At 47.6% G+C, this 60,533-nt stretch overlaps 1 protein-coding gene across 2 annotated transcripts; it reads left to right on the top strand.

Annotated features, from left to right (window-relative positions):
- The first annotated feature begins 29,191 nt into the window (after nt 1-29,191).
- On the top strand, nt 29,192-47,364 carry LOC129695194 (gastrula zinc finger protein XlCGF26.1-like). 2 transcript variants are annotated; one of them, XM_055631969.1, is made up of 2 exons: nt 29,192-29,205; nt 43,147-47,364. In XM_055631969.1, the coding sequence occupies exon 2, from the start codon at nt 43,275-43,277 to the stop codon at nt 44,736-44,738; it is 1,464 nt and encodes a 487-aa protein (XP_055487944.1). In that variant the 5' UTR covers nt 29,192-29,205; nt 43,147-43,274; the 3' UTR covers nt 44,739-47,364. The 2 variants fall into 2 exon arrangements, with proteins under 2 accessions (XP_055487944.1, XP_055487943.1); XM_055631968.1 differs by lacking the exon at nt 29,192-29,205 and adding an exon at nt 31,852-32,034.
- The last annotated feature ends 13,169 nt before the right edge of the window (nt 47,365-60,533 follow it).

The raw sequence follows: 60,533 nt of genomic DNA, 5'->3' as shown, positions 1-60,533 counted from the left end.
TGTTAAGGTCTCGTCGTTCATAACGCCATCTATCTCTCTACCTCAGGGCGGTGGAGGCCGGTTCTCTGGATAATTTCAAGAGGGAGCTAGATAGGGCTCTTAAAAATAGTGGAGCCAGGGGATATGGGGAGAAGGCAGGAACGGGGTACTGATTGGGGATGATCAGCCATGATCACATTGAAGGGCGATGTCTCTCCCTGTCCCTCTTCCTCGCTCTGTCTCTCTGTTGCTCCATCTGTCTCTCTCTCTCTCCCTCTCTGACTCTCTCTGAATCTCTCAATTTCTCTCTGTTTCACTCTCTCTCTCTCTCTCTCGCTGTCTCTGACTGTCTCTTTCTCACTGTCCCTCTCTGTCTCCCTCCCTCTATGTGTCTCTCTGTCTCTCCCTTCCTCCCTATCTCTATCTGTCTCTTTTACTATCTTTTTTTTCCCAATACTTTAATTCCAAGACTTTATTCGACACAACAAATATTACAACAGATCAAAGTCATAAACAAAAAAAAAGAAATTACATTATATCAAGTGTCATTATAAAACAACATTACAATCATTGTTCACAATACTCTCAACCCCACGCGGTGACCAGCACCCACGGAAGGCCCCCAAAGTCCCTGTGGACACCGCGTGTTCCCTCTCCAGGGACACACGTGCATGGACGTAGGCCCGAAAGAGGGGCAAGCAGCCGACTCTTGCCTGACCATCGACCGCCTGCTGCCTGGACCTGCGAATGGCCATCTTTGCCAGGCCCAGGAGCAAACCGACAGGTAAGTCCCACTCCCCCACTTGGCTCTCCCCACACCCTGCCTTGTGTCCAAACACAAGAATCGTAGTACTAAAATGCAACCAGAACTTTAGGAACAACCCCTTCAGATATTGGTACAGGGGCAGTAGCCTCTCACACCATACGCGCGTGGAACACGGTCTCTTCCTCTCCACAGAAAATACAAGCAGCGGACGAGCCCGTGAACTGACTCAAAAGATTGTTACATGCCACCGCTCTGTGCAGCACTCTCCACCCCAGGTCCCCAATGTAAAGGGGGACAACTCCCTTGTAGAGGGACCCCCACTGGGGGCCTTCCCCGCCTTCAGGTGGTAACACCGTCCGCCATGGTGTGTCGGGTCGGGAAACGAAGGCAAGGAGGTGCAGAATGTGCAGGAACATTCTATACAGTGAGCGTCTCTTCGCATCACGAAATTGCATGCTAGTCATCTCAGAGAGGCGGCTCATGTTATGTGGAGCCGGTGCACGAGATATATCCCGGAGCCGAGGCCCGATGAGCAGATCTGACGGAGCGGGTAAAAGCTCATTCAGAACCACTCTAGGCGCGAGCCTCTCCTCGACACCTGCCATGATTGGGTGAGAACTGGCCACTCCCGCAGCCGCAACATCCCCCTCCCCTCGTGGAGCAACACGCTGTCTAAAACAATCAGATTCCTTAACATCCCGGTAGAAAACAGGCAAGCCCCTTAGGGCGGGTCGACTGATGCCCGCCACCGGGAGCTGCGAGACCCCCCTTATACAACGACCCCATAGGAAAAAATACGTGGCCAAAGCGTGCCATCTGGAGGGGTTCTCTATATACATATACCTCCGCAGAGTCCTGAGGCGGAGAGCCGCCACCTGGGTACAAATCCAATCGAATCCAATCCAACTTTATTTGTTAAGCACTTTAAAACAGCCAATGTTGACCAAAGTGCTGTACAGAAGAATAAACAAGACATCATAAACAGACACCATAACAGCTCACATGAGGCGCAAAAATTACATATGAAATACAACAATAAATTAAAAGACATAAAACATGAGTAAAAATAATAGCCATGGAATAAAAGCAATCAAAAAATAAGAAATTAAATCAAGTAAATAAATAAGTCGACATCTTACTGGGTATCAAAGGCCACGGAGAAGAGATGGGTTTTAAGAAGTGATTTAAAAACAGACAGAGAAGAGGCCTGTTTAATGTGGAGAGGCAGATCGTTCCATAATTTGGGTGCCGACACAGCAAAGGCACGGTCCCCTCTGAGCTTCAGCTTAGTTTTAGGCCCACTCAGGAGCAGCTGATTATCTGACCTGAGAGAGCGGGCGGGTGTATAAGGGTGTAGAAGCTCAGATAGGTAGGGCAGGGCAAGACCATTCATGGATTTAAAAGCAAATAAAAGAATTTTAAAGTGGTCATGGTGAATCAATTGAGACAGCACGGAGCCCAGGCGATTTGCCATCGCCCGTGCAAAAACGTTATACTCTGTGCATAGGAGAGAGACCGGGCGCCAGTTTTTCAGCAGGCGGAGTTCCCCCTTCTTGGGCAGCAGGACAACAACTGCTCTACGCCACGAGAGGGGCATCTCCCCGTTCGCCAGGCTCTCCCCCAGAACCAACATGTAATCACCCCCCAGGATACCCCAGAAGGCTCTTACAAACTCTACCGTCAGCCCATCCAGCCCGGGGGACTTGCCCCTCCTGAGCTGATGCAATGCACGAGTCAACTCCTCCAAAGATAAAGTGCCATCAAGAAGATCGGCCACCTCCCTATCTACAGTCGGTAGACCCTCCCACAGGTCCTGCTGAGCTTCCCCGCTGACTCCACCTGCGGAGAACAGGGACCCATAAAAGGACCTAACCAGGGCACTAATCATCTCCGGATCAGTGACAGAGGAGCCATCAAATGCGAGCAACTCCACAAGCTGCTTACGGGCTCCCCGCCCCTTCTCCAGAGAGAAAAAGAAAGGCGAAGCTCGATCCAGATCGTGCAGCATCTGGACCCGCGCCCTCACGTAAGCGCCTCGGGACCACTAAAGTTGCAGGTTCCTCAAGGCTTCGGCTTGAGGCTCGAAGGGCCGAATGGCCTACTCCTGCACCTAATTTCTATGTTTCTATGTCTATGTTTCCTTCTTCTCATGATTCGCAAGAGTCACCTCCAACCTGACCCAGGCGAGACTCTGCGTCCAGCAGCTCCCTCTCAAGCCTCTCGACCACTGAGTTCCGCTGCCCGGTCGACCCCCACGTGTATTCCTTACAAAAAAGACGGATGTGAGCTTTCCCCACATCCGAAGGGAAGAGAAGCTCGTCTGCCTCTCTCTCCACCTCACCCAAAACCGACTGAATGACTCCCAGAAACACCGATCCTCCAGCAGCCGGTTATTAAAGTGCCAGTACGCAGACCCAGCCCGAACGCGCGCTGGATTAAAATCCACACGCACTAGACAGTGGTCCGAGCATGGCACCAGCTGCATTGAGGCCGCTGAGACACGGGAAACAAACGCTTGGGAGATATATATTCGATCAATGCGGGAACCACCCCCCTCAGACCTCTGCGAAAACGCAGTGGAGTCTGGGTTGAGGACCTGCCACGCATCAACCAACTCAAAAGAATCAATCAACCCTCTCAGCTTCTTCGCTACAGCAGGAGCACACTGAGTACCAGAACGATCTCGCACCTCAAGTGTGCAGTTAAAGTCCCCCCCAAGGAAGACACACTCTTCCCTATCAATAGTGCTCAACAGAGCAATCACCTCCTGAAGTAGGCCGGCCTGCATCGTGCCGGAGCTGGGGGCATACACGTTAATGAAATGCATCGGCATGCCATCCAGGCTCACGGCCAGATGGAGCAAACGTCCTGGCACAACTTCTTGCACTTTTATAATATTTGTCAGGAAATTCTGAGCCAACAGAAACGCCACCCCACTCGAATTCGAGCTAAGATGACTCATGTAGACCCCTCCTTCCCATTCCAATCTCCAGGTGGGTTCATCACTCACAACAGTATGCGTGTCCTACAGAAAACACACTGCAAATTTCCCCTCCCTAAGGACTGATAAAAGCTGGAATCTACGAAAACTACTCCCGTTTAAGTTTAATGCGGCTATTGTGAATGTGCTGCGTTCGGCACGGACTAGAAGGGTCGAGATGGCCTGTTTCCGTGCTGTAATTGTTATATGGTTATATGGTGCTGGCACGCTAGATTGAGACCCTCACACTTCTCCTCGTGGGCTCCGTAGCTCTCTCTCTTAGGAACTCTAAAAAGTCCCCAAACTGGCACTTCTAGATAGATAGATAGCCTTTTTATTGTCATTCAGACTTAGTCTGAACGAAATTGCAGCAGTCATACATATAATACAATACAATAAAACAACAATAAACACACATTAACATCCACCACAGTGAGTCCACCCAGCATCTCCTCACTGTGATGGAGGCAAAAGTCTTAGGTCGCAGTCTCTTCCCTCCTCTTCTCCCTCTGCGCTGGGGCGATACCCCCCCCCCCCCCGGGCGATGTTAAGAACAGTCCCGCGGCTCAAACACCGCGGCCCGGGGGGTTGTTGAAGCTGCCGCCCACCAGTCCTGCAGAAACAGCTGCTGGCCCGCGGCCGAACCCCGGACTCAGGCCACCGCCGCCAGAACACCGTCCCAGCCACCCACACGTGAGTACTGCGCCGTCTTCAGCCTCGGGCTGGGCCGCCCCGACTTTGGCGCCGAACCTCCCCCGGACCAGGCCGCTCCGACTTGGGCGTTGCTTCTCCCCCGGACCGGGCCGCCCCGACTTGGGCGCCGAACCTCCCCCGGACCGGGCCGCCCCGACTTGGGCGTCACTTCTCCCCCCGGACCGGGCCGCCCCGACTTGGGCGTCGCTTCTCCCCCGGACCGGGCCGCCCCGACTTGGGCGTCGCTTCTCCCCCGGACCGGGCCGCCCCGACTTGGGCGCCGAACCTCCCCCGGACCGGGCCGCCCCGACTTGGGCGTCGCTTCTCCCCCGGACCGGGCCGCCCCGACTTGGGCGCCGAACCTCCCCCGGACCGGGCCACCCCGACTTGGGCGTCGCTTCTCCCCCGGACCGGGCCGCCCCGACTTGGGCGCCGAACCTCCCTCGGGCTGCCAGTGCCGCACCTTCCCGAGCTCGGCCGCTCCGACGGGAGCCTCGTTCCACCCTCGGGCTGGCCGTCCTCACGGGAGCGTCCCAGCCTCTTCCAGCCCTGAGTCGGACCACCCTCACGGGAGCGAGCTCAGGGCGAGTCCTGACGGTGCTCTGCCTCCGGAGCCTCGAGGTCGTCAGCTCCATTAGGCCTCAGCACAGACGGAGGCAGAGAAGGGGAATACGACAAAAAGGTCATATTCCCCCGCAGGGAGAGACTGCAAACCCCGTTTCAACCCCCCCCCCCCCCCAAAACACAAGCTAAAACCAAAAAACTAAACTAACCAAACAAATAAACAACATAAAAAACACAAAGACAACGGGACCGCCGGTAAGCCGCTGCAGCCAGAGCCGCGCCGCCACTCAGAGTCAGGAGGATCACTATCCTTGGTGGCAAGGATAGCCTCGAGAGTTTTAACCAAAGCCGGCAGATCAGCCCACCGTCTCTTAGCAGCTTCAGTCTTTGTTCTGTTGGTACGGCTTGTTTTTAGAAACTCCCGCACCTCACAGATAACAATTACATGAGACTCGCCCTTGGATCCTTGGCTATCGGCCAAGTTACTCGCACCTGACACAACAAGCTCAGCATCACCAAGGTCATTGTCAGAAGTCGAAAGACCAGAACTCTCTGGAATTTCGCTAACCCCTCCACACAACCTGGCCCCATCACTCTCCCCCCTCCTCCGGCATGACACCACCCCCAGGATCAATGCCGGGGAAGGATCCCAAAGCCCCTAACCGCATCACGCAGCCGCTGAATGGTTGGGCTCCTGCGCTCTGTCCTCACCCTCTACATCTGGGCCTGGGGAAGAAAAAACAAGAGGCACCCCCAGGGTCTGTGGTACACTGGCACCCCCAGAATCTGAAAGAGGATCGCCACCTGAAATAGCTCCGACCTCCACAACACCTAAAGCACCCCCTCCACTAGCACCCACACCCAGAGGCTCTCCACTTGCTTTTTTACTCTCCCCTGCCAACTCAGCCGGCGGTGCAGCACACCCCCCACCCCCCCCCCCCCCCCCCCCCCCCCCCCCCCCCCCCGGCACCTCCATTGGCTCTGATATGGAGCACAGATTGGTACATCATTCCTCCCGGTCCCCCCCCCCCCCCTCGGGCTGACTGCTCATCCCCGTCTCAGGGTCCGCACTACCAGGGGAGCTTACCCCACCCTCTAGCGTGCCAACACCCTCAGTAGGCCTCTGAAACGAGTGGACCTCCTCCGACCCAGAGGACATACCCCTAGGGGAGCTAAACTCAACACGCGATGAGATAACTCCCTCGGAGGGCCCCTGAGACGAAGGGACATCCACCCGCCCAGAGGACACAGCTCCAGAGGGGTCTACCCTATCACCTGATCTTGTAGTACCCTCGAGAGATCCCTGAAGTGGAGGCTCAACCTCCAACCCAGAAGACATCAGTTCCTGACCTCCAACCACATCGGTGGTGGAAGGTCTGGAAAAATGCACCCCCCTAACTTTGGACCCACGTCCTTGCTCTTCCTCACCAGGCCCAATCCTCCTTTTTGTCCCACTAGCATGCGGCGGTGCAGTGACCTCCATAAAGAAAGGGTCTTCCGCCTCCACACGAATCCCATGCACTTTACCACCCGCTCGTTTTACCTTCCCTACCCCCGTCAGAGCCACCTCAGCTCCTTGCTGGGCCACGGCAGTTGCACTATGGACCTCACTGGAGCTGACAGGTCCCTCTCCCTCTCCCTCTCCCTCTCCCTCTCCCTCTCCCTCTCCCTCTCCCTCTCCCTCTCCCTCTCCCCCTCCCCCTCCCCCCCTCCCCTCCCCCTCCCCCCTCCCTCCTCCCCCTCCCCCTCCCCCTCTCCCCTCCCCCTCCCCCTCCCCCCTCCCCCTCCCCTCTCCCCTCTCCCTCTCCCTCTATAGCAGCTGATAGATCTTGTGCAGCTTGATGTTTGTTTGTGGCATGTACATACACGACTGCATCATCAGCATAAGGTTACACAAAAATGCTGGAGAAACTCAGCGGGTGCAGCAGCTTCTATGGAGCGAAGGAAATAGGCAACGTTTTGGGCTGAAACCCTTCATCAGCATACATCTGGCAAGTTACATTTGATGGACAGCTACTTGGTAGATCATTAATGTATAGACTGAATAATAGCGGTCCCAAGATTGAACCTTGAGGTACACCAAGAGTGTTTTCAGAAGTTGCAGATTTAATGTTGCATACTCTATCACACTGTTTTCTCTGTACCATATATGACTCAATTTCATTGTTTCTCCCCGTATTGACCTTTTAGGTACCTTCTGTTGTTCTTTAAAAGCTTCCCAGTCCTCTGATTCCCACTAATCTTTGTAATTATGCCGTCTCTTTTAGTTTTATACTGTCGTTGAATTATCTTCTCAGTCACAGAGACAGAGAAACATCTGTTTTTTTCCTGAATTATTCCCAGACATTCCTGCCATCGCTGTTCCACCGTCATCCCTTCTGGGGTTCCCTTTACAGTCAAGTTTGGCCAACTCCTCCCTCGTGTCTCCCTTTGCCCAGCTGCAATACCGACACATCCAATTTCACCTTCTACCTCTCAAATTGCAGATTTAAAACCTATCATATTGTGGTCGCTGCCCACCAGAGAGTGGACCAGCGTGCATCCCTTCGGCTAGAGAGTCATTGAGTCATAGTGTGACACAGCATGGAAACAGGCCCTTTGGCCCAACCTGTCTGCACCGGCCAAAATGTTCCAGCTACACTAGTCCCACCTGCCTGCGTTTGGCCCATATCCCTCCAAACCTGTCCTGTCCATGTACCTGTCCAGTGTCTCTTAAACATTGTGATTATCCCAGCCTCAACAACCTCCTCTGGCAGCTTGTTCCATACACCCACCACCACTTGTGTTGAAAAATTACCCCTCAGATTCCTATTAAATCTTTTCCCCTTCACCTTGAGTCTTTGTCCTCTGGTCCTCGATTCCTCTACTCTGGGCAAGAGACTCAGTTCATCTACCCGATCTATTCCTCTCATGATTTTATACACCTCTATAAGATCTCCCCTCATCCTCCTGTGCTCCAAGGAATAGAGAACCAGCCTACTCAACCTCTCCCTATAGCGCAGACCCTCTAGTCCTGGCAAAATACTCGTAAATCTTCTCTATACCCATTCCAGCATGACAAAATCTTTCCTATAACATGGTGCCCGGAACTGAACACAATACAATAAATGCAGCCTCATCATCATCTTATACAACTGCAACATGAGTTCCCAATGTCTGCACTCATTAGTCTGAACGATGAAGACCAATGTGCCAAAAGCGTGAATGAGATGGGAAAATGGGGCTCGTGGTGGGGTCATTATGGATAGAGCTGAGAGATTGTAAGGGTAAAATAACCTCAATGGGAGTTATTTACAGGCCTGTAAACACAAGCCGGGATACAACAACGCATTATCCTCCAAAATGTCTGCATCCTCCAACGGGATCCACCACCCATCCCATTTTCCCATCTCCACACTTTTCCGCCTTCCGCAGTGCCCGTTCTCTCCGCAACTCCCTTGTTAACATCCCTTCCCACCCAAAGCATCGGCTCCCAGGTACTGCTGATTGTAGTCTCTATAATAAATGTGGCCTTACACCAAGATAACCATATAACAATTACAGCACGAAAACAGGCCATCTCGGCCCTTCTAGTCCGTGCCGAACACTTATTCTCCCCTAGTCCCATCTACCTGCACTCAGACCATAACCCTCCATTCTTTTCCCGTCCAAATAACTATCCAATTTATTTTTAAATGATAAAATCGAACCTGTCTCCACCACCTTCACTGGAAGCTCATTCCACACAGCTACCACTCTCTGAGTAAAGGCAAGGTAAGGCAAGTTTATTTGTATAGCACCATTCGTGCAAACAGCAATTCAAGGTGCTTTACAGGAAAGAAAAAATAAAATAGTCAATAATTAAAAATTGCAAAACAAGCAATACGACAAATGTATGAATAATAAAACAACGTCAATGAAACAATAAAACGATTTTAAAAAGCCCATAAAAGGGTTAAAATTAGACGGTTAAGATTACCTGCATGTCGGGTTATGGACAGGCTGTAGTAAACAACAGTGTTTTTAGGCCTGATTTCAATGCGCTTACAGTCTGTGCACACCTCAGGTGTTCAGGGAGCTTGTTCCACAGGTGTGGAGCATAAAAACCGAATGCTGCTTCAGCCTTTTTAGTTCTGACCCTGGGAACACAGAGTAAACCTGTCCCTGAAGACCTGAGGAGTCTAGGCGCCTCGTATACAACAAGTAGGTCAGAGATGTATTTTGGATCTAGACCATTCAGTGCCTTGTAGGTCAGCAACAGAATTTTAAAATCTATCCTCTTACACACGGGGAGCCAGTGTAAAGATTTAAGGACAGGTGTAATGTGGTCCATTTTCTTGGTGTTGGTCAAGACTCTGGCAGCGGCATTTTGGATAAGCTGCAGTTGTTTAATTGATTTCTTATTGAGACCTGTAAAGATGCCATTACAATAATCTAACCTACTAAAAATATATGCATGAACAAGTTTTTTCAGTGTCTTCTTTGGACAGAAATCCCTTGATTCTTGCAATATTTTTTAGATGGTAATAGGCAGATCTGGTAATGGTCTTTATATGGCTGTTAAAATTAGAATCCGAGTCCATAACTACACCAAGGTTTCTGGCTTTGTCTGTGGTTTTCAGTGCAATTGAGTCGAGTTGAGCACTCACCTCTAGCCTTGATTTTTTGGGACCAAAGACAATAATTTCTGTCTTATTTGCATTGGGCTGGAGGAAGTTCTGGTTCATCCACTCATTGATATGTTTGACACACTGGCTCGGTGAGTGTAGGGGACTATGGTCATGTGGTGACACTGCGATATATAGTTGTGTGTCATCGGCATAAGTGTGGTAGGATATGTTAAAATGCTCTATGATCTGAGCTAGGGGGAGCATATAAATGTTGAACAAAATGGGTCCAAGAATGGAGCCCTGAGGAACCCCGCATGTTAGTTTTGTACGTTCTGATTCAAAATTACCAAGGGAAACAAAATAATCCCGATCTTTCAAGTAAGATTTGAACCAGTCCAGCACAGAACCAGAGAGTCCCACCCACTTCTCCAGTCTGTTAAGCAGTATGTTCCTCTTCTCTGGGGATAGAGTTGGTGATTTCAGCACCGTGGGGGAGTGGACCAACGCCTCTGGGGTCGAAGCAGGAGACTGTGGCACAGGCGAAGATGGGACAGACAGAGGGATGTCACAGGCATGGATTGTTGTGCTGGCAAGAGCATGTGAAGGTCACCAGATGCAGATTGAAATGTACATGTACAATCCGCATAATAAGGAGGAGGGGTTGGCTCTTTCACAGGCAGAAGATGTTGTCTGTTTTGTCGGTAGGTGCCGCCATCGGGTCTAACAATGTACGAGCATTGCTAGACCAAGTACGAAGCTAGACCAAAAACTACTCCAACACGGTCATAGCCTTTGTCAATGTGTAAGCGGACCACCTGTCCTTTGGTCAATGGTGGCAGAGGCCTGCTTGTCTTGATGAACCATTTCTTTAGAACGTCACACTTCTGTTGTAACCTGGATTGAACCTCCTCAGGCGGAAAAACTTGTGGAATTAATGCTTGATCTGCTAGGGGCAGTGTGGCACTGGTCTGCCTTGACAATAAGCGTTGAGCGGGTGAACCCAAGACATCAACCTCCCACTTCTGAGTCTGAGGTCCCCACCTGCTTTAAAAGGGCATCAATTATACCAGTGCCCAAGATGAGCAAGGTGACGTGACTCAATGACTATCGACCAGTGGCACTAACATCTGGATGGCGGCGCTGCCTTAGCAGCTGTGGCTCGCCTGCAGTCCGTCTGTTTTTTTCTTTTTTTTGTTGTTCTTTTGCCCTGTTTTAGTTAATCTTTGGTTTATTAGGTTGTGTTTGTGTGTGTGTGGAGGGGAGAAACATGTTTTTGGTCTCTTCCTTTGGGGGGGATGCGACGTTTCTTGTCGTATCCCCCGTCTCCACCGAGGCCTAATAGCGGAGCTGGTGGCTGCGGAGCTGGGGCAGCGTTCCAGCGGCAGCGGTCCGACTACGGAGCTGCGGTGTTCCGACAGCAGCGGCGACCCGGCCTCGGAGATGGGGCAGCGGCAGCAGCGGCAGCGGCGACCAGGCCTCGGTGATAGGGCAGCAGCAGCGGCAGCGGTGACCCGGCTTCGGTGATGGGGCAGCGGCAGCGGCAGCGGCAGCGGCGACCCGGCCTCAGAGATGGGGCAGCGTTCCGGCGACAGCGGCCACCCGACCCGACCGCGGGCCCAGTGTCGGGAGCTCGCAGGTCACAGGTTGCGCACCTGTTCTCCAGAGCTCCCGCAACAACAGCTGCGTCCGCTGGACTGGAGGGCAGCAGCTTCGGCAGCTTCGACCACCCCAGGCCGCGTAGTTGAACCGGCCCGTTCGCGGAACTCGGATTCAGCCGCGGGACTGACATTACTTACCATCACCCGACGGGGTCTCAACATCTGAAGCCTGGATCACCTCGGCGCAGATGGAGAACAAGAATGGATGAGACAAACACTTTTGCCTCCATCACAGTGAGGAGGTGCCTGGTGAACCCACTGTGGTGGATGTTAATTTGTGTTTGTTGTGTGTTTTTGTCATTTTGGTACTATATGTAGGACTGCAAGGCAACCGAGTTTAGAAACATAGAAACATAGAAATTAGGTGCAGGAGTAGGCCATTCGGCCCTTCGAGCCTGCACCGCCATTCAATATGATCATGGCTGATCATCCAACTCAGTATCCCGTACCTGCCTTCTCTCCATACCCCCTGATCCCCTTAGCCACAAGGGCTACATCTAACTCCCTCTTAAATATAGCCAATGAACTGGCCTCAACTACCCTCTGTGGCAGAGAGTTCCAGAGATTCACCACTCTCTGCGTGAAAAAAGTTCTTCTCATCTCGGTTTTAAAGGATTTCCCCTTTATCCTTAAGCTGTGACCCCTTGTCCTGGACTTCGCTAACATCGGGAACAATCTTCCTGCATCTAGCCTGTCCAACCCCTTAAGAATTTTGTAAGTTTCTATAAGATCCCCTCTCAATCTTCTAAATTCTAGAGAGTATAAACCAAGTCTATCCAGTCTTTCTTCATAAGACAGTCCTGACATCCCAGGAATCAGTCTGGTGAACCGTCTCTGCACTCCCTCTATGGCAATAATGTCCTTCCTCAGATTTGGAGACCAAAACTGTACGCAATACTCCAGGTGTGGTCTCACCAAGACCCTGTACAACTGCAGTAGAACCTCTCTGCTCCTATACTCAAATCCTTTTGCAATGAAAACTAACATACCATTCGCTTTCTTTACTGCCTGCTGCACCTGCATGCCTACCTTCAATGACTGGTGTACCATGACACCCAGGTCTCGCTGCATCTCCCCCTTTCCCAATCGGCCACCATTTAGATAATAGTCTGCTTTCCTGTTTTTGCCACCAAAATGGATAACCTCACATTTATCCACATTATACTGCATCTGCCAAACATTTGCCCACTCACGCAGCCTATCCAAGTCAACCTGCAGTCTCCTAGCATCCTCCTCACAGCTAACACTGCCCCCCAGCTTAGTGTCATCCGCAAACTTGGAGATATTGCCTGCAATTCCCTCATCCAGATCATTAATATATATTGTAAATAGCTGGGGTCCCAGTACTGAGCCGTGGGGTACCCCACTATTCACTGCCTGCCATTGTGAAAAGGACCCGTTTACTCCTACTCTTTGCTTCCTGTTTGCCAGCCAGTTCTCTATCCACATCAATACTGAACCCCCAATGCCTTGTGCTTTAAGTTTGTATACTAATTTCTTATGTGGGACCTTGTCGAAAGCCTTCTGGAAGTCCAGATACACCACATCCACTGGTTCTCCCCTATCCACGCTACTAGTTACATCCTCGAAAAATTCTATCAGATTCGTCAGACATGATTTACCTTTCGTAAATCCATGCTGACTTTGTCCAATGATTTCACCACTTTCCAAATGTGCTGCTATCCCATCTTTAATAACTGACTCTAGCAGTTTCCCCACTACCGATGTTAGACTAACTGGTCTGTAATTCCCCATTTTCTCTCTCCCTCCCTTCTTAAAAAGTAGGGTTACGTTTGCTACCCGCCAATCTTCAGGAACTACTCCAGAATCTAAAGAGTTTTGAAAGATTATTACGCAAGGTCTGAATGACAATAAAGGCTACTTTGACTTTGACTTTGACTTTGACTGTGGTGATGAAGTGCTTTGAGAGGCTGATGATGGCTAAATCAACTCCTACCTCGACAAAAACCTGGACCCACTGCAGTTCGCTTACCGCCACAACAGATCAACGGTGGATGCGATCTCGTTGGCCCTCCACTCCGCTCTGGACCACTTGGACAACAAAAACTCATATGTCAGGCTGTTATTCATCGATTACAGCTCAGCATTTAACACAATCATCCCCTCCAACTATTTCACACAAAGGTCGTGGGTGTATGGAACGAGCTGCCGGAGGAGGTAGTTGTGGCAGGGGCTTTCCCAACATTGTAGAAACAGTTAGACAGGGACATGGAAAGGACAGGTTTGAAGGTATATGGACCAAATGCAGGCAGGTGGCCCAAGAATAGATGGGGCATGTTGATCGGCGTGGGCAAGTTGGGCTGAAGGGCCTGTTTCCACACTGTTCTAACTCTATAACCCTAAAAGGTATTTCCATATTCAACATATGTTTATTCAAAAGGTAAGCAAAAGGGCAATAGCATCTTGTGTTGCTGCTTTCAGGGCGTTATGGACTTGGACTCTGTACATCAATGCTGTTCAGGACCTTGCCATCAACTGTAGACTTTCCCCTTGTGCACAATGACAAGTCCTGTTATTCCGTGGTCAACACTCCCACCCAGTGGTGTCCCTCCGCAAGTACAATTCATTTTATTTTGTGGTCAATACTCCCACCCAGTGGTATCCCACCGCTATTACATGTTCTGTTATTTTGTGGCCAACACTCCCACCCAGTGGTGTTTTGCCCCAATGACAGGTCCCCTGAATTTTATCCGCAACATTTTACTTCATACAAAAACAAACATAGAAACTGAGAGTAGGCCATTCGGCCATCCAACCAGCACCGCCATTCAATAAGATCATGGCTGATCATCCCAAATCAGTAGCCCGTTCCTGCTTTCCCGGAATGGCGGGACTGTCATGTGCTGAGAGAATGGAGCAGCTGGTCTGGTACACTCTGGAGTTTAGAAGAATGAGAGGGGATCTCATTGAAACATAGAAGATTGTTAAGGGCTTGGACACGCAAGAGGCAGGAAACCTGTTCCCGATGTTGAGGGAGACCAGAACCAGGGGCCACAGTTTAAGATTAAGGAGTAAGCTATTTAGAACGGAGACGAGGAAACACTTTTTCTCACAGAGAGTGGTGAGTCTGTGGAATTCTCTGCCTCAGAGGGCAGTGGAGGCAGGTTCTCGGGATGCTTTCAAGAGAGTGCTAGATGGGCTCTTAAAAATAACAGAGTCAGGGGATATGGGGAGAAGGCAGGAAAGGGGTACTGATTTGGGATGATCAGCCATGATCACATTGAAGGGCCAAATGGCCTACTCCTGCACCTATTATCTATTGTTTATTATTGATTTCAGTAAATATTTGTAGCCTGGACATCCATTAACTTTACAAGTTTTAAACTATAATAAACCATTTTATTTACAGATGATAAACCAGTAATGGATGTGTTTCTGCAGCAGAGTTGCAGCTTTACAGTGCCAGAGACCATAGTTCGCTCCTGACTACGGGTGCTGTCTGTACAGTCTTTGTACCTTCTCCCTGCCATCGCCTGGATGTTCTCTTGGTTCTCCGCTTCCTCCCACAATCCAAAGATGCGCAGGTTTAATTGGCTTTTGCAAATTGTCTCCAAATGTGTGGGGTGGCCACTGGTCCGTGTGGGCTTGGTGGGCCGAAGGGCCTGTTTCCACACTGTATCTCTAAGCGGAGAAAGATAGGAGGACAGAGGAACTTGGGGCTGTCAATGGAAGTGTCGTGAGAGCAGTCAGTGTTACTGTCAAAGAGGTGTGAATGAAGGTGGACAAATCTCTAGGGCCTGATACGATATATTCAAGGATATTGTGGGAAACTGGTGAGGAAATTGTGGGAGCCCAGGTTGAATGACCCATGTTCATTCCACAAGAGTGACCCTGAGTTTCCAGCTGCCCACCATTTTAATTCCCCATCCCCATCTGATGTATTCTGTGGCTTCCTGCACTGTAATTTAGAGCCCCCTCTGCTCATCTTCCATCTCAGTATGATGCCAATGTCTGGACTTAGTGTTGAACTCTGCAACATGAGGTCCCTTGTATTCTCTGCCTGCACCACAACTGGCTATTTCTGCTGTAAGTCATCCATGTGCAATATTGGCCCAGATGTCCTTCCTCCATTGGGGCAGGCTGACCTGATGACAAGTCCCATTGTGTCTACATTGCCGTTGCTGGACATAAATGCTACACACGCTACACTGTTCCTCTTATTACATTTCAATGGGTATCATTAACCTGGAAATGCTGCAAACATTCTGCAGGTCAGGCAGCGCCTGCGGAGAGGGAAGTGACTCTCCCGCTCCCCTCCTCTTCACCTCCTTTGCCCACTCCTGCTCCCCTCCTCTTCACTTCCTGGCCCCCTCCTGCTCCCCCTCCTCTTCACTTCCTGGCCCCCTCCTGCTCCCCCTTCTGCCCCCTGCTCTTCACCTACTCCTCCTCAGCCCCTCCTGCTCACCCCCTAAGTCTCACCCTCCCGCTTGTTCCGCCCTCATGCTACCCCTCTCTGTCCTGTCTCCCAGTCCTTCTCCCTCTCATTCTCCCCGTCCTTCTCCCTCTCATTCTCCCCTCTCATTCTCTCCCCTCATTCCCCCCACATTCTCACCCTTCTCATTCTTCCCCCCCTCTCTTTCTCCCCCCCCCCCCCCTCCCCCCACCTTTCTATCCGGGACACCAGCATGGATAGCAGGGTGACCGAATGGCAGAAGACGAAGTGGCAATTATTATTAAAGCTTTATTTCAGACACAGGTCCATATACACATCAAACACTACAAAGAATTACAGATACATTAAGAAATTGCATATTAGCCTAAAATATATATAAGCTATTGCACCAATGCCGTCTTAGCCTAGAAGTGAATCTATAGCAGCTTTTCAGAGGGCTGACTAAGGCTTCAATTATGTGGTTCTCTGACTTGTCCAGGCGACACATAAAACTAAACATCAGCTGTCTTAAGAGTGCCTCACAGGTTGGCACTCTAGTGGACACAAACAATTGACTGGCACTATGCCACCTAGGGACACGAATTAGCAACCTCATTGCATCATTGTATGCTACCTTGAGCCTCTGCATACTCTTTTTCTTATACTTAGACCACAATTGAGCAGTATATAACGGTGTGATGTAGGTTCTGAACAGGGAACACTTCACATGGTCAGAGCACATATAAAACTTCCTTATAAGCATGTTGGCTTGAAGATAAATTTTACAGCGCTGTCGGTAGAGGTCTTTGTCATCCTTCCAGTCATCGGATATGACATGACCTAAGTATTTAATTTCCTCACACACTGCAATAAAGGGGGCTTTTTCTATATGGCTGCCAGTGACCAGTGGAGGTCCGCTGGGCCCGCTACACTTCACGTTGTATATTAATGGTTGAGGGGGATCTTCTAGGAAGGTACAAAATTATGAAGGGACTGGACAATCTGGATGCAGGAAAAATGTTCCCAGTGTTGGGCAAGTCCAGAACCAGGGGCCACAGTCTTAGAATAAAGGGGAGGCCATTTAAAACTGAGATGAGAAAACACTTTGTCACCCAGAGAGTTGTGAATTTGTGGAATTCTCTGACACAGAGGGCAGTGGAGGCCAAATCACTGAATTTAAAAGGGAGTTAGATAGAGCTCTTGGGCCTAGTGGAGTCATGGATATGGGGAGAAGGCAGGCACGGGTAATGATGGTGATGGTGATGGTGATGGTTTGTGGACGATCAGCCATGATCACAATGAATGGCGGTGCTGGCTCGAAGGGCCGAATGGCCTCCTCTTGCACCTATATTCTATGTATCTATGATCACGCCATGTGATTATTGGATATTGTGCGCAACTCGCTGTGATGAATCCTCACTGCAACGGGGACAAAAGGCATTTGAAGTAAAATATAGTATATGCCGGAAAGTCTCCACATGCCAGAGAGAATTAATGGATACAGTCAGTCAGACAGACAGACAGGAAAGTTTCAGGCCAAAGACATTTTGTCAGAACTGGGCCTGTGCACAGATGCTGCAGAACCTCCTAAGCATTTCCTCTTTTTGACAATCTGCAGCATTTTCAACAATTTGTCTTTGTGGACATTGGCTATAAACATTTTGAAAATGCTGCAATGTTAAACAGTCTCATTAAGTTCTCGGCTTCTGTTTTCACCCCACGGGTTAGCTCTTAATTGTGTCAATTGTGTCCAAAACCTACTCCACGGAGCAATCCGCAAATCAATATTTCATTCCGCTCTTGCGAATGTGCTTCGAGCCTGTCCCTCTGCTGACGGGCAGTGGGAAGTGTTCAATAAAAATGTGCAACACTCCTTACAGCACAGGCTGAGGCGTGTGGAGGAGGTGCCTCACCAAAAGTAACCAAAAGCAGAAATAAACTCAACACAACATGCCAAGATATATCAAGAAGATTCAGTGGGGGGCAGATGTAAATCCAGTCGCTATTACCAAGTAGAAAGTGCTTGGGAAGCTGAAGGATCTGCAGGCTGATGTCAGCTGGATCAGATGAAGTACACACCAAGTTTCTGAAACAGGTAGCTGCATAGATTGCGGTGGAATTAGCAGTGGTCTTTCTTGAATCACTGGAGTCACAAATGGTTCCAGAGTACTGGACAATACCAAAGGTAACGCTAGTGTTTGGAATTCTTTTGGAAGTATCAAGCAGGATAGAAACATAGAAAATAGGAGCAGGAGTAGGCCATTCGGCCCTTCAAGCCTGCACCACCATTCAATATGATCATGGCTGATCATCCAACTCAGTATCCTGTACCTGCCTTCGCTCCATACCCCCTGATCCCTTTAGCCACAAGGGCCACATCTAACTCCCTCTTAAATATAGCCAATGAACTGGCCTCAACTACCTTCTGTGGCAGAGAATTCCAGAGATTCACCACTCTCTGTGTGAATTTTTTTTTTCTCATCTCGGTCCTAAAAGACTTCCCCCTTATCCTTAAACTGTGACCCCTTGTCCTGGATTTCCCCAACATCGGGAACAATCTTCCTGCATCTAGCCTGTCCAACACCTTAAGAATTTTGTAAGTTTCTATAAGATCCCCCCTCAATCCTCTAAATTCTAGCAAGTACAAGCCGAGTCTATCCAGTCTTTCTTCATATGAAAGTCCTGACATCCCAGGAATCAGTCTGGTGAACCTTTTCTGTACTCCCTCTATGGCAAGAATGTCTTTCCTCAGATTAGGAGACCAAAACTGTACGCAATACTCCAGGTGTGGTCTCACCAAGACACTGTACAATTGCAGTAGAACCTCCCTGCTCCTATACTCAAATCAAATAGAAAGGGAATAGTAGATGTATGTTAGATTTACATGGATTTTCAGAAGCCCTTTGATAAGGATCCACAACTGAGCATGCTAAACAGGATAGGAGGCCATGGGATTAAGGCAAGGTACCAACATGGATAGAAGATTGGCTGACTGGCTGAAGGCAAAGAATGGGAACAGAGGAGGCTCTTGCTAGATTTCTGCCGGTGACTCGTCGGTGATGGTTCCGAGAGTTTTCACGTCATAAGTTGATTATTTGGATGATGGGGTGGAAGATTGCAACCTTCACGTTGTCCGAATGCCCTGTTTCAACTAATGCAATCAACCCAGTGTGCACAATTAAATAAGATCAAATAGAACAAGTTGTCCTACAACTTTAGGCTGTGCACGCCTGAAGAAGAAGAAGATTTGGATGATGGAATATAAAGGGCCTGTCCCACGAGCATGCGACTGCATGCGGCAAGCGCGACCTAACGTGGTCGCTTGAGCCGTACGGCCTCGCGGGGCCGGTCCCATTTCGAATGCCGGAGCCGTATGGAGTTGTGCGGAGCTGGTCCTGACATCGCGTGGGGCTCCGAAAAACTGGTTGTGTTCAAAAATTCCGCACGGCAACGGCCTGCCGGCCCGCAGCCACCTCGACACCGCATGCACCGCTTCGACGGGCATGCGCAGCGTCTTGACGCCATACGTCACGCGCAAATTTCCCACGGACTTCGCTCGAACTTCACGTCACTCACTCGACCTCCGCGCGGCCCACGCTTCCGGTTTGGTCGCGCTTGCCGCATGCAGGTCGCGTGCTGGTGGGACAGGTCCTTAAGGCTTTGTGGTCATGTGTGCGGATGATACGAACATGTGTGGAAAGGATGGCAGTGTTCAGGAAGCAGGGATTCCTCACAGGCACTGGGACAGTTTGGGAGAGTTGGCAATGGAGAGGCAAATGGAATAGAGTGCAAAAAGCTGTAGGGCCGTGCACTTGGGGAGAAGGAATAAAGGCATAGACTATGTTCTCAATGGGGGAGAGGATTCAGATGTTAGAAGTGCAAAGGGACTTGGCAGTGCCATTGCAGGATACACAAATGGTTGATTTGCATGTTGACATAAAATACTGGAGTAACTCAGCGGGACAGGCAGCATCTCTGCAGAGAAGGAATGGGTGATGTTTCAGATCAATACCCTTCCTCAGTTCGATTTAAACCAGCACCTGCAGTTCGTTCCTATTCATTTGGTTAATTTGCAGGTTGGGTCAACAGTAAGTCAGGTAAATGCAATGCTAGCATTCATTTTGAGAAGACTAGAATGTAAACGCCAGGATATAATGCTTCTTATATCCAGGACAGTAAAAGCTTCTTTAGATATGTTAAGGGAAAAAGAGTAGCAAAGTCAAATGTGGGTCCCTTGAAGGCAGACACGGGTGAAATTATTATGGGCAACAAGGAAATGGCAGAAGAGTTGAATAGGTACTTCGGATCTGTCTTCAATAAGGAAGACACAAACAATCTCCCAGATGTACTGGAGGACAGAGGATCTAAGGGGGTAGAGGAACTGAAAAATGTTCATTAGGCGAGAAATAGTATTGGGTAGGCTAATGGGACTGAAGGATAATAAATCCCCTGGGCCTGATTGTCTGCATCCCAGGGTCTTCAGGGAGGTGGCTCTAGAAATAGTGGATGCATTGGTGATCATTTTCTAATGTTCAATAGATTCAGGATCAGTTCCTGTGGATTGGAGGATAGCTAATGTTAACCCACTTTTCAAAAAAGGAGCGAGTGAGAAAACGGGGAATTACAGACCAGTTAGCCTGACTTCGGTGGTGGGAAAGATGCTGGAGTCAATTATTAAAGAGGTAATAATGAGGCATTTGGAGAGCAGTAAAAGGATTATTCCAAGTCAACATGGATTTATGAAAGGGAAATCATGCTTGACTAATCTTCTGGAATTTTTTGAGGATGTGACAAGTAAAATGGATGAAGGGGTGCCAGTGGATGTAGTGTATCTAGACTTTCGGAAAGCCTTTGATAAAGTCCTGCACGGGAGACTGGTGACTAAAATTAGAGCACATGGTATTGGGGGTAGGGTGTTGACATGGATAGAAAATTGGTTGGCAGATCGGAAGCAAAGAGTAGGAGTGAACGGGTCCTTTTCAGAATGGCAGGCAGTGGCGAGTGGAGTGCCGCTAGGCTCGGTGTTGGGGCCGCAACTGTTTACCATATATATTAATGATTTGGAAGAGGGAATTAGGAGCAACACTATCAACTGGATACATAGATACATACAAAATAGGTGCAGGAGTAGGCCATTCGGTCCTTCGATCATCCAACTCAGTATTCCGTACCTGCCTTCTCTCCATCCCTTTAACCACAAGGGCCACATCTAACTCTCTCTTAAATATAGCCAATGAACTGGCCTCAACTACCAGTTAACTAATACCCTCTGTGGCAGAGAGTTTCAGAGATTCACCACTCTCTGAGTGAAAAATGTTTTTCTCATTTCGGTCTTAAAGGATTTCCCCCTTATCCTTAAGCTGTGACCCTTTGTCCTGGACTTCGGGAACAACATCGGGAACAATCTTCCTGCATCTAGCCTGTCCAACCCCTTAAGAATTTTGTAAGTTTCTATAAGATCCCCCCTCAATCTCCTAAATTCTAGAGAGTATAAGCCGAGGGGTGGTCTCACCAAGACCCTGTACAACTGCAGTAGAACCTCCCTGCTCCTATACTCAAATCCTTTTGCTATGAATGCTAACATACCATTTGCTTTCATCACTGCCTGCTGCACCTGCATGCCTACTTTCAATGACTGGTGTACCATGACACCCAGGTCTCGTTTCATCTCCCCTTTTCCTAATCGGCCACCATTTAGATAATAGTCTGCTTTCCTGTTTCTGCCACCAAAGTGGATAACCTCACATTTATCCACATTATACTGCATCTGCCATACATTTGCCCACTCACCCAGCCTATCCAAGTCACCTTGCAGCCTCCTAGCATCCTCCTCACAGCCAACACTGCCCCCCAGCTTAGTGTCATCCGCAAATTTGGAGATGTTGCCTTCAATTCCCTCATCCAGATCATTAATATATATTGTAAATAGCTGGGGTCCCAGCACTGAGCCTTGCGGTACCCCACTAGTCACTGCCTGCCATTGTGAAAAGGACCCGTTTACTCCTGCTCTTTGCTTCCTGTTTGCCAGCCTGTTCTCTATCCACATCAATACTGAACCCCCAATACCGTGTGCTTTAAGTTTGTATACTAATCTCTTATGTGGGACCTTGTCGAAAGCCTTCTGGAAGTCCAGATACACCACATCCACTGGTTCTCCCCTATCCACGCTACTAGTTACATCCTTGAAAAATTCTATAAGATTCGTCAGACATGATTTACCTTTCGGAAATCCATGCTGACTTTGTCCAATGATTTCACACTTTCCAAATGTGCTGCTATCCCATCTTTAATAACTGAATCTAGCAGTTTCCCCACTACCGATGTTAGACTAACTGGTCTGTAATTCCCCGTTTTCTCTCTCCCTCCCTTCTTAAAAAGTGGGGTTACGTTAGCTACCCTCCAATCCACAGGAACTACTCCAGAATATAAAGAGTTTTGAAAAATTATCACTAATGCATCCACTATTTCTGGAGCTACTTCCTTAAGTACTCTGGGATGCAGCTTATTTGGCCCTGGGGATTTATCAGCCTTTAATCCATTCAATTTACCCAACACCACTTCCCAACTAACCTGGGTTTCACTCAGTTCTTCCATCTCCTTTGATCCGCGGTCCCCTGCTATTTCCGGAAGATTATTTATGTCTTCCTTAGTGAAGACGGAACCAAAGTAGTTATTCAATTGGTCCGACATATCCTTATTCTCCATGATCAATGCACCTGTTTCTGACTGCAAGGGACCTACATTTGTTTTAACTAATCTCTTTCTCTTCACATTGCTATAAAAACCTTTGCCGTCAGTTTTTATGTTCTCTGCCAGTTTTCTTTCATAATCTATTTTCCCTTTCTTAATTAAGCCCTTTGTCCTCCTCTGCTGGTCTCTGAATTTCTCCCAGTCCTCTGGTATGCTGTTTTTTCTGGCTAATTTGTGGATGGATTTAAGAGAGAATTAGATAGAGCTCTAGGGGCTAGTGGAGTCAAGGGATATGGGGAGAAGGCAAGCACGGGTTATTGATGGGGGACATTCAGCCATGATCACAATGAATGCCGGTGCTGGCTCGAAGGGCCTCCTTCTGCACCTATTTTCTATGTTTCAGAATAGCAGGATGTCCCTTTAGAATGGAGAGGAAGAGGAATGTGTTTGGCCAGAGAATGGTGAATCTATGGAATTCACTGCCACAGATGGCGGTGGAGGCCAACCCATTTGGTACGTTTAAGCTGCAATTGACAGATGCTTAATTAGGGTCGAAGGAAAAAATAGATCATCTATGTTCGAATGGTGGAGCAGACTTGATGGGCCGAATGACTTCAGTCTGTGCCTATGTTTCAGGATGATCTTATGATGACAATCTCGCACTATTTACTGAATACCCGGCATTTATTTTCTTCCTATCAATTATGTTCATGCCTTAGATAGACAACAGGTGCAGGAGGAGGCCATTCAGCCCTTTGGGCCAGCACCACCATTCAATGTGATCGTAGCTGATCATCCCTAATCAGTACCCCATTCTTGCCTTCCCCCCATTTCCCCTGACTCTAGCGGGACTATCATACGCTGGGAGAATGGAGCAGCTGGGCTTGTACACTCTGGGGTTTAAAGGATGAGAGGGATCTTATTGGAGCACAGAAGGTTAAGGGGGGACCTGATAGAGGTCTTTAAAATGATGAGAGGGATAGACAGAGTTGATGTGGACCAGCTTTTCCCTTTGAGAATAGGGAAGATTCAAACAAGAGGACATGACTTCAGAATTAAGGGACAGAAGTTTAGGGGTAATATGAGGGGGAACTTCTTTACGCAGAGAGTGGTGGCGGTGTGGAATGAGCTCCCAGTGGAAGTGGTGGAGGCAGGTTCATTGGTATCATTTAAAAATAAATTGGATGGGCATATGGATGAGAAGGGAATGGAGGGTTATGGTATGAGTGCAGGCAGGTGGGACTAAGGGGAAAAAAAATGTGTTCGGCATGGACTTGTAGGGCCGAGATGGCCTGTTTCCGTGCTGTAATTGTTATATGGTTATATGGTTATATGGTTATTGAAACATATAAGATTGTTAAGGGTTTGGACAGGCTAGAGGCAGGAAACATGTTCCCAATGTTGGGGGAGTCCAGATCCAGGGGCCACAGTTTAAGAATAAGGAGTAAGCCATTTAGAACGGAGACGAGGAAACACTTTTTCCTCAGAGAGTTGTGAATCTGTGGAATTCTCTGCCTCAGAGGGCAGTGGAGGCCGGTTCTCTGGATACTTTCAAGAGAGAGCTAGATAGGGCTCTTAAAGAATGCAGAGCCGGGGGATATGGGGAGAAGGCAGGAACGGGGTACTGATTGGGGATGATCAGCCACGATCATATTGAATGGCGGTGCTGGCTGGAAGGGCTGAATGACCTACTCCTGCACCTATTGTCTATTGACTCTGCTATTTTTAAGAGCCCTATCCAGCTCTCTCTTGAAAGCATCCAGAGCAGCCTTCTATGTTGTAAACCTCTGACTCCAGGCCCGTACGAAGCTTTTCAAAAAGGGGAGTGGCATGACAGGTTTACAAAAAACTTAATGTGAAATAATGTGCGCTCTGCGCACATCACGAGCGCGAAGCATGAACTCCCTCGATGCCAAGGTCCAGGGCCCGCTTAAGGCCCCTGGAAGCTCAGATGCATTCTGAGCCTTATTTTGGAGCATTTTTGCACCAAATTTATGACCAATATTTCAGAAATTACCAGGAATCTGAGAGGTAGCTTTTTCACACAAAGGGTGCTGGGTGTATGGAACAAGCTTCCAGAGCAGGTAGTTACGGCTGGGACTATCCTAATGTTTAAGAGACATTTGGACACGTACATAGATAGGAGAGATTTAGATGGAGATGGGCCAAACGTGTGTGGGTGGGACTAATTTAGATGGGACATGTCGGTCGATGTGGGCAATTTGGGCTGAAGGGCCTGTTTCCACACTGCATCATTCCATAACTAAAAAGTGAAGAAGAAAAATGCATGTAGATAAGTAGAGCAGATTTGAAAGAGGAGTGAAATGTAAAGGCAGAGAGATGTTTATGGGTGGAAAGGAGAGGGGAGAGTGGGCTTGGGCAGATGGGTGAAAGGAAAATAGTCACAGAGTGCTGGAGTAACTCGGTCAGGCAGCATCTGCGGAGAATATGAATAGGCGACGTTTCACAGAGTGCTGGAGTAACTCAGCGTGTCAGGCAGCATCTGTGGATAAGCACAGAGTAGGGAAGATTCAAACAAGGGGACATGACTTGAGAATTAAGGGACTGAAGTTTAGGGGTAACATGAGGGGGAACTTCTTTACTCAGAGAGTGGTGGCTGTGTGGAATGAGCTTCCAGTGAAGGTGGTGGAGGCAGGTTCGTTTTTATCATTTAAAAATAAATTGGATAGTTATATGGACGGGAAAGGAATGGAGGTTTTGGTCTGAACGCAGGTGTCTGGGACTAGGGGAGAATACGTGTTCGGCACGGACTAGAAGGGTCGAGATGGCCTGTTTCCGTGCTGTAATTGTTATATGGTTATATGGTTAACATGGATAGGTAACATGTCACAGAGTGCTGGAGTAACTCAGCGGGTCAGGCAGCATCTGTGGAGAACATTGATAGGTGACGTGTCACAGAGTGCTGGAGTAACTCAGTGGGTCAGGTAACATCTCTGGAGAAAAGGAATAGATTATAGTTCGGGTCAAGACCGTTCTTCAGTAATATTCATGATGTGACATGCATAGACATTCCTGAATGTTACCTAAACCATCGTGAGCTACTTTGTTACGGTGCTTGCCCTCTCCTATAACATCTCTGCTGCCTTGGGTGATGCAGGACAGGACACAAGCTTTGGGACATGGTGTGAAGCTGTTGCCGTCTGTCCCAGTCTGGTAAAAACCTGGATGGAGTGGATTTGGAGAGGATGTTTCCACTAGTGGGAGAGTCTAGGACCAGTGGCCACAGCCTCGGAATTAAAAGACATTCCTTTAGGAAGGAGATGAGCAGGAATTTCTTGTCAGAGGGTGGTGAACTGTGGAATTCATTGCCACAGACAGCTGTGGTGGTCAAGTCAATGGACATTTTTCAGGAGGAGATTGATAGATTCTTGATTGATAGGGGTGTCAGAGGTAATGGGGAGAAGGCAGGAGAATGGGTTTGAGAGGGAAAGATAGAGTCATAGGGTGATACAGTGTGGAAACAGGCCCTTCGGCCCAGCATGTCCCATCTGCACTAGTCCCACCTGCCCACGTTTGATCCACATTCCTCCGAACCTGTCCTATCCATGTACCTGTCTAACCGTTTCTTAAATGTTGTGATAGTCCCTGCCTCAACTACCTCCTCTGGCAGCTTGTTCCATACACCTACCACCCTTTGTATGAAAAACATACCCCACAGATTCCTATTAAATCTTTTGCCCTTCACCTTAAACTTATGTCCTCTGCTCCTCGATTCACTTACTCTGGGCAAAAGACAACCATATGTATTCAAATCATGATTTTATACACCTCTATTAGATCATCCCTCAGCCTCCTGTGCTCCATGAAATAGAGTCCCAGCCTACTCAACCTCTCCCTATAGCTCTGGCCCTCTAGTCCTGGCAACATCCTCATAAATCTTCACTGTACCATTTCCAGTTTGATGACATCTTTCCTATAACATGGTGCCCAGAACTGAACACAATACTATGAATGCGGCCTCACCAACTTCTTATGCAACTGCAACATGACCTCCCAACTTCTATACTCACCCGACCCGCTGAGTTACTCCAGCACTCTGAAACGTCCCAGAACAGGACAAGATTAGCAAGTTTGCTGATGATACAGAAGTGAGTGGTTTTGCAGATAGTGAAGATGGTTGTGAAAGATTGCAGCAGGATCTGGATCAATTAGCCAGGAGGGCAGAGGAATGGTTGATGGTTGCATGGTTCCTTGAAGGTCGTGTCGCAGGTATATCAGATGGTCAAAAAGTATTTTGGCACTTTGGCCCTCATCAGTCAGAGTATTGAGTATAGAAGTTGGGAGGTCATGTATAAGACGTTGGTGAGACCGCATTTAGAATATTGTGTTCAGTTCTGGGCACCATGTTATAGGAAAGATGTCAAACTGAAAAGAGTACAGAGATCCCCATCCTGGATCAGTCCAATCAGGGTTGTGTCATCCGCAACCTTGAGAAGCTTGACAGAGGTGTCTGTGGAGGTGCAGTCATTGGGGTGGCAAGAGTAGAGGAGAGGGGAGAGTACGCATCTTGCGGTGCTCCTATGCTGAGCGTTTGCGGGTCCGAGATATGCTTTCCCGCCTCACATGCTGCTTCCTGTCTGTCAGAAAGCTGGTGATCCACCGACAGAGGGGTTCAGGCACAGTCAACTCAGAAAGTTTGGAGTGTAGTAGCTCTGGCACAATGGTGTTGAATGCAGAGCTAAAATCAATAAAACAAAATCCTCGCATAGGTTTCCTGGCGGTCTAGGTGTCTGGAGGATGAAGTGTAGGCCCAGATTGACTGTGTCATCCACAGATCTATTGGCCCAATATGCAAAATGCAGAGAGTCCAGCAGAGGGATTGTGATATTTTTCAGCTTGGCCAGCACAAGCCTTTCAATGGTCTACATGACTACAGAGGTCAGTGCGACAAGCGTGTAGTCGCTAAGACCAGTAATCCTTACCTTTTTGGGTACAGGGACAATAGTGGAGACCAAAGATCCTATAGAGAAACATAGAAACATACATAGAAACCTAGAAATTAGGTGCAGGAGTAGGCCATTCGGCCCTTCGAGCCTGCACCGCCATTCAATATGATCATGGCTGATCATCCAACTCAGTATCCCGTACCTGCCTTCTCTCCATACCCCCTGATCCCCTTAGCCACAAGGGCCACATCTAACTCCCTCTTAAATATAGCCAATGAACTGGCCTCAACTACCCTCTGTGGCAGAGAGTTCCAGAGATTCACCACTCTCTGTGTGAAAAAAGTTCTTCTCATCTCGGTTTTAAAGGATTTCCCCTTTATCCTTAAGCTGTCCTTGTCCTTGTCCTGGACTTCCCTAACATCGGGAACAATCTTCCTGCATCTAGCCTGTCCAACCCCTTAAGAATTTTGTAAGTTTCTATAAAGGAACATAGAAACATAGAAATTAGGTGCAGGAGTAGGCCATTCGGCCCTTCGAGCCTGCACCGCCATTCAATATGATCATGGCTGATCATCCAACTCAGTATCCTGTACCTGCCTTCTCTCCATACACCCTAATCCCCTTAGCCACAAGGGCCACATCTAACTCCCTCTTAAATATAGCCAATGAAGTGGCCTCAACTACCCTCTGTGGCAGAGAGTTCCAGAGATTCACCACTCTCTGCGTGAAAAAAGTTCTTCTCATCTCGGTTTTAAAGGATTTCCCCTTTATCCTTAAGCTGTGACCCCTTGTCCTGGACTTACCTAACATCGGGAACAATCTTCCTGCATCTAGCCTGTCCAACCCCTTAAGAATTTTGTAAGTTTCTATAAGATCCCCTCTCAATCTTCTAAATTCTAGAGAGTATAAACCAAGTCTATCCAGTCTTTCTTCATAAGACAGTCCTGACATCCCAGGAATCAGTCTGGTGAACCGTCTCTGCACTCCCTCTATGGCAATAATGTCCTTCCTCAGATTTGGAGACCAAAACTGTACGCAATACTCCAGGTGTGGTCTCACCAAGACCCTGTACAACTGCAGTAGAACCTCTCTGCTCCTATACTCAAATCCTTTTGCAATGAAAGCTAACATACCATTCACTTTCTTTACTGCCTGCTGCACCTGCATGCCTACCTTCAATGACTGGTGTACCATGACACCCAGGTCTCGCTGCATCTCCCCCTTTCCCAATCGGCCACCATTTAGATAATAGTCTGCTTTCCTGTTTTTGCCACCAAAATGGATAACCTCACATTTATCCACATTATACTGCATCTGCCAAACATTTGCCCACTCACCCAGCCTATCCAAGTCACCCTGCAGTCTCCTAGCATCCTCCTCACAGCTAACACTGCCCCCCAGCTTAGTGTCATCCGCAAACTTGGAGATATTGCCTTCAATTCCCTCATCCAGATCATTAATATATATTGTAAATAGCTGGGGTCCCAGTACTGAGCCTTGGGGTACCCCACTAGTCACTGCCTGCCATTGTGAAAAGGACCCGTTTACTCCTACTCTTTGCTTCCTGTTTGCCAGCCAGTTCTCTATCCACATCAATACTGAACCCCCAATGCCTTGTGCTTTAAGTTTGTATACTAATCTCTTATGTGGGACCTTGTCGAACGCCTTCTGGAAGTCCAGATACACCACATCCACTGGTTCTCCCCTATCCACGCTACTAGTTACATCCTCGAAAAATTCTATAAGATTCGTCAGACATGATTTACCTTTCATAAATCCATGCTGACTTTGTCCAATGATTTCACCACTTTCCAAATGTGCTGCTATCCCATCTTTAATAACTGACTCTAGCAGTTTCCCCACTACCGATGTTAGACTAACTGGTCTGTAATTCCCCATTTTCTCTCTCCCTCCCTTCTTAAAAAGTGGGGTTACGTTCCGCTATAAGATGTTCAAGAAGGAACTGCAGATGCTGGAAGATCGAAGGTACACAAAAATGCTGGAGAGACTCAGCGGGTGCAGCAGCATCTATGGAGTGAAGGAAATAGGCGATGTTTCGGCCCGAAACCCTTCTTCAGACCGCTATAAGATCTTTGGTGGAGACTTTGAAACAGGCAGGGCCTGGTTAAAAATGAGTAATTGGGTGTGAAGTGGTGATTGGAGTTGGGGTGGGTGTAGAAGGGCCCTGTCTTTGCAGACTGAGGTCAGGCTGTGAGTGGGTGTGAAGTGTTGGTTGGGGTGGTAAAGGGTCCACTCTTTTCATACTGGAGTCTTGCCTTAAGTAGGTGTGAAGTGGTGGAGGAGAGGGTGCAGGGTCCATTCTTTGCAGACTGGGATCTGGCTGTGTTTGTTGGAAGATACAGGATACTGAGTTGGATGATCAGCCATGATCACATTGAATGGTGGTGCAGGGTTGAAGGGCCGAATGGCCTACTCCTGCACTAATTTCTATGTTTCTATGTTGGGGAAGGGGTACCAGACTTAAGTTTCTGATTTTCAAACCTGCAGTAAAACTCATTGAGGTTGTTCGTCAGCTGATGATTGTCCAAAGAGCGGGGGGCTTTCCTCTTATAGCTGGTGATTTATTGCATGCCCTTCCAAACGAAAGAAGAGTCATTAGCTGAGAACCTGCTCCTCAACTTCTCAGAGTACCTTTCCTTGGCAGCTCTGATTCCTCTTCTCAGCTCTTTATCAATTAGGCTATCCATATAACCATATAACAATTACAGCATGGAAACAGGCCATCTCGACCCTTCTAGTCCGTGCCGAACACGTATTCTCCCCTAGTCCCATACAACTACGCTCAGACCATAACCCTCCATTCCTTTCCCGTCCATATAACTATCCAATTTATTTTTAAATGATAAAAACGAACCTGCCTCCACGAACTTCACTGGAAGCTCATTCCACACAGCCACCACTCTCTGAGTAAAGAAGTTCCCCCTCATGTTACCCCTAAACTTCTGTCCCTTAATTCTCAAGTCATGTCCCCTTGTTTGAATCTTCCCTACTCTCAGTGGGAAAAGCTTATGCACGTCAACTCTGTCTATCCCTCTCATCATTTTAAAGACATCTATCAAGTCCCCCCTTAACCTTCTGCGCTCCAAAGAATAAAGCCCTAACTTGTTCAACCTTTCTCTGTAACTTAGTTGCTGAAACCCAGGCACCATTCTAGTAAATCTCCTCTGTACTCTCTCTATATTGTTGACTATCCTTTAACTCTTTAACGATTAGGCTATCGGATTGACGCATATTTGCCCCCCCCCAACCCCCCCCCCCTCCCCCCCGATCTCGAAGTTGAAATGTTGCATCTGTATATAATGATCCCATTAAAATATATATTTATGTCACAAACTATGGAATTCAGCGAGGGTGGCGTTCAATATTGTTATCAAGGAAAGGGGTGGCGTGGGCCCAGCGGGGGTGGCGTGGGCCCAGCAGGGGTCAGCGAGGGTGGCATGGACCCAGCGGGGGTGGCATGGACCCAGGGGGGGTCAGCGGGGGTGGCGTGGGCCCGGCAGGGGTGGCATGAGCCCGGCGGGGGTGGCGTGGGCCCAACGGGGGTGGCGTGGGCCCAGCGGGGGTGGCGTGGGCCTAGGGGGGGTGGTATGAGCCCAGTGGGGGTGGCGTGGACCCAGCGGGGTTAGCGGGGGTGGCATGAACCCGGCGCAGGTGGTGTGGGCCCCGCGGGGGGGGTGGCGTGGGCCCAGCGGGGGTGGCGTGGGCCCAGCGGGGGTGGCGTGGGCCCAGCGGGGGTGGTGTGGGGGGAAGATGGCTTGGGCCCCGGCGGCGGGGGGAGGCGAGGGGAGCGGGCTCTGCTGCAGCGGCGTCTGAGTTGGGGTTACAGACGTTGGGTTCAGATTCAGCCACACTTGCCCGGCGATGGGAGAACAGAGAACTGGCCGTTTCCAAAGCGGAAACGTTGATTTAAAAAAATATATATATTTTTTCTTAGGGGGGAAAAAAGGGGGATGCAGTTGCACCCAACGCACCCCCCCTCCCCCCTTCGGACGGCCATGAAGTGCGTACCTGCAGTTGATTGCGTGTACTCCAGTTGGCGTAGCGTGGGGTCGTGACCCGACTGCCGTGAAACCTCCCTATTGTCTATTCTCACACTCAATGAGTGTGCGTTGGCAGCCCTGTGATATTGCATATACATCAAATAAAACTAAACTAAAAACTAAGCTTCTGCACAAGAAACCTAGCTCCAAACACTCCTTTGAATACGTAATAAATCCCACCAACATAATGATTTTAAGAAGGAACTGCAAATGCTGGAAAATCGAAGGTAGACAAAAGTGCTGGAGAAACTCAGCGGGTGCAGCAGCATCTATGGAGTAAAGGAAACAGGCAACGTTTCTGGCAGAAACAGAAGTGTTTCAGCCCAAAACGTTGCCTATTTCCTTCGCTCCATAGATGTTGCTGCACCCGCTGAGTTTCTCCAGCACTTTTGTCTACTTCACCCACCATAATTCATAACACACAAAATAAGCCAAATGGCTACTACAGGCGAAGGGTTGGAAATTGCCTTTCTTGGACAGGTGTGTGGACAAGACAGGTTTAGAGGGGAGAATGGAACACAAGTGAGTGGGGCCATTGGTACCTTCTCAAGATGGCGTTATGAACGACGAGACCCTAACAAGATGGGCCGCCGGCTGCCGACCAATCAGCGGCGCCGACCTCACCTGCCCTCACCAAGATGGCCGCCCGCTGGTCCCGGTCCCGGTTCCGCCCCGGGCCGAGTCTCCCCATCGACCGCATGAAGATGGCGGCGGAGAAGCGGCAGTTGGTGGCGTCGCTGCCGACGGACCTGAGGTAAATAATGTTATAAATCAGCAGCGCAGCGGGATTGGGTCAATATGGGGGAGAACTGAGGTAAATCACCACATAAACTACACGTGTATGTGTGTGTGGGGAAAACTGGGGTCAAACTCCTTCTAAATCAGCCTCCCCCTCTTATTCACTGAGGTCAATAACGTTATAAATAAATAAATCAGCAGCGGAATAAACCCGGTAAATGTGGGGGAGACCTGAGGTCAATCTCCACATAAACTACACGTCTGGGGGAATAAAACTGGGGTCAATAATATAAACTCACCGTCTGGAGCAGCGTCCTGAGATAAAACACGTTATAAACATCACCCTCTCTGTAAATAATCAACAAATCACCAAATAAACTACACGTCTGGGGAATAAACCCGGTAAATCTGGGGGTAAAACTGAGGTAAATAATGTTATAAACACACAGGGGAGCGGAATAAACAGGACTGTGGAGTCGGACCCAAAACATCCGACCCCGACCCCTAGGTAAAATAATTCTACATCTGCTGTGATGACATTACACAAGATGACATTTCATAAGAACCACATGAATCATCAGGGTGCCTTTTAAACCCATGTCCATAAAGTTTTGAGTCTAATGGTTGTAGTTGTGCTAATGTGGCTTTTTTAAATGTTTATTCTTGAAATAAAAACCATAATTCATTATGCTAAAAGAAAAATAAATACAGAAAGGACTATGACAAAATTAAAATTCCATTGAATTAAGTAAAAATGATAAAAGCATTACTCCAAAATTTATTAAACTAAGGCCACAGGGATGAGCTAAATGGCTAAATTATGACAAATAAAATCTTATGTGCAATAGAAATTAAAAGTAAATGCATAGGTAGTTAAGTTTGCTACATAAGTACTTAAAATGTATTAATAACGTCCTTTGGAACAGAATTGCTTCTGCCAGATCCTCTTTCATTGAAGCACTTAAATCTGATTTAATTATTTTCAGTGCAGAGAATAGTCTCCATGCTGACCTGAGTGGGTGGTATGGCTGTTGCTGTCATAGCTGGCTGTTACTATTTCATAGAAACATAGAAAATAGTTGCAGGAGTAGGCCATTCAGCCCTACTTTCTGGATAAGTAGGGATGACAGGGAATTATAGACCAGTTAGTCTGACATCGATGGTGGGGAATATGCAGGAGTCAATTATTAAAGAAGTGATAATGGTGAATTTGGGTAGGAGAAAAGGATTGGTCCAAGTCAGCATGGATCTATGAAGGGGAAATTCTGCTTGACTAATCTTCTGGAATTTTTTGAGGATGTGACAAGTAAAATGGATGAAGGAGAGCCAGTAGATGTGTATCTGGACTTTCAGAAAGCCTTTGATAAGACGCCACACAGGAGATTAGTGGGAAAATTAGAAAAATGAAATGAAATGAAATGATTCAATTTATTGTCATTGTCAGTGTACAGTACAGAGACAACGAAATGCATTTTTAGCATCTCCCTTGAAAGGGAGACACAGGGCGTCGCGGTGTGCCCGCGCCTGCCGCCGTAATTACATTCCATTACAGGCAAAGGTGGGTGAAGTGTCTTGCCCAAGGACACAACGACAGTATGCACTCCAAGCGGGATTTGAACCGGCTACCTTCCGGTTGCCAGCCGAACTCTTAGCCCATTGTGCTATCTGTCTATCTGTATAAGAGCACATCGTATTGGAGGTAGGGTATTGACATGGAGAGAGAATTAGTTGGCAGACAGGAAACAAAGAGTAGGAATAAACGGGTACCTGTCAGAATGGCAGGCAGTGGTGAGTGGAGTGCCGCAAGGCTCGATGCTGGGGTCGCAACCATTTACAATATATATTAATGATTTAGATGATGGAGTTAAAAGCAACACTGGCAAATTTGCAGATGACACGAAGCTGAGTGGTAGTGTGAACTGTGAAGAGGATGCTAGGAAGTTGCAGGATGACTTGGACAGGTTGAGTGAGTGGACAGATGCAGTATAATATAGATAAATGTGAGGTTATCCACTTTGGCGGCAAAAACATGGGGGCAGATTATTATCTCAATGGGGTTAGGTTAGGTAAGGGGGAGGTGCAGTGAGACCTGGGCGTCCTTGTACACCGGTCACTGAAAGTTGTCACACTGCCACCCAGCTTTGTGTCATTGGAAAACTTGCTAGTGTTGCTCCTAATTCCCTCTTCCAAATCATTAATATGTATGGTAAACAGTTGCTGCCCCAACACCGAGCCTTGCGGCACTCCACTCGCCACTGCCTGCCATTCTGAAAAGGACCTGTTCACTCCTACTCTTTGCTTCCGGTCTGCCAACCAATTTTCTATCCATGCCAACAATCTAACCCCAATACCATGTGCTCTAATTTTAGTCACCAGTCTCCCGTTTCAAAGGCTTTCTGAAAGTCTAGATACACTACATCCACTGGCACCCCTTCATCCATTTTACTTGTCACATCCTCAAAAAATGCCAGAAGATTAGTCAAGCATGATTTCCCCTTCATAAATCCACGTTGACTTGGACTAATCATTTTACTGCTATCCAAATGCCTCATTATTACCTCTTTAATAATTGACTCCAGCATCTTTCCCACCATTGAAGTCAGGCGAACTGGTCTGTTATTCCCCATTTTCTTTCTCGCTCCTTTCTTGAAAAGTGGGATAACATTAATTGTCCTCCAATCCACAGGAACTGATCCTGAATCTATTGAACATTGGAAAATGATCACCAATGCGTCCACTATTTCTAGCCTGTATCTGGGATACAGACCATCAGTCCCATTAGCCTACCCAATACTATTTCTCGCCTAATGAAAATTTATTTCAGTTCCTCTATCCCCTTAGATCCTCTGTCCTCCAGTACATCTGGGAGATTGTTTGTGTCTTCCTTGGTGAAGACAGATCCAAAGTACCTATTCAACTCTTCTGCCATTTCCTTGTTGCCCACAAAGTAATTTCACCCGTGTCTGCCTTCAAGGGACCCACATTTGACTTTGCTACTCTTTTTCCCTTAACATATCGAAATAAGCTTTTACTGTCCTTCTTTATATTCCTGGCCAGCTTCCCTTCGTACTTTTCAGCCCGTATTGCCCGCTTTGTTTCCTTCTGTTGTCCTATGAAAGTTTCCCAATCCTCTGGCTTCCGGCTACTCTTTGCTGTGTTATACATCTTTTCTTTTAGTTTTATTCTATCCCTAACTTCTCTTGTCAGCCACGGTTGCCTCCTACTCCCCTTAGAATCTTTCTTCCTTTTTGGAATGAAATGATCCTGCGTCTTCCGGATTATGCCGATAAATTCCTGCCATTGCTGTTCCACCGTCATTCCTGCTAGGATCCCTTTCCAGTCTACCTTGGCCAGCTCCCCTCTCATGCCTTCATAGTCCCCTTTCTTCAACTGCATCACTGCCACTTCCGATTTAACGTTCCCCTACTCTGCCACAGAAGACAGTGGAGGCCAATTCACTGGATTAATTTTAAAAGAGAATTATGCCCCTGTCCCACTTAGGAAACCTGAACGGAAACCTCTGGAGACTTTGCGCCCCACCCAAGGTTTCCGTGCGGTTCCTGAAGGTTGCAGGTGGTTACCGGAGGTTGCAGGTAGTGGAAGCAGGTAGGGAGACTGACAAAAATCTCCGGGAACCTCTGGGAACCGCACGGAAACCTTGGGCGGGGCGCAAAGTTTCCAGAGGTTTCTGTTCAGGTTTCCTCAGTGGGACAGTTGCATAAGATAGAGTTCTTGGGGCTAGCGGAATCATGGGATATGGGGAGAAGGCAGGCACGGGTTACTGATTGTGGATGATCAGCCATGATCACAATGAATGGCGGTGCTGGCTCGAAGGGCCAAATGGCCTCCTCCTGCACCTATTGTCTATGTTTCTATGCCCCATCTACACGATTCACTCTTATTTATTCCCCTCAACATTTTATGCATTTGCGGGGCTTTTATGCAATAATATTGGTGTTATTAATTAATTGAATTGTTGTTTATTGCATGGTATCTATGGATATTGGGTTAATAGGTCTGTAAATCTGCACTGTGAAAATGTAATTGTTCCACTGTCGGTACATATGACATCCAAGGAAAGATAGCTGAATGGATAGAAAATTGGCTCAAGCAAGGAAGCAGAGGGTGATTGTGGAAGGTTGCTTCTTGGACTGGAGGCCGGTTACTAGTGGCGTGCCTCAGGGTTCGGTGCTGGGCCCATTACTGTTTGTCATCTACATCAATGATTTGGATGAGAACATACAGGGTAAGATTAGCAAGTTTGCTGATGATACAAAAGTGGATAGTTTTACAGATGATTGTGAAAAATTGCAGCAGGATCTGGATCGATTGGCCAGGTGGGCTGAGATATGGTTGATGGAATTTAATACAGAGAAATGTGAGGTGTTGCATTTTGGGAAGTCTATCATGGGCAGGACTTACACAGTGAATGGTAGGCTTCTTGGTAGTGTTGTAGAGCAGAGGGATCTATGAGTACAGGAACATAGTTCATTGAAAGAGGCATCATCGGTAGATAAGGTGGTCACAATAGCTTTCGACACATTGGCCTTTATCAGTCAGTGTATTGAATATAGAAATTAGGCGATCATGTTGCAGTTGTATAAGACGTTGGTGAGGCCACATTTAGAGTTTTGTGTTCAATTTTAGTCACTATGTTATAGGAAAGATGTCGTCAAGCTGGAACGGGCATAGAGAAGATTTACGAGGATGTTGCCAGGTCTAGAGGGTCTGAACTATAGGGAGAGGTTGTGGAGGCTAGGACTCTATTCCTTGGAGTGCAGGTGATGAGGGGTGATGAGTAAAATCATGAGAGGAATAGATTGGGTAGATGCACAGTCTCTTGTTCATTCCACCTATTTTGTGGATAATTGACCTAAACGTCGTATGTGGGAGAGATGCCTGCTGTGGTTTTAAAAACAGATTATTTTTGTGATGGAAATTCAATTGTACATAGCTCCTTGAAAGTGGTGTCACAGGTAGACAGGGTGGTCAAGAAGGCTTTCGGTACATTGGCCTTCATCAGTCAAAACATTGAGTGTAGAGTATTGTGTTCAGTTTTGGTCACCAAGTTATGGGAAAGATGTTGTCAAGCTGGAAAGGATGGGCAAGGTGGGCCAAAGGGCCTCTTTCCATGCTTTATGAAAAATCTTTGAATAAAATGAAGAAATTGAAAAATACAGAATAATTGAAATAAGAAAAAACATTGAATAAAATGAAGAAATTGGATGTTATTTGCATCTTGTTCAACACGGACATTGTGGGCCGAAGGGCCCGTTCCTGTGCTGGACTGTTCTATGCTCCATTCTGTTCCATAACAAAGGCTAATTCTACAACAATATGCTATGTTCTGTTCTATAATAACTATGATATTTATATTCTTCTGTATGTCATTAGGTCATAAGTGATCGGAATAGAATTATTCGGACCATCAAGTCTACTCCACTATTCAATCATGGCTGATCTATCTTTCCCTCCTAACCCCATTCTCCTGCCTTTTCCCCATTACCCCTGACCCCCGTCCTAATCAAGAATATTTCACTACCTAAAAAATATCCACTGACTTGCCCCTCCACAGCCTTCCGTGGCAATCTTTTTCTTCTTCGTCTTCTTCTTCTTATAAATGGACTTTCAGAAAGCCTTTGATAAGGTCCCGAACGGGAGACTGGTGACTAAAATTAGAGCACATGGTATTGGGGATAGGTTGTTGACATGGATAGAAAATTGGTTGGCAGACCGGAAGCAAAGAGTAGGAGTGAACAGGTCCTTTTCAGAATGGCAAGCAGTGGCAAGTGGAGTGCAGCAAGGCTCGGCGTTGGGTCTGCAACTGTTTACCATATATATTAATGATTTGGAAGAGGGAATTAGGAGCAACACTAGCAAGTTTGCGGATGACTCAAAGCTGGGTGGTAGTGTGAACTGTGAAGAGGATGTTAGGTTGCAGGGTGACCTGCACAGGTTGAGTGAGTGGGCAGATGCGTGGCAGTTGCAGTATAATATAGATAAATGTGAGGTTATCCGCTTTGGTGGCAAAAACAAGGGGGGAGGTTATTATCTCAATGGGGTTAGGTTAGGTAAGGGGGAGGTACAGCGAGACCTGGGTGTCCTTGTATACCGGTCACTGAAAGTTGGCGTGCAGGTACAGCAGGTAGTGAAGAAAGCTAGCTAATGGAATGTTGGCTTTTATAACAAGAGGATTTCAGTATAGGAGTAGGGAGGTTCTTCTGCAGTTGTATAGGGCTCATGTAAGAGCACATCTAGAGTATTGTGTACAGTTTTGGCCTCCTAATTTGAGGAAGGACATCCTTGTGAGCAGGCGTAAGTTTACGAGATTCATCCCTGGGATGGCCGGGCTGTCATATGAGGAAAGATTGAAAAGTCCAGGCTTGTATTCGCTGGAGTTTAGAAGGATGAGGGGGATCTTATAGAAACATATAAAATGATAAAAGGACTGGACAAGCTAGATGCAGGAAAAATGTTCCCAATGTTGGGCAAGTCCAGAACCAGGAGCCACAGTCTTAGAATAAAGGGGAGGCCATTTAAGACTGAGGTGAGGAAAAACTTTTTCACCCAGAGAGTTGTGAATTTGTGGAATTCCCTGCCACAGTGGGCAGTGGAGGCCAAATCACTGGATGGATTTAAGAGAGAGTTAGATAGAGCTCTAGGGGCTAGTGGAATCAAGGGATATGGGGAGAAGGCAGGCGCAGGTTATTGATTGGGGATGATCAGCCATGATCACAATGAATGGTGGTGCTGGCTCGAAGGGCCGAATGCTATCCTCATACACCTATTTTCTATGTTTCTAAATACCACATTCACCACCCTCCGACTAAAGAAATTCCACCTCATCTCCTTCCTTAAAGGACGTCCTTTAAATCTGAGGCAAAAGACAATAGGTGCAGCAGTAGGCCATTCGGCCCTTCGAGCTCTCTCTAACTCTCTGTTGAAAGTATCCAGAGAATGGGCCTCCACTGCCCTCCGAGGCAGAAAATTCCACGGACTCATAACTCTCTGTGAGAAAAAGTGTTTCCTCATCTCCGTTCTAAATGGCTTACTCCTTATTCTTAAACTGTGGCCCCTGGTTCTGGACTTCCCCCACAGTTTAAGAATAAGGAGTAAGTCATTTAGAATGGAGACGAGGAAACACTTTTTCTCACAGAGAGTGGTGAGTGTGGAATTCTCTGCCTCAGAGGGCGGTGGAGGCAGGTTCAATGGATACTTTCAAGTGAGAGCTAGACCGGGCTCTTAAAAATAGCAGTCACGGGATATGGGGAGAAGGCAGGAACGGGGTACTGATTGGGGATGATCAGCCATGATCACATTGAATGGCGGTGCTGGCTCGAAGGGCCAAATGCCTACTCCTGCACCTATTGTCTATTGTCTATAACATTGGGAACATGTTTCCTGCCTCTAGCTTGTGCAAACCCTTAATAATCTTATATGTTTCAATAATACCCCTCTCATCCTTCTAAATTCCAGAGTATACAAACGTAGCGACTCTAATCTATCAACATATGACAGTCCCGCCATCCAGGGAATTATCCTTGTGAACCTATGCTGCACTCCCTCAGTAGCAAGAATGGCCTTCCTCAAGTTTGAAGACCAAAACTGCACACAATACTCCAGGCGTGGTCTCACCAGTGCCCTGTACAACTGCACGAGGATCTCTTTGTTCCTATACTCTACTACTCTTGTTATGAAGGCCAACATGCCATTCGCTTTCTTCACTACGTGCTGTACCTGCATGCTTACTTTCAGCGACTAATGAACAAGGACATAGTCTTGAGCTGAATTAAAACACACAATAGCTGTAAAGGGGGACGTAGCATCACTTAGAGATTTAGGACTGAAAATGGATAGTTTCTTTTTTTTTAGTAACCAAAGTTATCAATGTATAATTTTTTGTGTGTTGGAAAATAAAATATAGTGGCACAGCTGGTGGATTTGCTGGCCTCACACACCAGGGATCTGTGTTCGATCCTGTCCTCAGGCACTGTGTGTTGAATGTGCACGTTCTCCCTGCAAGCATGTAGGTTTCCTCCCACATCCCAAAGATACATTGGCTTTGTAGATTAACTTGTCTCCGTAAAATTGCCCCTAACGCGTAGGGAGTGGGTGAGGAAAGTGGGATAACAGAACTTGTGTGAATGGGGAGACAAAAATGCTGGAGAAACTCAGCGGGTAAGGCAGCATCTATGGAGCAAAGGAAATAGGCAACGTTTTGCTTCGAGACCCTTCTTCAAACTGATGTATGGGTGCAGGGGGTGGGAAGAGAAAGGAAGAGGTGGAGACAGTGGGCTGAGTTAGAACTGGGAATCGGAGGAGAACGCAGGGACTACCTGAAATTGGAGGTCAATTTTCATACCGCTGGAGTGTAAACTGCCTAAGCAAAATATGAGGTGCTGCTCATCCAATTTACGATGTGCCTCACTTTGGCCATGGAGGAGGCCCAGGACGGAAAGGTCAGATTCGGAACGGTAGGGGGAGTTGAAGTGCTGAGCAACCGGGAGATCAGGTTGGTTATTGCGAACCGATCGGATGTATTGGGCAAAGCGATCACCAAGTCTATGCTTGATCTCACTGTTGTAGAGCAGCTGACACCTAGAGCAGCGGATGCAATAGATGAAGTTGGAAGAGGTGCACGTGAACCTCTGCCGCATCTGGAATGACGGCTTGGGTCCTTGAATGGAGTCAAGGGGGGAGGTAAAGAGAAATAATAATGGACTTCAGGAAAAATCCACCCCCCCTGCAGCCCCTCGTCATCAAGGGGACTGTGGTGGAGAGGGCTGACAGTTACAGATACCTGGGATTACAAGTAACATCAGATCTGAACTGGACTTTGAACACTGCTGCCACAGTGAAAAAAGCCCAGCAGAGACTGTACTTCATCAGGCTGCTCAGAAAAGCTGGTCTGCACTGTCGCCCTCTCACCCAGGTCTACAAAGGACTGATAGAGAGCATCCTCACCACAGGCATCACGATGTGGTATGGAAACACCACACAGACAGAGAGGAAGGCTCTGCAAAGAGTCATAAAGACTGCAGAGAGGATTATCAGAACGGAACTCCCCTCCATGGACACAATCTATACACAGCGCTGTCAAAAAAGAGCAGAGAGAATCATCAGAGACACACTACATCCAGCTCACTCCCTGCTCAAACACAAAAACTGCACATACAACCTCAGGCACAGACGAGCGGATAGCATCGTCACAAACAGAACACGCTTTATTAAGAGCTTCTTCCCTGCCACAGTGAGACTCTTGGCCAAAACAAAATGAACTGATGTCCTGACCTACCTCATAGCATATCATATTATATTATATAATATTGTCTCCTGGGCATGTGCAATTTACAATGCAATCGACACTTTTTATATAGGGTTTGTGTAATTTACAATGCTCTCACTTTCCCCTTTATATAGGGTTTTAGGCATTTTCTTTATTTTTTAGTTCTAGAGAAGTATATGTTTTTATAGATTATGTGTCTTCTGTGTGTCTTTTTAACTTGACTTGACTTGACTCTCTGAACAACCGCACAAGAGTTCCTATGTGTGTAAGCACAAATGGCAAATACAGTTTTTGACCTTTTGACCTTTTAAAGCGACAAGTGTAGCATTTCCTGGGGTTGCAAGGGAAAGTGCCAGGAGAGGGGGTGGTTTGGGTGGGAAGGGACAAAATGACCAGGGAGTTACGGAAGGAGCGGTCTCTGCGGGAAGCCGACAGGGGAGGAGATGGGAAGATGTGGCCAGTGGTGGGATCCCGTTGGTAGACAAAGCTGGAGAAAATCAGCGGGTGAGGTAGCATGTATGGAGCGAAGGAATAGGCGACTGTTCGTGTCGAGACTTCTTCAGACTGATGTTGGGGGGGGGGTGGGTTGGGATAAAGAAAGGAATAGGCGGAGACAGTAGGCTGTGGGAGAGCTGGGAATGGGAGGGGGAGGAGGGAGAAAGCAAGGGCTACCTGAAATTGGAGAAGCCAATGTTCATACCGCTGGGGTGTAAACTACCCAAGCAAAATATGAGGTGCTGTTCCTCCAATTTGCGGTGGGCCTCGCTCTGGCCATGGAGGAGGCCCAGGACAGAAAGGTCGGATTCGGAATGGGAGGGGGAGTTGAAGTGCTGAGCCACCGGGAGATCAGGTTGGTTATTGCGAACTGAGTGTAGGTGTTGTGCGAAGCGATCGCCAAGCCTGCGCTTGGTCTCACTGAGGTTGATCATACGCTGAATAATCCAACCAGAATTTTGTTTGGAAGTGGAAATAAATAATAGAAATTGCATTCATTGCAATGTGTAAAAGGAGATGAGATACTGTATTGTAATTTTGCTGCATGTCATTGGGGTATATATCATGTCTTGATTGGTGAATATGTTTAGTTTGTGACTTTATTTGAAGCAGAAATAATACGTGAATGCTTCATTGACCATAATTCTGACAGGTAACTACGCACTTCGTCCGAGCACATTATCGCACACGTCATGCAAGCCGTCTTAAATGACCACCTAAACTGTCATTTGGCAACCTAAAAATGTGCCTAGGTTGCCCGGCTGGCAACAGGGGATAAAAATTAAGCGAGAGCCCTGCATTAGGAGGTAGTGACCATAATATGATAAGTTTTAATCTACAATTTGAGAGGGAGAAGGGAAAATCGGAAGTGTCAGTATTACTGTTGAGCAAATGGGACTAAGGAGCCAAGAGGGAGGAGATGGTCAAAGTTGACAGGAAAGATAATCCAGCAGGGATGACAGTGGAACAACAATGGCAGGTATTTCTGGGAATAATACAGAAGGTGCAGGATCAATTCATTCCAAAGAGGAAGAAGGATTTCAAAGGGAGTAAGGGGCAACCGTGGCTGACAAGGGAAGTCAAGGAGAGTATAAAAATAAAATAGAATCAGAACATAGCAAAGATAAGTGGGAAGCCAGAGGGTTGGGCAACTTTCAAAGAGCAAAGGAAGATAACTAAAAAGGCAATACGGGAGAAAAGATGAGGTATGAAGGTAAGCTAGCCAAGAATATAAAGGAGGATATTAAAAGCTTCTTTAGGTATGTGAAGAGGAAAAAATAGTTAAGAGCAAAGTTGGATCCTTGAAGACCGAAACAGGTATTGACCTTCTGTGTTCCCCTCCTGCAGGGTTTAGGAGCCGTTGCTGTGGACGGAGAGACGGGAACGTGAGCGGCCATTGAGGGCGGCCGGGGTGCCGGTAGGCCCCCCCCCATCTGCTCGGTGTGCGGGCTGAGCTTCGAAGGGGCTGAGCTTCGATGTTGGACCACATGACGGGGCACAACAAGGAGAAGCGTTATGAGTGCGACGTGTGTGGCAAAGCCTGGCAGACCCCGAGTGAGCTGGAGACCCACCGGCGGGTGCACACGGGAGAACGCCCCTTTGACTGCTCAGAGTGCGGCAAGAGCTGCACCAACCTGCTGCGGCACAACTGCGTGCACTCTGGCGAGAGGCCCTTCACCTGCTCCCACTGCGGCAAGAGCTTCAAGAAGTTGAATAACCTGAAGACGCACCACCGGGTGCACACGGGCGAGAAGCCCTATGGCTGCTCCACCTGCGGCAAGAGCTTTGCTCGGTTGATGGCGCTGCAGGAACACCGGCGGGTGCACACGGGCGAGAAGCCCTATGGCTGCTCCACCTGCGGCAAGAGCTTTGCCCGGTCGACGGGGCTATTGCAGCACCGGCGGGTGCACAGCAGTGAGCGCCCCTTCACCTGCTCCGACTGCGGCAAAGGCTTCAAGTCGTCTACGCAACTGCTGATGCATAGGCGCATGCACACCGGGGAGCGGCCCTACACCTGCAACGACTGCGGCAAGGATTTCACCCAGTCGTCGGGGCTGCTGCATCACCGGCGGGTGCACAGTAGTGAGCGGCCCTTCATCTGCTCCGACTGCGGCAAAGGCTTTAAGTCGTCCACGGGCCTGAAGTCGCACAGGCGCCTGCACACCGGGGAGCGGCCCTACACCTGTTCCGACTGCGGCAAGGGCTTCACCCGCTCCAGCAACCTGCTGGAGCACCAGCGCATCCATACCAGCGAGCGTCCCTACACCTGCAGCGACTGCGGCAAGGGCTTCACGCACTCTACCAGCCTGCTGCAGCACCAGTGCACCCACACTGGCGAGCGCCCCTTCACCTGCGCCCAGTGCGGCAAGGGCTTCACCCAGTCCAGCAACTTGCTGTCCCACCAGCGCACCCACACTGGCGAGCGGCCCTTCACCTGTGCCCAGTGCGGCAAGGTCTTCACCCAGTCCAGCAACCTGCTGCAGCACCAGCGCACCCACACTGGCAAGCGCCCCTTCACCTGCACTCAGTGCGGCAAGGGCTTCACCATCTCCACCAGGCTGCTGGAGCACCAGTCCACCCACACCGGCGAGTGTCCCTTCACCTGCGCCCAGTGCGGCAAGGGCTTCACCCGCTCCACCAGACTGCTGTCCCACCAGCGGGTGCACGCCGGCGACCGTCCCTTCCCCAGCCCGGTGTGTGGAGAGCGCTTTGTCAGGGACTCCCATGCCTTGTCTCACACGCGCGTGCACACCAGTGGCCAGCCCTACGACTGCCCGTACTGCGGTGAGGCATTTGACAGCTCACGGGGGTTGCGGCAGCACCGGCGGACCCACGCCGGCGAGCGGCTGCTCCCACTGCATCAAGCGTTTCAAGAGAGCATGGGGGCTGCCGGAACACCATCAGATACACACCAGAGAGAAACCCTTTGTGTGCACTGAGTGTGGCAAGTGTTTCACCCGCATGCCCAGCCTGTGGCAGCCCCGGCGTACCCACAGCATTGAGTGTCCCTTCCCCCTGCCAGTCCTGTGCTAAGGGCTTTGCCTGCTTTGACTACCTACTGGAGCACCAGCGAGTCTACACTGGCCAGCGCCCCTTCACCTGCCCGCTCTGTGGCAAGGCCTCCAGCCTACTGCCATATCGCCACGTGGATAGGCGCTGTTTCAGTAAACACAAAATGCTGGAAGGAATGGGTAACGTTTCGGGTAGAGACCCTTCTTAGTCTCAACCCAAAACGTCACGCATTCCTCTCCAGAGATGCTGTCTATTCCACTGAGTTACTCCAGCACTTTTTTGTAAATCAGCATCTGCAGTTCCTTGTTTTTAAACTATTCTGGTTAACCATCTCTGCACCTTCCCCAAAGCCTCCACATCAGTCCTGCAGAGTCTACCCCCGCCCCACATTCTCCCTCCACCATACCTGACAACTAGTTCGATTTTATCATTTTTGCTGATTTTTAAGTTAAAAATGTGTGAAAAATCAGAACAGTATGATTTTGAAATAATAAGGGGGAAAGATGGAAATAAAAATGTATTGCGATATCAGCAAACCCTTTTGGAGAATAAGCAACATTCAAACTATAGATGGCATTATCAACCTAGAACGTACATGGGCGTGCGGGATCGACGCCTCAGTTGTGATGAAGATAGCGGTGCCTCTCCTGTACTTGGACTCTCCTGCTGCAGCTTCACCTCCTCCTCCTCATCGTCGGCTGGGTAGCACCCGCCGACTTGCCGACCCGCCGCTTCAAGTACAAATACAGCTTCAAGGTCAAAGATGATTTCCTTTCATTTAGGCTCTGAGGTACCTGATCATGTTTATTTGTCAAGAAACATTGGCTGTTCCACTGATGAGTCAGGTGATGTTTGAATGGGCTGCTGGGTTGTTTGGTAGATGTCTTTGTCCTTTAGCTGTTTACTCTCTGTTTCTGTGTACTGTTGGGGCATCCTGAAAATTCCTCAACTTTCAATAGTCATAGCCAATTGGTACAATTTTTCACAGATGCTTTGAGCTTTTCCTCTTTGCATGTGATCTCTTTTTCTTGGCATTACTGGGAATGTTATTTATGTTTATGATTCTGGTGTTGGGCAGATAACTGTTTGGCATTTTGAATGGAGCTGACTGAGTGTAATCATGGCTTTGTTGCTGAGGATGCTGGCCTGGGAAAGGGTACTGATGTTGGAATTGGAAGATTTTGCAGAGGAAGTTGGAAAAAGTTCCTTTTATAACAACTAAACAGGTTCGCTTCTTAATACACAGACAACTCACAAACGTTTGGTAGACCAGTTCAAAACTTTACTTATTATCGGCCGATGGAAGGGAGGGAGAACTCTAGTCAAATTAGCAATATAGACACTTCACTAACCTCATCCGCTTCCTCTAACAACAGAATTACATTGTATTATATTGTGTTTTTTCGTCACCTTAGAACATTTCACAAACATTAGTCATGGTCAGAGGTACAGGAAATAAAAGTTTCTACAGAATGCATCACATCAAAGGCATTGTGTCATATGGTACAAGATATCTTACATATTAAAGACATTGGCCATTTGTTAATACCCCTTAGATCAATCTAGTTTCCTCTCTCGTCACTTCCTCCCTCACAGACATCGGACATTTGGTGCAAGGCATTTTACATATCAAAGACATCAGGCATTTGTCATTACCCCTTAGTGAGATCAATCTAGCTTCTTCTCTGCTTCCTCTCTCGTCAATGATATTGGTATGTTAGCTTTCATTGCAAAAGGATTTGAGTATAGGAGCAGGGAGGTTCTACTGCAGTTGTACAGGGTCTTGGTGAGACCACACCTGGAGTATTGCATACAGTTTTGGTCTCCAAATCTGAGGAAGGACATTATTGCCATAGAGGGAGTGCAGAGACGGTTCACCAGGCTGATTCCTGGGATGTCAGGACTGTCTTATGAAGAAAGACTGGATAGACTTGGTTTATACTCTCTAGAATTTAGGAGATTGAGAGGGGATCTTATAGAAACTTACAAAATTTTTAAGGGGTTGGACAGGCTAGATGCAGGAAGATTGTTCCCGATGTTGGGGAAGTCCAGGACAAGGGGTCACAGCTTAAGGATAAGGGGGAAATCCTTTAAAACCGAGATGAGAAGAACTTTTTTCACACAGAGAGTGGTGAATCTCTGGAACTCTATGCCACAGAGGGTAGTTGAGGCCAGTTCATTGGCTATATTTAAGAGGGAGTTAGATGTGGCCCTTGTGGCTAAGGGGATCAGGGGGTATGGAGAGAAGGCAGGTACGGGATACTGAGTTGATCAGCCATGATTATATTGAATGGCGGTGCAGGCTCGAAGGGCCGAATGGCCCACTCCTACACCTAATTTCTATGTTTCTATGTCACTTGGTAGACAAATGTTAGTCATTCATTATCTCAATACACAGCAACCTGAGGCAAACCTAAACTTGCCTTTGTGTATTAATCTACTGGAGAAAAGCCCGATTTGGGACAAAATATAAGCTGTAAGCTTTTCTTATATTTTGTATATCTCAAAAGAACGCAGGTATGCTCCCCTCTATCCCCCCCCCCCCCCCCCCCCCCCCCCCCACTTGTACACAAATTTTCTTCACCCCACCCTCCCGTGCCCTCCTCCTCTCTCACACACTCCCTCTCTCGCTCCCTGTCTCTCTCACACACACCCTCGACACCCCTTCCTTCCAGTGCTTCCCCTCCGCAGAAATAAATATTCCCCCCAGGACTGGATTAATGTATAAACTTCACAAGCTTAAGTTTAGGGCCTCGAGATCTAGGGGGGCCTCGGCAGAGCTGGATTTTAGATGGATTTACTGATAGGCTGAAGCCGAGGGCCTCAAAATCCAATGGGCCTCCGGACAAGGTGTTTTTTCCCCCAGAGTAAAAAAATCCAGAGAGAAAAAAAATTGGAGCGCTATCAGCGTTTCCACTTTGACGGAAATTACCCCAAATTCTGGTTCCAGCACGCTGGAAGTTTTGGGGGGGGGGGGGGGGGAGGGAAATTGCGACCATCCGCGCCTGCGCAGTTGGGAGAAGCCGGTGACGCAGTAGCGACGCAAAATGACGATGCCTCTCCGCACGTTTGCAGTGGGCCCGGGCCGGTTCAGATCCCCATTTGCACTCCACACAATCACCTCGATGCCTCGTGTACACCAAAGGTCCTAGGTGTCTACTCCAGGTAAGTAGTGGAATATTGTGTTGCGGGAGTGCCCGTTTCCCCGGGCGGGGTATGGTGTCTTCGGCGCGAAGTCGGAGCTCTCGGGACGGGAGAGAGCGGGGGGAGGAGAGGGGGGAGAGGGGGAAAGGGGGGGTTGAGACAGTGGGGGGGAGGGGAGAGGGGAGGGGGAGAGAGGGGGGAGGGGGGGGTTGAGGCAGTGGGGAGGGAGGGAGAGAGGGGGGAGGGGGGGAGAGAGGAGGGGATGAGGGAGAGGGGAGGGAGGGGGGGAGGGAGAGAGGGGGAAAGGGGGGGTGAGAGTGGGGAGGGAGGGGAGTGGGGGGGGGGGGGGAGAGAGGGGGAAGGGGGGTTGAGAGTGGGGGAGGGAGGGGAGGGGGGGGGAGGAGAGAGAGGGGTGGAGGAAGGGGGGAGACGGAAAGGGGGATTATCTTTAGTGAGATTGCAAATTTAAGGAAGGTTTTAGGGCAATTATACTTTCTCCATATGAATAATATCAAACAATTTACAGTACAACTTGATTATTAAAACAGCTTCAATTCTTGATATAAAAAAAAAATACAACAATGACCCCTATTATTAAATTTTAAAGTGTAATATTCTCCCAGTGCAATGTTCTACCTAGACGTGATAAATATAATGTATCTACTATTTTAAGCAGTTAAATAACGTATTGGGTGTGTTTTTTATCTTAACTTGTTTTGGTTGCACTGATCAGGAGTAGCTCTCCTAATTTCGTTGTATTTCAAGGACAATAAAGGCTTAAAAAAATTTAAAATATTATCCTTATCTGTTATATTACAATCAAGCATTCTAGCAAGGTGGGCACCTCCTCCAACCTCATCTAATGCATCCGCTGTTTCAGGTGTCAACTTCTCTACATCAGCAAGACCAAGCGCAGGCTCGTTGATCGATTCGCTGAACACCTCCTCCGCTCAGTTCACAATAACCAAGCTGATAGAAACATAGAAATTAGGCGCAGGAGTAGGCCATTCGGCCCTTCGAGCCTGCACCGCCATTCAATATGATCATGGCTGATCATCCAACTCAGTATCCCGTACCTCCCTTCTCTCATCCCCCTCATCCCCTTAGCCACAAGGGCCACATCTAACTCCCTCTTAAATATAGCCAATGAACTGGCCTCAACTACCCTCTGTGGCAGAGAGTTCTAGAGATTCACCACTCTGTGTGAAAAAAGTTCTTCTCATCTCAGTTTTAAAGGATTTCCCCCTTTATCCTTAAGCTGTGACCCCCTTGTCCTGGACTTCCCCAACATCGGGAACAATCTTCCTGCATCTAGCCTGTCCAACCCCTTAAGAATTTTGTAAGTTTCTATAAGATCCCCTCTCAATCTCCTAAATTCTAGAGAGTATAAACAAAGTCTATCCAGTCTTTCTTCATAAGACAGTCCTGACATCCCAGGAATCAGTCTGGTGAACCTTCTCTGTACTCCCTCTATGGCAATAATGTCCTTCCTCAGATTTGGAGACCAAAACTGTACGCAATACTCCAGGTGTGGTCTCACCAAGACCCTGTACAACTGCAGTAGAACCTCCCTGCTCCTAGACTCAAATCCTTTTGCAATGAAAGCTAACATACCATTCGCTTTTTTTACTGCCTGCTGCACCTGCATGCCTACCTTCAATGACTGGTGTACCATGACACCCAGGTCTCGCTGCATCTCCCCCTTTCTCAATCGGCCACCATTTAGATAATAGTCTGCTTTCCCGTTTTTGCCACCAAAATGGATAACCTCACATTTATCTACATATGGTCTCCCGGTGGCCCAGCACTTCAACTCCCCCTCCCATTCCCAAACTGACCTTTCTGTCCTAGGCCTCCTCCACTATCAGAGTGAGGCCCAGCACAAATTGGAGGAACCGCACCTCATATTTTGCTTGGGTAGTTTACACCGCAGCGGTATGAACATTGACATATCTAACTTCAGCACTACTTCTTATCGAGTCCACACACAAGAAGTTGTTCAGCTAGAGCTGAATACACGTCTTGGCATCTGCACGCAATGGTGTCTGTCTTGTACTTCTTGTGTGTGGTGGTGGAAAGATTGGTGAGGCCAGGGTCGCAATGTGAACGCTCTTTCCTTGACCCCTCTAACTTCAGGTAACCCTTGCTCTCTCTCTCTCCATCCCCACGTCATAGAAATATAGAAAACTAGACTAAGTGGGACCCGTTGGGTCCCAGCATCACACGGGAGGGCTGGTCACCAACGCAATATTCCACCTCTCCACCAATTCCAATATTGCTCGCCAGTTGGGGGGGGGGGGGCTTTCTGTTGCGCTAGTATGGGTGTTGCGGGCCGAAGGTACTGGTTTCCAGAGGGCTAGTATAGACATTGTGAGCCAAACGGATTCTTGGACTGGCAGCCAACTGATTTTAAAAGCCAAGCCAAGGCAAACAATTGGGCAGCAGCCACTCGACAACCAAAATTCATTCTGTGAACACAAACCTTTTAATAAGGCGTGGCAAACAATTGGGCAGCAGCCACCCTACAACCAAACTTAATTTTGTGAACACAAACTTTTTAAAAAGGCGAGGCAAACATTTGGGCAGCAGCCACCCGACAACCAAAATTCATTTTGTGAACACAATTTTTTTTAAAGGTGAGGCAAACAATTGGACAGCCACCCGACAACCAAAATTCATTTTCTGAACACAAACTTTGATAAAAAGGCAAACAATTTGGCAGCAGCCGCATCGAGGGGATTCACCATGGAGTAGATGTGCATTCAGTGTTTTTCGAAGCTCAGTCCCTCGCTTCCTGGGTCTGGCAGAGACTGAGTGAGGCACAACACTTCTGGGTTTTATAGTCCATCCCTCCCCCCTGCCGCCAGCGGGGGCAGCTGAGAGAATGGGGAATTTTTTTAAACATTAATATCTCTCTGATTTTTCAGATGGGAAAAATCCTCTGGTCCCAGAAGGCGGAGGGGGGCTCTGAGCGAGGTGGCCAAAAACGACAGCCGTAGGTGGTGGCGTTCTGTCGGAAATCGCACCACAGCGAGCCAGAAGCGGTCAAGATCAGACTTAGTAATACAGATAGGTGCAGGAGGAGGCCATTCGGCCCTTCGAGCCAGCACCGCCATTCATTGTGACCATGGCTGATCGTCCCCTATCAATAACCCGTGCCTGCCTTCTCCCCATATCCCTCGACTCCACTAGCCTCTAGAGCTCTATCTAACTCTCTTAAATCCATCCAGTGATTTGGCCTCCACTGCTCTCTGTGGCAGGGAATTCCATAAATTCACAACTCTCTGGGTGAAAACTTTTTTTCTCACCTCAGTCTTAAATGACCTCCCCTTTATTCTAAGACTGTGGCCCCTGGTTCTGGCCTTGCCCAACATTGGGAACATTTTTCCTGCATCTAGCTTGTCCAGTCCTTTTATAATTTTATATGTTTCTATAAGATGCCCCCTCATCCTTCTAAACTCCAGTGAATACAAGGCTAGTCTTTTCAATCTTTCCTCATATGATAGTCCCGCCATCCCAGGGATCAATCTCGTGAACCTACGCTGCATTGCCTCAATCACAAGGATGTTGTTCCTCAAATTAGGAGACCAAAACTGTACACAATCCAAATGAACTGCCAGACTTTGGATGTTCCAAATGTCAATGTCACCATTTGGGATATCTCAGTGGTGATACATGGGCAAGAATTAACATTTCAGTGTGTTCAAAGACTGTTGACTGATGTCATTTCAACCTTTACAAAGGCAGTAGATGGGTTCAGCTCTCGACAGTGCAGAATATGCTTTAGCACTTCTATGTAATGCACAGTTGGAGCTCAATTGCCTTCACAAAATGCTACAAGGCCTGAGGTAATTCACAAAAAGGTTGCTTGTTTATGCAGGGCCAGTAACATGCAGCCTGCAATGTATCTCTTCGGAGAGGAGAGATGTTAGCAAGGTTAAGACTTGCAGGGAGAATTTTAGGCGGCTTTGGTGGTGGAAGAACTATCTTATGTTGGTAGGGCTCCAGTATCTTGGCATATCACCTCTATATATAAACTAACGGCTGGAAGCGCTGCTCTGAGGCTAGTTGGAACACCAGGCCTACTCAATTCAGACCTAGCCAGAGGCCTTTGTGAGGCCCAGGGCCATCGCACTCACCTTGGTGAAGAGAATGTGTTGTGCTCTCTGGCGATTGAGATAGGTCGTTCCAGGCAGAGGACTGGCAGGAATCCCTGGTTCAGGGTTGCATTATGATATTTTCCACTCTGAGGGTGACTCTGACTAAGGAGTTGACAGGGAACTCGTATTCCCACAGAATAAACACCTATAAATCGTGCGTCACTCAGAATGCCCACCATGAACCAGGTTATCTGGGGGCAAATGGGTGCAATCCTGCGATCGCAGGAACTAAGGCTGCAGAAAGTATTAAAACTAATCGGATCAGGCATAACGGCATTGGGCGGTCAGTAGAAGGGACACCACTATTAGACACACAGCAGGATACATTGGGCCTGCTGTGTAACGCCCACTTCGAGATTAACTGCCTGAGAAAGAACTAGCAGACCGATGTTAAATCCAAAGTTTGTAGCACTGTGCTGATCGTCAAACAAACAGCCACCAAACTTGATATTTGGAGAAAACCTGGCTAAGTAAGTCAAGGACTTACATGACGAGGCAAAGATGGTCGGCCTTATTACGGCACATCTGACTAGCAGGATGCCACCTCGTCGACCATACCCCTTCAGACAGTTCACAGACGCTGGTGCGGGGCAAGGACCAAGAGAACTATCCCATCACTACGCCGTTGGCGTGCACCAGTGCACACTCCCACTAAAATTTGGAGGCAATAGAACCCAGCAACCATGGAGGTACGAGCAGCTGGACTTGTCCAGGACATATCTTCTATAGACCAATCACCAACATTGCAAATGTTTTACAATGAATAGTGTTGCATAACATCAGATCCTTTCACACTGGACAGCATTCAGGGGTTCAAATTGAGTTGATTCTTGAATAACATCCACCCACTGAGCATACACCAAGTCGGAAATTGGTGTTTTCAAAACCAGAAACTTGACAGGTAAATGATAAAATTGAAACATTATTCACAAAAGGTGTAATAAAAAAGAAATGTCATCACCCTCTGCAGTTTGTGTCTAGAATAGAATAGCCTTTTATTTGTCATTCAGACCGAAGTCTGAACGAAATGTATATATTTCCCAAGCAAAAGAAGGATGGGGGGGGGGGAGGGGAGGTGGCGAGCCATTCTGGATCTAACCCAACTGAATTCCTATGTCCAGTATAAGCTTTTAAAGGAAACTTTCCAAAGGATATTATAGGGCAAGTATAGATCTGAAAGATGTATATTATTCAGTACCAACGTTCTGTCTGACTATCCTATGCAGTTATGCTTCCCGCTTTATCAGGAATAAAAATACAACCTTTATTATTATTAACATAAAATTTGCTGGGTTAGCCCGTGGATCGGGAAACCAGCCTCTGCATGATAAATCAATTATTCACTTATAGATTCTGAGTGGACCAGTCCTGCGACTCGGACTGTCAGTCCAATTCATGTCTGTGCTCGCTGCAAATGCAGGGATAGCACCAAGAAAGGAAAGCATTACATTTCCTCTTCAGGAAATGGGAAGTGTTTAAATACTTATAAGTCACATCTCATACGGCACAGATAACTGACAGCTTGGAGTTCATTTCAAATGGGTCTTGACAAAATGAAGTTATAGGACCATTAACTGTGCGCAACGCGCTTCCTACCTGATTTACGGCAACAATAGGGACCCACTCTACCGGGTTTCACCCCTAATATCAAGGGAGAAAGGATATTTTCAGATAAGTCCCCAGGATAAGCACGGGGCTAATGGGATATTAATGCGGGATTAATACTATTTCACCAGGGGGCTCCACTACATCCTTAGTTGACTCGGCTATCATAGGTAGTTATCCTCAAGGCGCTGGTCAGCCAATGAATTTTGGTTGTAAGGTAAGTTTGTGTTCACAAAATGAATTTTGGTTGTCGGGTGGGTGCTGCCCAATTGTTTGCCTCGCCTTTTTAAAACGTTTGTTTTCACAAAATGTATTTTGGTTGTCAGGTGGCTGCTGCCTAATTGTTTGCCTCGCCTTTTTAAACATTTTGTGTTCACAAAATGAGTTTTGGTTGTCCGGTGGCTTTTGCCCAATTGTTTGCCTCGCCTTTTTTTTAAGTTTGTGTTCACAAAATGATTTTTGGTTGTCAGGTGGCTGCAGCCCAATTGTATGCCTCGCCTTTTTTAAAGTTTGTGTTCACAAAATTAATTTTGGTGTCAGGTGGCTGCTGCCGAATTGTTCGCTTGTCTTTGTAAAAAGTTGGTATTCACAAATTAAATTTTTGTTCTCATGTGGCTGCTGCCCAATAGTTTGCCTCACCTTTTTAAAATGTTTGTGTTCACAAAATGAAATTTGATTGTAAGTTGGCTGCTGCCCAATTGTTTGGCTAGCCTTTTTTTTTAAAGTTTGTTTTCACAAAATGTATTTTGGTTGTCAGGTGGCTGCTGCCCAAATGTTTCCCTCGCCTTTTTTTTTAAGTTTGTGTTCACAAAATGAAATCAAACAGGAAATTAGAAATGCGTGCAACAAAGGTAAAACCATTATAATGGGTGACTTCAATCTACATATAGATTGGGTGAATCAAGTTGGCAGGGGTGCTGAGAAAGAGAATTTCTTGGAATGTATGCGAGACAGTTTTCTAAATGCCTACTTTACCAGGACAAAGCTGGTAAAGTAGGCAGCCTAAATAATTACAGGCCCATAGCTTTAGCCAGCATATTGTCAAAAGTCTTAGAAAGAGTTCTGCTGGATAGAATAAATGAGTTTGTTAACTCCACAGATAACCAGTTTGGCTTTAAAGCTAAACATGGCACTGACTTATGCATATATGCCCTAAAGGAGATTGTAAACAAATATAGAAGCAAAAACTCTTCAATCCTTATGTGCTTTATTGATGTAAAGCCTTTGACCGTGTTAATCACAGAAAGCTGTTTGGTAAAATGAGTCAAAGAGGGGTGCCTAAATACATTGTTAGAATTCTGGCCTACTGGTATGCCCACCAGACTATGCAAATAAAATGGGGCAATAGGGTCTCAGCCCCATTTGGGGTTAGCAATGGTGTTAGACAAGGGGGGATTTAGTCCCCAGTCCTTTTTAATCTATATATTGATGATCTGTCTAAACAATTGAAAGCCTGTAACACTGGGTGCGTGATTGGTAATATTTCAGTGAACCATATTATGTATGCAGATGATCTTGTGGTCTTTAGTCCATCTAGCCCTGGTCTCCAGCAGCTCCTTACTATATGTTCCGTGTATGGTGTGGAACATGACATTAAATATAATGCTAGTAAGAGTGCTGTTATGGTCTGTGGAACCAAAGAGGATAAATGCCTAAAATATCCTGTTTTTAAATTGTCTGACAATAATCTTAGTGTCTGTAATAAGATAAAATATCTAGGGCATATTATTACAGAACAAATAACAAAGGATATTTATAGGCAACAACGCATGCTGTATGTACAGGCGAATATTCTCTTGCGTAAATTTGGTGCGTGTGCAGATGTGGTGAAGATGTCGCTATTTAGAGCATACTGCACACCCCTCTACACTGCGCACCTGTGGTCGAACTATTTAAAGACAAGTATGCAGAGACTAAAGGTGGCATATAACAATGCCATGAGAACACTGCTAAGGCAACCGAGATGGTGTAGTGCCAGTAATATGTTTGTGGCTGCAGGAGTCAGTACTTTAGAAGTTATCCTAAGACACCACATGTATAAATTCATTTGCAGGATAATTGACTCTAAAAATGTGCTTATTGTGGCCTTGACAAACATAAGGGTTAGCACTACACGCTACGAATCCCAGTTGTGGAGACACTGGTATCGTTGTCTCGTTGTAGGACATTGATCATCTTTTAATCTGGATTTTTAACTTAAGTATTGTGGGTTTTTGTTAAATATAAATTATGATGTTTTTATGTGATATACCATGATTTTATATATATTTATGATATTTAATATGCAATGCATTTTTAATGTAATGTTGCCCCTTGTCTGGACCTTGAGTCCGTAATAAAGTTTATTATTATTATTATTTAATTAACATGTAGAGGAACCAACGAGAGAGTAGGCTATTCTAGACTGGGTATTGAGTCTAGGGTTAGTTAGCAGTCTTGTTGTGCGTGACCCCTTGGGCAAGAGTGACCATAATGTGGTTGAGTTCTTCATTAGGATGGAGAGTGACATAAATAATTCAGAAACAAGGTTTCTGAACTTAAAGAAAGGTAACTTTGAGGGTATGAGATGTGAATTGGCCAAGATAGATTGGCAATTGATTCTTAAAGGGTTGACGGTGGATATGCAATGGAAGGCATTTAAAGACTGCATGGATGAACTACAACAATTGTTCATCCCAGTTTGTCAAAATAATAAATCAGGGAAGGTAGTGCATCCGTGGATAACAAGGGAAGTCAGGGATTGTATCAAAACAAAACATGAAGCATACAAATTAGCCAGAAAAAGCAGCCTACCAGAGGACTGGGAGAAATTTAGAGTCCAGCAGAGGAGGACAAAGGGATTAATTAGGAAAAGAAAATAGAGTATGAAAGAAAACTGGCAGGGAACATAAAGACTGACTGCAAACATTTTTAATAGATATGTGAAGAGAAAAAGATTAGGTAAAACAAATGTAGTTCCCTTGCAGTCAGAAACAGGTGAATTGATCATGGGGAACAAGAACATGGCACACCAATTGAATAACTACTTTGGTTCTGTCTTCACTAATACATAAATAATCTGCCAGAAATAGCAGGGGACCGGGGGACAAATGAGATGGAGGAACTGAGTGAAATCCAGGTTAGCCGGGAAGTGGTGTTAGGTAAATTGAATGGATTAAAGGCCGATAAATCCCCAGGGCCAGATAGGCTGCGTCCCAACGTACTTAAAGAAGCAGCCCCTGAAATAGTGGATGCATTAGTGATAATGTTTCCAAACTCTTTAGATTCTGGAGTAGTTCCTGCGGATTGGAGGGTAGCTAATGTAACCCCACTTTTTAAAAAGGGAGGGAGAGAGAAAACGGGGAATTACAGACCAGTTAGTCTAACATTGGAAGTGGGGAAATGGCTAGGGTCAATTATTAAAGATGGGATAGCAGCACATTTGGAAAGTGGTGAAATCATTGGACAAAGTCAGCACGGATTTATGAAAGGTAAATCATGTCTGACGAATCTTATTGAATTTTTCGAGGATGTAACTAGTAGAGTGGATAAGGGAGAACCAGTGGATGTGTTATATCTGGACTTTCAGAAGGCTTTCGACAAGGTCCCACATAAGAGATTAGTATACAAACTTAAAGAGCACGGTATTGGGGGTTCAGTATTGATGTGTATAGAGAACTGGCAGGGAGAGAGGAAGCAAAGAGTAGGAGTAAACGGGTCCTTTTCACAATGGCAGGCAGTGACTAGTGGGGTACCGCAAGGCTCAGTGCTGGAACCCCAGCTATTTACAATATATATTAATGATTTGGACGAGGGACTTGAATGCAACATCACCAAGTTTGCGGATGACACGAAGCTGGGGGGCAGTGTTAGCTGTTAGGAGGATGCTAGGGGGCTGCAAGGTGACCTGGATAGGCTGGGTGAGTGAGCAAATGTATGGCAGATGCAGTATAATGTGGATAAATGTGAGGTTATCCACATTGGTGGCAAGAACAGGAAAGAAGACTATTATCTGAATGGTGGCCGATTAGGAAAAGGGCAGATGCAACGAGAGCTGGGTGTCATGGTACACCAGTCATTGAAAGTAGGCATGCATGTGCAGCAGGCAGTGAAGAAAGTGAATGGTATGCTAGCATTCATAGCAAAAGGATTTGAGTATAGGAGCAGGGGGGTTCTACTGCAGTTGTACAGAGTCTTGGTGAGACCACACCTGGAGTATTGCGTACAGTTTTGGTCTCCTAATCTGAGGAAAGACATTCTTGCCGTAGAGGGAGTACAGAGAAGGTTAACCAGACTGATTCCTGGGATGTCAGGACTTTCATATGAAGAAAGACTGCATAGACTCGGCTTGTACTCGCTAGAATTTAGAAGATTGCGGGGGGATCTTATAGAAACGTACAAAATTCTTAAGGGGTTGGACAGGCTAGATGCAGGAAGATTGTTCCAGATGTTGGGGAAGTCAAGAACAAGGGGTCACAGTTTAAGAATAAGGGGGAAATCTTTTAGGACCGAGATGAGAAAAACATTTTTCACACAGAGAGTGGTGAATCTCTGGAACTCTCTGCCACAGATGGTAGTTGAGGCCAGTTCATTGGCTATATTTAAGAGGGAGTTAGATGTGGCCCTTGTGGCTAAAGGTATCAGGCGGTATGGAGAGAAGGCAGGTACAGGCTGAAGAAGGGTTTCGGCCCGAAACGTTGCCTATTTCCTTCGCTCCATAGATGCTGCTGCACCCGCTGAGTTTCTCCGGCAATTTTGTGTACATTCGATCTTCCAGCATCTGCAGTTCCTTCTTGAACACGGCAGGTACAGGATACTGAGTTGGATGATAAGCCATGATCATATTGAATGGCGGTGCAGGCTCGAAGGACTGAATGGCCTACTCCTGCACCTATTTTCTATGTTTCTATGAGCCACCCGCCCAGAAGTCTGCCAGCCAGCCGCCCTGCGCTGTGACGTCTGCCACGCACACGACCGGCGCGCTGACGTCACCCCCAATCCAAGGCGGACTGACGGCACCGCCCCGCCGGTGATTGGCGCTGGGGATGGGATGCATCATGGGACGAAGGTCACAGAGTGCTGGAGTAACTCAGCGGGTCGGGCAGCGTCTGTGGGGAATGTGGATATCCGGCCCTTCGAGCCAGCACCGCCATTCAATATTCCAGAGACGCCCAGGAGCCGTTACAGAGGGAGGAGCGACCTGCGTGTGGTGAGTGTAAAAACACATCGCGGGGCTTGTCTCAACAGAGGCCCAGGAGCCGTTACAGAGGGAGGAACCAAAATCTGCAACGTTCCATTCGCAGATCACACCTCAAATTAAGGGAAGCCCGGGTAAGGCTTTGTATCCCGGGTAAGGCTTTGTATTGTATCCAGGATAAGGGGGAGAATGAGGGCCAGGGCAGGTTACTGTTCTGGATGTCAGATGTGGGAGGTCATGGAGTCGGAGTGCCCTCCAGACGTCCACATCTGCGCCAGGTGCGTCGAGATGGAGCTCCTAAGGGACCGTGTCAGGAACCTGGAGCAGCAACTCGATGACCTCTGTCTGCTCAGGGAGAGCGAGGAGGTCATAGAAAGGAGTTACAGGGAGGTGGTCACTCCAAGACCACGGGAGACAGAAAATTGGGTCACAGTTAGGAAGGGCAATGGGCAGAGGCAGGGACTGGTGAGTACCCCGGTGGCTGTACACCTTGAAAATAAGTACTCATGCTTGAGTAAGGGTGGGGGAGACAGCCTACCTGGGGGCAGCGACAGTGGCCGGGCCTCTGGCACAAAGACCGGTCCGGTTGCTCAGAAGGGTAAGGAAAAGAAAGGGAGGGCAATTGTAATAGGGGACTCTATAGTCAGGGGGTCGGATAGGCGATTCTGTGGACGCAGACAGGAGACCCGGATGGTAGTTTGCCTCCCTGGTGCCAGGGTCAGGGATGTGTCTGAACGGGTCCAAGAAATCCTGAAATGGGAGGGAGAGGAGCCTGAGGTTGTGGTACACATAGGTACCAACGACATAGGTTAAAAAAGAGAAGAGGTCCTGAAAGAAAAATTTAGGGAGTTAGGTAGAGAGTTAAGGAGAAGGACTGGAAAGGTAACAATCTCAGGATTACTGCCTGTGCCACGCGACAGTGAGAGTAGGAATGGAGCGAGGTGGAGGATAAATGCGTGGATGAGGGACTGGTGCAGTGGGTATGGATTCAAGTTTCTGAATCATTGGGACCTCTTTTGGGGAAGGTGTGACCTGTACAGAAAGGAAGGGTTGAACTTGAACTCAAGGGGGACCAATATCCTGGCGGGGAGATTTGCAAAGGCTACTGGGGAGACTTTAAACTAGTATGGTTGGGGGGAGGGACTCAAATTGGGAAAGCTAGCAGTCAGTGTGTGAGGCAGGGGCAGAGAATGGTAGCACTCCGACCCAAAATGTAGGGGAGAGAGAAGAAAAAGTCAATAAACAGAGAATAAGAGAGGGTGGGTTTCTTAAATGTGTATATTTTAATGCTAGCATTGTAAGAAAAGTGGATGAACTTAGAGCCTGGATTGACACCTGGAAGTATGTTGTGGCGATCAGTGAAACATGGTTGCAGGAGGGCTGTGATTGGAAACTAAATATTCCAGGATTTTGTTGCTTCAGGTGTGATAGAATTGGGGGGGCAAGAGGTGGATTGCAGATATTAGTAATAAGCACAAGGTAGTGTTTGTGGGAGATTTCAATTTTCCACACATAGACCGGGAAACAATTCTGTAAATGGGCTGGATGGGTTAGAGTAGAAAGGAATTAGAAAAGCTTACAAGATATATGAGGGGCTTTGGAAGTAAGGTAAAAGTAAATCCGAAGGGTTTTACCGC

This window comes from Leucoraja erinacea, unplaced genomic scaffold, assembly GCF_028641065.1.
Source record: "Leucoraja erinacea ecotype New England unplaced genomic scaffold, Leri_hhj_1 Leri_982S, whole genome shotgun sequence".
In the NCBI taxonomy this organism is placed as follows: domain Eukaryota; kingdom Metazoa; phylum Chordata; class Chondrichthyes; order Rajiformes; family Rajidae; genus Leucoraja; species Leucoraja erinaceus.
Note: the sequence above shows the minus strand (reverse complement) of the source record. Positions and strands in the feature narration are given on the sequence as shown.

What these genes read in the sequence shown, in the direction of transcription:
- LOC129695194 (XM_055631969.1), top strand. Translation starts at nt 43,275, where the DNA reads ATGTTGGACCACATGACGGGGCACAACAAGGAGAAGCGTTATGAGTGC.